This window comes from Vanellus vanellus (assembly GCF_965231255.1).
Source record: "Vanellus vanellus genome assembly, chromosome: 4".
Lineage (NCBI taxonomy): Eukaryota > Metazoa > Chordata > Aves > Charadriiformes > Charadriidae > Vanellus > Vanellus vanellus.
Window position 1 is genome coordinate 51113447 of NC_138909.1, and position 60948 is coordinate 51174394.

Here is a 60948-nt window from a genome sequence, read left to right on the forward strand (position 1 = left end):
CTTTGTGGTGGATAGATGTTCTCAGTGCAATGGGGTCTATGCGCATGTTACCATATATTCTAATAAATACACTTGTTAAATATCACTTGCTCTTTCAAACCACGATAGTTACATACGTTTTATCTTCCTGGAAATATTTGTTTGTTTTTCTACAGTCTTCTGCAGACCAGAAATAACATAACCACAAAGTTTAGAAAAGACAGCAAAAAACCACCATAATTATTAACGGATACAAGTTTGGAGGTCTCTCCGAAAGCTTCACACCACAAAAGCACACTACCTGAAGCATATCTGCTGACAATGGCAAGCATCTGCATTGAGAAACAGAACTTTTGCCAACAACTTCAACAACATGAGAAAGTTTGTATCGCTGCACATACAGCTCCCGATCAGTATGCTTCCACTTTCTTACTGTTATGCTGCAGACCTAATAGTTTCAAGGTCTGACAAAGTGACTTCCATCTCACTCACTAAGGTGCTCAAAGCAACAGTGAGGAACTTCACGCAGGGTACTAAAAAAGGGCACATGTTACGGTTGAATCTCAAGACACCACCCTCTACATATTACCAAGAAAGCAGCTTTATATCAATGGCCAGAGGATTAATACTCCCAAGAGTGTTTTTATTCCCTCAGACACACAAGCAGGGACAGTCTGCAGGATCTGCCTTCCCCCCCCCCCCCCTTTTTTTTTTTTTTTTTGTATATGGAAACATTCGTATGCTCAGCAGAGGAATCATCGCTTATTTAAACCAGTGCTTTCCACCTTACGGCCCACCAGCTCCCGCGGGCGGCTCTCGGGAACGGAGCTGAGGGCAGCAACACGAGCTCGGCCTTTCGAAGCGTAGCGTTGCACGGGCCCGAGAGAGACAACTCTCTCCACAGCAGCCCGCAAACCCAGTCCCCCCACCCCACCCCACCCCCCACTAAAAAAAAAAACCAACCAAACAAACACTCCAAAAGTTGAAATCCCGCTGCTCTACGCTTGTAGCGCGTGCCGGTGCTTCAGGCACCGGGTGGGGAAGGGGAGGTGGGGGTGGTGCAGCTCCCCTCACCGGCAGCGGGGGCCGGCCGTATCCCCGTCCCCACCCGACCCCGTGAGGGAGCCGTAGGGCTGCGCCGCCCGCCCCAGAGGAGGAAGGCGCCGGGTCGGCCGGCGAGAGAAGGTGCTCGCCGGCCGGGCACACTCCTCGACGGCCGAACAGGCGCCAACCCACCCCTCCCCACCCCCCTTTCCCCAGAGGGGAAGGCGAGACCGGCCCCAGCTGCTTAAGGGAGCTGCTCCCGCCCCGCGCCTCCTCTCACCGGGGAAACTTTAAAGCCGGCCCGCCCGGCAGCGGGGCCCCGCCGCGGCCTCCCCTCCGCGGCGAGGAAGCGGCTCGGGGCCGTCCCCCTCTCAGCGGCGAGGGCAGGCAGCTCCGCGGCGGGCTAAGGGAAATAGAAGCCGCGCCGGGTGCCTCCGCCTGCCCCGGCTGAGGGAGAGCGGCGGGGAGGGCGGCCCGGCGCCGGGGAGAGGGAGCTGAGGGGAAGGGGACTCACGCTGTCTCCGCTATTTAAACCTCTTCCCGCCGCCTCCGCCTCACTGACTCTCACTCACTCTCTCCTCCCCACGGAACTTACTAGGGGCGGCCCCCTCCCCTCCCCGGCCAATATACACACAGCCACACGCCGGGCCGCCGCCGACCGCTGCCCCGCCCCAGAAGCGCCCTCCATTCGCTTAGCTCTCTGCCCGTCAGCAGAGCGGCGCAACAGCGTTGGCTGGGGGCCCTGCCCATCAAAGTGCTCTCCGCACCGCCTCCTCCGGGCTCCGCCCTGCGTCCCGCCCCTCCCCTTCCCGGACACCTTAGGGGGTGTTAAAACGGCCGTTTTAAGTCACCATCAAAATTTACTTTTAGGTCCCACCTACTGAGCTATGGCGGAGACTCTGATTGGGCCACGGGAAAGCCCTCTCTATCGCGACTGGGTGGCTGGGTGCCCATCACCCCCAAAAATCCCGCCTATCTCGATGCCGTAGCTCCACTTGATTTGTCCGCGCTTCCAGAGGGCCCCGCCCACTCCCGCATCGCTGCCCCATCAGAGGCGGCTTCTCAAGCCCTAAGGCGGTGCCAACGTGCATAAACGGACGTGCGAAAGGGCGGCCCTCATTGGCTAGCGCCTTTCGCCCCGCTTAGTTGCTCTTCCGCCACCACTGTCCCGCGGAGCGTACCACGCCGCCGCGGCGGCAGGGGGAGGTGGGGGGAGGCGCCGTTGGTTCATCCCGTCTCTATTAGGGATGGGGCGGAGGCAGGGCCTTTATTGCCCGTCATGCCGCGCGCGCGCTGTAGGTAGCTCCCTCCGGTCCGGGCTGGGGGAGGGCAGGAGGGGAGGAGGGAGGAGGTTTGGTGCCTAATCCAAGATGGCGGTGCAGGAATCAGCTGCTCAGCTCTCAATGACTTTGAAGGTGCAGGAGTATCCCACTCTCAAGGTGGGTGCTGAGCCTCCCCTCTTCCTCCCCCGGCTCGCAGAAGAGGGGTAAAGCCTCTGGTCTCCCGATGGAACGCCGCCGCGGGGGGAAAGGGGGGGGGGGACGACGACGAGGGCGAGGAGGGCTTGGCGAGCCGGGTTGCCCCCCCCCCCCCCAGCCCCTTCCCTCTCCGCCTCTGGAGCCACCGGCACTGCGACGTGGGGAGGGGTTCGGCCGCCACCGCACAGCTGCCCGCCCGTCCCCCTTTTTTTCCTCCGCTTGACGTCTCGGCTGGTGCCGCTACGGCTTCTCCTCTCTTCCCCTCCCCCTCTGCGGAGGCTTGAGGGACGTGCCTGGAATATGCCTCTCTCCCCCGGGTGCCTTCGTGCCCCGAGGTGAAGGGGGAGGCCCCGGGCCACGCTGGGGACACAGAACGGGGTGGTTGAGAGCTCGGAGGGGCTGGCCGGGGTGGGGGGTGGGGTAAGGGGGGGAAGAGGAGGAGGAGGAGAAGTCGGTTCCTTGTGGCAAGGCGAAGCTGTGGTGGTAGGGGTGATTGGGGGGGGGGGGGGGGGGGGTTAGGGACGTAGGGATGATGGCTCGGGAAGGCCGAGGGTGTCTGTAAGGGCTCATCCCGGATGATTAGCTGAATCTACGTGGCGTTGTTAGGAGACGTGTTAAAGGGGAGGGAGTGGAGGTGGCAGTAGAATATGGTTCCCTGGCTGCTTGGTCGTCCCCCCCCCCCCCCCCCCCCCAAAAGATGGAGTTGAGCTTAAAATATTAAAAAAGGGACAAACGTACTGGAGGAGGCTGCAGGCCTGTCGAGGCGAATGAGCGAAATGCTTACGGTTTGGTAGAAGCGTGGAGTGTGTTCGTTAAGGGACTGAGCCCGTCTGAAGGGTGGTAGTTTCCCAAGGCTGCATAGCTGGTCTTTGGCTTTAACTAGGTATTGTAAAGCAAATGAAGGACTCGGTACTGAGCGTTAAGGTCATCGCCTCTACGGATTGTTGAACTGGAAGGATGATGCTCACGGGAATCAATGGAAACCTTTGTTTGAGGTCTTGTCTTGTGTGTACAGTAGGTCTGCCACATTAACAGCAATAACTGTGGGAGGGACCTAGGAGAAGGATCTCTGTTGCAAAATGCTTGTTTAAATATATCTCATGTCAGTGTATCAACGTTTTTTCATCTAAAGAAGGTGTTTATGCAAAGTGAACTTTGTTGTGCTGAGATCATGCTGTGCTTTCACACACTGAGTACTGTGTGCTCTTTGCAGTGTTTGTTTTGCGGGCTTTCTAGCCGTGTTCTTCTTGTGCCTGTCCTCCTTCTCCACTGTCCTAGCTTTATTCTACATGGTTCCAAGAAGCAGAAGGACAAAGTGTTGATTCCCGTTTTACATATGAAGGCTTCTTTCCGTCATCGTGAAGTACTTTAAAGCTGACAGCATCAGGCTTAAATTTTAAAATAGCTGTAAAGAGTGCTCTAGCACTTTCCACAGCCAGAACAATGTGAAGGCATTTAAAGTTAAGGTGATAATTTTAAGACTGCATTTTAGATGTATTCCAGTTGTTATCACAGCTTTGGTTGTTACATTCCTGAAAAATTACTGGCAGTGAGGATCAGTGAGTTGTTTGTCTTGCTGCTTGTGACTTAAGATGAATTGTCAAGGTGCCAGCCATTTAAAAGGTAGATAATATTTTGGACTAATTCTTTTATTTCTACAAGCATTCCTTTTCCCTGAAAAATTTTAACAAAAATATACATAAGAGAACGGAATGTTGTTTGTAAAGTTGGGAATATAAATAGTAAGAGGGTGAGAAACTCTCATTTTGCTAGCAAAGGTGATGTTTATTGATTCTTCCCAGAATCCATTCAACTTCTGGGTTGTTCCTGTAATCTTTAATAGCATTTTTCATTGTTTAAAAAACCTGCCAGAACAGTGTCTGCTCAAATCTTTTGAATATATCCTCTTAAATGTTCTTAACTGTGAGTCATATATCAAAATATTTTAGTGAGGTGAAACAGCAGCAGGGAGAAATGAAGACTAAGGCTGAAGTCTACTAAAGTAAGTTGATATCTAATCCCATTTTGTTCATTAGCAGGCAGGTGCCTACAAGTCTCTGTGTGACTGAGCTTCTGAATTTTTATTTCCAGTTATTCAAACACTGTGTGTGAAATGAATGTATATAATTTTTATTTTTTTAATTTTGCCCACCAACACTGTAGCTCAGATATTTCTCTTGGCCCTCTGGACACCGGTGATTTTCCCTGATGTGAGAGAAATAGAAAAGATTGTAGACTTGTATTTATATCCTTCCTGTTTCCTCCCTCTAGCTTCCTCATGCCAACATCACTAGATAATAGTTGTGTAATAGCTCTACATTTACAGCATGTTCCACAGAGTGCCTTTCATGTGAAAGAGAGTTTAAAGCTGCAAAGGGAAATCCCTTTTCCATAGCTGAATTGTGGTTGCTGCAGGAGTGGAAATGCTTCAGCCATTCTTCAACAGTTCAGCTCAGGGGAAGTAAATAGACTTCTTCAGCTGAATCTAGGGAAGCTATTTAAGTGGACAAATTAATACTTGAATATTCTCCTCACTCCAGTCCCTTCTCAGGGACAAGAAAGTTGCTAGCTATTCTTCCTCCAGAGTGCTGTGGAATTTTTTTTTATTTTTATTTTTAAACCAAAGAACAACACCACAACCTACTGATAGAGAATTATGCTGGTCTCATCTGAGAGCATGTAACATGAAAGCTGACAATTTAAAAACGAATGAATGCGAACATTGTTGTTGCAGTGCTTTGCTGAGACACTAATAAGCAAGTGATGACAGGAAGCCAGATAGTTCATCCATATCGTTAGAAGTGTGAATAATTATTAAGCTAAACTAGCAAACTGTATGGAGTAAGATCCTGAAGTGGAAGGTGGAAGACCTGAAAGCAAGGATGATCACTTGTGAAAATTTTCCTATCCGGGCTGTTCACTGGCAAATGGTTTAGAGTTAGCTGTACTGTGACTGCTTTAAAAAACAGCTGATCAAAAGGAGAGCTGCAGAAGCATGGAACACTTGTGCACCTTCTCAGAGCTGATGTTTGGCTTTTTTTGTTGGCAGCTGTGGCAGGGGAAATACTGGCAGAAGGTTTAATGAGATACTAATTTCTCATGGCAATACCATGTTTACCTGATTGTTAAAGAGGAGAACAGATAGCAGAACAGGATTATATGAAGTGTATGCTGTTTCTATGCAAAGTCCACAGAATCGCAGAATAGCTGAGGTTAGAAGGGACCTCTGGAGACAGTTTGGTCTGATAGCCTCCCCTCAAAGCAGGGTTGACTAGAGCAGGTTGCTCAGGGCTGTGTCCAGACTGTTATTGTCTCCAAGATGGAGACTCCAGCCTCTCTAGGCAAACCTGTTCCAGTGTTTGACTGCTGTTAGTGTTAAAAAAAAAAAAAAAAAAAAAAATTGTTTACATGGTATTTTCTGTATTTCAATTTGTGCCTGTTGCCTATTGTCCTTTTACTGGGCATTGGTGGGAGTAGTCTGGCTCTGTCTTCGTTATTCCCCCTGTCAGGTAATTATATGCGTTGAGAAGACTTCCCCCAAGCCTTTTCTTCTCAAGGTTAAATAATTCCAGTGCTCTCATTCTGTTTTCATATGCACCAAGGGCACATTGCTGTCTCTTGGGCAACTTGTCCACCAGGACCCCCAGGTTCTATTCTGCAAAGCTGCTTTCCAAGATGTTGGTCTCCAGCAGGTACTGGTGCATGTGGTTGTTTCTTCCCAAGTGTAGGACTTGGCGTTTCCCTCTGTTGAGTTTTGTGCAGTTCTTGTTTGCCCATTTCTCCAGCCTGTTGAGGTCCCTATGCATGGCAACACAACCATCGGGCATATTAACAACTCCTCCGAGTTTTGTATCATCTGCAAACTTTGGAGGTGCACTCTGACCCATCATCTAGGTCACTAATGAAGACGGGAAACAGTTCAGGTCAACTTCTTTTCCCACTGAAGCAGAAAAGGTGCAAGATTAGTTTTTTTGCATAATTGGTTGCACTACTTTATTTTTTCCCATTTATAAGCTTCACTGTAAGTTGCTGGTTTTGAACATAGCTTTGTACTTTGCTATTATGAACCACAGAGTACTTTTGTCAAAGCTTTGAACATATAGCAGCAAAATTTGTTCAGTGAAAGTGGTTCAGGCTGAACTTGAGAAGGACAGAAGTAACAGAACTTGTAACATCTAATGCACTGTCATTACATCAGTATACAAACCAAAAAAATATAGGGCACTTCTAGATCGTTACGCGATTTCTACAGTGCTTTCCATGTAGAAGGTTGACACAATAACCTAAACATGGATAGTAGTAACAGTTGGCTCTGTACTAACTCATTGTGAACAGAGGTATCTCATGCTAAATCCACCTTCAAACTGGGTGCTGTGACTCACCGAGCGTGCACTGAATGTCCATGCCAAGCATTCGTGTGCTGCTGAATAATGCACTTCCTGTTTTGACACATCCTGTGTGCAAGTTGGCAAACAAGCGTGATGTCTTTTGTACTGCTGCTGGTCTCCTGCACTGGGCTCTGTGTGCCGCTGTGTTTTGAGAAAAATCTGATACTGTCAGACTTCAGAAGAAGTTTGATATTGGAAGACCGCTAAAGTAGGAGTTGGCTCCTGTGGGAATCGGTCTCTTTTCCACCCCTGCCCACTCCCTATAAAACACATTTTAAAGCGATGAATGAAGGAGGAAAACACAATAAAAGTAACAGTGTGGCCGTGAGCTAGAGATGTTGCTTGATTATCAGAACTCCAATGTGCCTGTAGGAAAACACTTCAAGAAAAATACTCTCAAACATTTTATGGTAGACCTCCTGTTAGTTTCTTCAAAGTGAATCTTTATCTGATGTTCCAGTTCACAGTTGCAGCATACTTGATTTGTAGTGTTTTCACAGGACAGTGCCCTGTGATCTTGTGGGTTTAGTTTGTGTACGTTTTCTGGTGTAGAAATAATATGTTTGTATGGTAGCTAACATGTTGGGGTCTTTAAATGTTGACATAAAGCAAGAATATCTGTGAAATCTTAGATTCTTTGCATAGTGAATGTTTTCCAAGAGCTGGGACTAAAGATGAGCTTCAAACATTTGCTAGATATCGTAATAGGAAAATGCTTCACAACTTAGTGTGACAGGAGTGGAGCTCTTACTGGCTGTGGTGGACCACCCAGTGTCAGTCTTTCTTATCTGTCTAAACTTCTTCCCGTGGTCTTTCAGTTCAATAGTTCCTACATTAATCAGCATAATAGTGCACCTTTTGGGCCCACAGATTTAGGAAAGTATTGTTTTGGCAGATGGGCATTTGTTATAAGGGCATGCTGGCAAAATCCATCAGTCCTTGTAAACTTAAACTGCCTTCATTGTACACTTGGCGCCCCCATAGTTTACAGCCTGGAGATACACTATATAGGAAGTATTTGCTAATCCAGAATGTGAAATACTCTGTATTACTTAATTACTTACAATACATTATTGCTTATTTAAATAAAGCAAGTTTTTGTTAAGGTATCTTTATTTTGATAGCCAGTAATTTAACTACTTCACAACCTACTTTTGATTCACCTCAGCCTTTTGTCAGTGCTCTGTGGATTACCTTGAGTTAGAAACTAGTGAGAACTAAAGCAAAATAGGTAATATATTGAGTAGAACTTTGGTGATTCATATATTCTGATACAGCTCTGCTGAATGAATAATCCTCAATTATTTGTCCAAGGAGAAATGCTGTCACAGGTTGTTTTGGGAGCAATCTGATTGGAAATGGGATCTCTAGCCTAAAGGCTCCAGCCAGTATCATGGTGTCTGGATTGTGCAAATATACAGGAGGACAATGACCTCTTCCATTTAAAGATGTGATAGTGTGATTAAAATGAACAAATATTTGAAGAAGAAAGAAGGATCAAAACAAATGAAGGGACTTGCTTAGGACACAAACCTTCTGTGTGACCTTAGCTTAGCAACTTGACTGCTTTTTTGGGTAGGGAGGAATGCTTAGGTTTTTGTTAGTACTCAAATATTTCTACTAAAAGGTGAAAAGTGAAGAAATTTCTTTAGAGGCATGAGTCCAAGATGGCAGCTATAAGCAAGTGTAGTGAAAACAACTGGTCCTTGATGTCCCTAGTGTGGCTTTAGATGGGTCTCTAAAATGGCTGTCAATTTGTTTACATAAGAATGGAAGACAGTTTTATATAACTGTAAAATGTTTTTTTTAAAGCATTTAATTTTGTTGTTGGAAGCCTTTGTTCAAAAGTTTGTAATGTATTCGGTATTAAGTTACTAGCAGTTTGTGTGAAAGGATAATATTTTGAAGGATTATAATTGCTTCTGTTGAGTAAGTATATATGTAGCAGATGGATAGTCCAAGAATTTTCGCTGCTAATTCTCTCCTGTATTGACATAGCAGCTTTGAATATTATAGTGATATTTTCTTTCTAGACACAGCTGCTCTAGAATAAACAGTACTGTCTTCCTGAGTTGTGAAACTGACATGTTTTTAACTATGGAAAACTACTAGGCTTTACACTTCAAAAACATTGAAATTGTTTTTAAAAATAACTATTTTTTAAAAAATCCAGATAATCTGCAACTGCATTTAGGCTTATGAAATTATTTTGTCTGTTTTGATCTGTATCTTTTGAAGAGTTTATATTAATTCTTGTACCTAATTAAACCTAAATCTAACCATTATTCTAAGCCTCTTATTCCTGAAATACATTTCATTTCCTTTCCTTTAACTTTCTTTTCCTTTTCTGATTTTGCCTAGAACAAGGAAAAAAATACTACTATTTCCAGGCTTTGATAAGAGCTACACATCAGAAGAATTCATTCTGTGAATAAGTGGTGATATAATTTACATTTTGGATGAGTTCAGTGACAAATAATGATGCTGACTCAATTCTGAAATAATCCAAGAGTTATAGAGGAAGAAATACAGTGTATAAAAAAAAAAAATACAGAATTTCAGTAATTCTGTATGGAAATGCTTGACTGTTATTGGTTGAAAATTTGCGGTAGTTTATTGTACCCTGCTTCGTGTGTCATGGATGTCCTCTACTTTATGTTTTGTTGAAGCAGAGCATGGTGATCTAATTTAGTCTCAAGGAAGCAGCTTAATGCTTCAAGGTGTTTCTTGCTCAGTTTACCTTCTCTCAACACTGGTTGTTTATTAAAACTATTTAGGAGATGCTTAATTTTTCTTCTGTATTCCCATACTTCCTCTTTCTTCTTGCATAAAGTAGAGCTAAGTTGTTTTTGCTTCTGTGTTTTTTGAAAGACACTTTCATCACTGCACTTCTCTCTCTTTTTTTTTTTTTTTTTTTTTTTTTTTTTTTACCCAATCTGTCTGTGGCTAGACTTAATTTCATATAAGGGTGCAATATATGGCATTTGAAAAAGCTTATTTATACCTCAGAAAGCCTTCAACTGAATTATCTTGGAGACCTGTAGATTCATACAAATCTCTGGTGCTTTTCAGGTGTTATAAGCTAACACAATTGAGGAGAGGAAGCACATCATTTTTCTGACCCTTGAAAGGAGAGCATAGTTCTGTAATGGTTCCCCCCACCTAATCTGGTAGGACTCTTGTTTTATTTTGCTTTAAACTTTTTTTTCTTCTCACTAGTTATCTGACTTCATGTACTTGAAAAGATTTTTAAAAAATCCATTTCAAATTCCTTCCTGCCCATGATTCAGTTCATTTGAAAAGATACACAATGTTTGTGTTTAAAGAAATTCTACAATTTATGTGGCAAGGAGTTGCTTTCAGTATGAGCTTGTAATGTTGAAGAAGGGTGATTAACATAGACATCAGTAAAATCAGGATATATAGTTAAAACTTCCCTGCATATGAGTTGGTACTGCTGTCAAGTTAGACCTGATTAATTTCTTTCTCCAAAATACAGGAGGAAATCGGATATTCTTCTACAGGATTGGAAACCTATGTAAAAGATGTTTGTTGCTGTTGTCTGAACTGTTTTCTGTGAAAGTCAGTTTTTAGAAAATAAACCTTTGAAAATTCATCTTAACAGGAGACTGGGGAATGATTAGTGGTCTTACTTTCACCGCCAAATAATTCTTCCTTCAATTGTGATGGCTTTTTTGAAGTATCACTTGTACTCTATAATTTTTAACAACCAAATGATAGCTATACAAACTGGTTTTTACTTTCTATTTCTTTCTGCTACACCTAAACTAGTTTCCTATATGCAGTCACTGTGGGGTAGAAACTCTTTTTGATTAATGTTGTGGTCTGAAAGAAATTGTTTTGATTTTAGTTTCCACTTTTATTTGGAATTCTTTAGGCTTGAATCGGCATAAGTAAAGAAGGAATCTAGCCTATGTTGTAGGCTGTGACCTGATCAGTTTGAGAACTGGTGTGCTAAGGGTCTAGTGTAAGGCTAAAGACTTGTGGGAGGACGAAGGCTTACATTTTTCACAAAACTTCAATTAGGAAATAAACACATGCAATTCAATCTTTCAGTGTTACTGTGTACCAGTTAGGAAAACTTGTGGACAGTATCAGCATTTAAAGTTTCACGCAGTAGCCATTACATTTTAGCCTAACATCCTATATCTCTAAAGGAGTAGAAATGCAGGATGTAACACTCTATAAATAAGCTTGTTTTGGCTTAGGGAAAATCTTTCTTCTGCGCCCAGTCTTCCCTGTAATTCTCTGGAAATTGATAAATACTGGTAAACACATTTTTCCTGAAGTAGTCTGAGGATCTTTTTGGATAGCTGTGGAAGAAAGACAAAGTAGAAGACTTTGTTTCAGTGCTTCTACTTTCTTAAGTAAAATTTTAGTGACATTCTTAATACATCCAGTTTACTTTTCCCTTCTAACCAATGGCTTATTGATGCAGAAATACTATCCAGACTAATCAGATATGGAATAATGTACATCAGTTAATGTGACTTTTAAAAAGGAAAGTTATGCCATGCAAAGATATTGGATGTCTATGTTTAAAAAAAGCAGAAAGAGGTGGTGGTAGATTTGGTTGAGAGTTTATTTGTATTAGTGAATGTTTTCTGGAAGTTTCCCTTACCAGGAACTCTTGAAAGAAAGAAGACAGAAGTCTATGTGGAGAGGTAACCGGGCAAGATAAGAAACAAACATCAAGATTTAGTAGCCAACCTCTTTAGTGGAAGAAGGTTAGTGTTAGTGTTCTGCTAGCATCTCTGCCAGTACTGCTGATGTTCAGCTGTTTGAACAGCCTGGAAGAGGGAGAGTGAATGCTGAGATGATCCAGTTTCCTTGATGGCACTAAGGTAATCGAGGTATTACAGGTACAACCCAGGTGTGAAACATCAGAGGAATAATGAGAGACTGAATGGGTATTAAAATAAATTAAATTCAATATAGACAAGTGTAGTGTGATACAGTTTTTAGGGTATGGTGGAAAGAAAAACAATATATGCAATAACTGAATCGGAAATGATCATTGTCGCTCAGTGGGATCTTGGGGATTGTAGTGAGTATTTTCTGCGAACGATAGGTTAATGTTGACAAACTTAGGATGAAACTATTGCAAAAGGGAAGTATGAAGAACCTCATTAGGTAGCAATGAAAATCCATGGTTTCTTCTTCTCTCAAGTAGTACGAGTTACTCTTATTTTCTGCCTTTCCTCATCCTAAAAAAGGATATAGTAGAACTGGAAAATGTCTACAGAAGGGCAAGAATTATTAGAGATAAGGAATGGCTGTCTTCAAAGAATGGTTTAGAAAGAGCCTCTTCAATCTCAAGAGACATGAGAGGCATAGGAGAGAGTGAATGTTCCCTTTTCTTTCCTCAAAGAGAAAACCAAAAGCATTTCAAATTAGGCTAGCAGTTGACAAGTCCAAAACAAGGAGTGTTTCTTCACACGTTTGGTGAGGATGTGAAATGTCTCGCCACAGGATGTTGCAGTGCTAAAATTCTACAGGTCAACACCAACCAGCAGAGTTCATGGGTGAGAAACACCCTGTGGTGCCTGTGCTATAAAACTGCCACCTCTGTCTCAAGAACCCCAAAGAGACTATTTGGGATTAGTAATTTTGTTCTGTTCTTGGCTTTTTTTTTTTTTTTTTTTTCTCCAAGTGCCATCCCCTTTCTGGATGTTGTCAGAGAAAGGGTAGTGAGAGAGGAGGGACTTTTGGTCTTACCTGGTATGGCCATTCATATTTTCACGTGGAGATGAGTTTGGTGTCTAAATTAGCAATGGGGTTCTGTAATCCAGGCTCTTTCTGCGTGAATTCATAAAATTAAAGTAGGGAAGGACCTCTGTAGACAGTGTAGTTCAGGCTTCTGCTCAAATCTGGGCTAACTTCAAAGCTAATTTGATTTGCTCAGGGTCCTGCCTAGTTCTGAAGGCTTCCAAGGGTGGAGACTCCAACCCCTTCTGGGCTGCTGTTTCAGTGTTTACCAACTCCTCTGATTAAAATATTTTTTTCCTTATGTCCAGCTGGAATTTTCTTTGCTGCCAGTTGTCAACTCTGCCTCCTTCCTTTTTTCTCTGTAACTTGGTGTAAAGTCGGGTGAGCTCTTATCTATGCCCTTCACCTTTAGGTAGTGGAAGACTTTTATCAGATTGTACTGCTCCCAACTCCCTGTAGACATCTCTTCTACAAATGAAACAAGCCTGCTCCTCTCAACCTCTCTTTGGATTTTGTATCTTCCAAACAGCTAACTATCATGGTGGTAGTCTTCTGGATTCTTTCCAGTTTGTCAACATCTCTTTTGTGGGGGGAAAGGAAGCTTGTGGGGTGTCCTGAAGGCCACGCTCAGTATTCCAGATGAGTGCTGAGCATAGAGAAGAATTGCTCCTCTCAACCCACTGCCTTTAGTCTTGCCAATGCAGCCTGATATGTGGTTAACTTTCATTGCCACAAGACTCTGTTGCTGTTTCATGTCCAACCTGCTGTCCATCAGAACGTCAACATCTTTTTCTGCAGAAGTGGTCCTAGCCAGTTATGCCACAGCCTGTGCTAATGGATGGGGTAGTTTTGTGCCACATGCAGGGCTCCCTTTTTTGCCTTAATTGCATTTCATAAAGTTGTTTGTGTGTTTCTCCAGCTTGTTATTTCTTCTGAAGAGCAGCTCTGCCACCCAGCATTATCAAGCACTCTACCAGTTTGTCATTCTCTGTGAGTTTTCTGCTTGTGTATTCTGTTCCATAGTGTAGGCAGTTGAAGAAAGCATGTATGTTGGAGCTGATAACATTCCTTGGGAGTGAAGCAGTACTTGCAATTGGCCATCAGGTAGATTTTGAACAACTGACCATTATTCTTTGAGCCTCGATGTCCATTCAGTCCCTAACACGTGTTGTATTCCAGCCATTCAGTCCCTGTCTCCCCAGTATGTCCACAAATGTAATGTGGGAGACCATGTCAAAAACCTCACTAAACTTAGCATGAAAGACTGCCAGTGCATTCCTCTGAGGTAGTCATTTCATGACTGGCTTGACAGTGCTGTCAAGCAAATCTAACCTGGCGATTACCAGTCAATTTTATGAGATTGGAAATGGCTTCCATCTCTGGATTATTTTTCCATAGCTTTCCCAAGAACTAAGATAAGGCCTGTAGTTTCCATGACATTCCAACTTCTCTTTTTGGAAGAGAGGCCAGAAACTTGCCCTTTTCAGTCATTGCAGACTTTCCATATTCACCATGACGTTTCAGAGATGATAGCAGCTTTACAGTGTCATTGGTGAGCTCCCTCCCTTCTGGTCCTATGTACCTGTATATCTTCAGCTTGCTTTAGACTTCTTGTGTGAATTCTACCTCTGCCCCCAGACTCAGTTGCTCATACGTGATCAGGAAAGGCTTAGGAGAAGACCTTACCGGTAAAGACAAAGGCGGCAGTTAGTACTGAGACTTTCTGTTGTCCTTTGTTGCTAGGTCACAAACTCAATTCTGTAGATGCTTTTCTTTATCTTCCTTATGCTGCTCATCTCCCTATAAAGTCCTTGTAATTAAAATTGCTTATGACTTTGAACGCTAGCTGAATAAAGTGGATGTATATGTTGGCCATGATGGTAGCAAGGGTTGGATTTCTAGCTGTGACTCAGAATGCTTTTCCTCCATCATGGCTCGAGGACTACAACACCTCTGCAAAGAAGATCATGCCATAATTCATATTTCTTTTGTTATCTTGTACTTTATCTCAGGCAGAGTGCCCTTCAACAGTGTATGTCTCTACTTTGTTTGGAAACCCCAGGCGCTGAGTGAGTCTGTGTGTCTGCCATAGAAGCTGCGAGTGTGCATTGAGGCTAAAACATTGCCACATTCTCGAGATGCCATTAAGCTGCTTAGTGGAATTCAAGGTGCTAAAATCAGCATAAGAAGTCCAGTCTGGTTGTCTGATTCCCACCAACTTAAATACCATTGAAGTAGTGGAGATTTTTAAGCTTTGATCACTGTAATTAATGAACTTCTTTGAGGGGAAAACATTTTGCATTCTGCTCTCCCTTACTATATTGTTAAAGGCGATAGAAGGTATGTTCTTGTGGCACGTTTTTTAAAACAAATTTTCTCTGAGCCTGTAGACAAAAGCGTGGGCTGAGGTGAGAGTACTTATGGGCAGTCTGTTTCCATATATTCAATTTATGGATGGAGTACTAAGTGTGCATGTAGATACATTTAGAAAACCTTAAGAAGAAAAGAAAAATTAAGTATCATTAAAATGTTGATAATGAATGTAAAAGCAAAGGTAGATGTGTGTTGTGGGATGCTGTGTATAGGATTGACTGGTCTAACTTGATATTATTTGTTTCTTTAAATATTTTTTTACAGACTGAGAATAAACACTTGAAGTATATACAGTTTGCTAACCATCAGGATACAATACATGCAGGCAGTTAATACTTGCTTTTTTTTCTAGCTTTAATATGTATTCAGAAAAATCAAGCAAATGGTATCATTTAGTAATAAAGGTTTGACTGAAAAATTAATTTTGATGGAAATACATTTAGTAGATAACATCACTATATTTAAGGGTATTTCAAGTTAAATTTGTGGCTTATTAGAAGAAAAATTACATACAGTTGCACAATTTGAATAGTTTTAGCCACTTCATAATTTTAGAACTTCATAATTTTTAGAACTAGTCAGTCTTGCCTTGGTACCTTATTTGCTGGAAGAGGACTGTGTTTGGGCTGAAGGTCAGAGAGTTAACATCACAGTTGAGTTCCTAATTGTAAGCTTAAAAACTGCCTCTGACGTTCTTAGCTTTGGTGTTTTCTACTCCTGCCATTCAACTGAGCAACCTAGGTATAGCTCTCATGGCAGTCCTTCCTCCTCTTCCACCAGTTCAAGCTTTTAGACCCCAAAGTATTCTCTCCTAAGTCTTGTCTCCACAGCTGGAGGTTGTTGGAGCATTTTCTGGGACAGCACACCAGAGTTTTCTGGCTTTCTAAAACCAGAGTGAAGTAACTCGTGAAATGAAGAAAATACTTAGGTCAGGTTATTCAGTTGTCTCTGCCCCTCTGTTAGCACTTAGCACCTGGAAACAGTCACGCTAGACTTGCAGAAGCCTCCAGTCAAGCAGACTTTCCTTCACATCACAGTGGCAAAATTTTGATCTTTGAAAAACTTATTAATGTAATTTTACCTCTTGTGTAGAGTGTTTTAACTTAAGCCAAATTCCTTTTCATTATGTTTAAGTTTGACCAGGTTTAGTACATGCTTAAATTGAATAATGTGTCTGCAGCTGGGGAAGCTGATGGACAAAAGAAGCAGAATCTATTTAGTAACACTGGATTTAAATGCTCACTGATATTTTACATCTCTCCTTTGAGTACTCTTGTATGCTCATGTTATGCACCAAATAAGGTGTGGTTTTTCAAGCTCTAATGAGTAGGACAAGTTGGTATTGTGCTTTTACACAATACCTTCTGGTCAGTTCTTGCCACTCTATTTCAATTTTTTTTTTTCAATGTTTAGTAGCTGGTTATCATTTTTTCCTTAACGTAATGCTTCTCTAGGCCGAGTTCTATAGGCCACACTTGTCCTTAAAGAATAACTGTGTAATCCAGGCTGGTCACAGAATGGTACTGGCAGTAAAAATTGGAAGTCTCTAATAGGCTTGTGGCTGCTAATGATATGTAAATTTTGCAGCTGTCTCTTGGCCCAAAGCGTGTGGTGTCCACTGTTTTATCACTGTGGTACCTGAAAATTAAAGCAAACCAAAATTAAGAATTTTTAGAATGACATTTTCCAGAGCATTGTTTTTTACGTTTTCATTCCATTTACTGTCCTTATCAAAGGTAAAAAAAAAAAACCAAACCCAAAACTATTGGTACAGTGCCTGTCCCTTTTGAATAGTTCTTTGGGAAAGCAAACCAGTACTGGGGAATGAAGTCTGTTTTGGAGCATAGAAGCTGTATGAGTAACAAAAGAACCATTGGATCAAGATGCAGCCTATATAAGATGCCATCTCAGTAAGGAAGGTAGCAGTTGAGATTTCTTAATTTTGGCATTCATAGAATCTAGTCCTGTAAAGTAAGTGTAAAAGCTATACCTGGATACAATTTAGAAATTCTCTAAAAACTGGTGCCTATATAATAAGAAACAAATGCCCATGCAAATTATGAAAAACTCTGAAGAGTTTTTCAGTTGTGTAAATGATTTTATTGTACTTTTATAGTAATTTCTCATGTTATTGCACACTAAAATTATGTTTAGCAATATATTTATTTGTATTTACTTTCAAAGTATAGTAAAACAGTTCAACTCCTAGCCTCTTCCACACAGGACATTCAGATCTTTTAGGGGGGAGGGAAAAAAAAAATGGATAAAACGAGATTCAAAAACCTGTTGCACCTAGACACAGCATAAGTGATATATAACGATGCCAGCTGAAAATGAAAGTCCAATTGTTCTAAATGTCATATGAACACAGACTGTGCCAGAAATTTGCACGCTAAAGAGACAGAGCATGGGAAACGGGAAGTGCTATTGCTTTTGTGTGCAGATAAGAAACTAGGGAAAAGGGAGATTAAAACTAAGATATTTTTTTTTCAGACTGACTATATCTGTGTCCAGTTCAACTGACTGATCAAAATGTAACAAAACCACTTTTTTGTGGTCAAACAGATACCCCAAATCAACAGTAACTTCTGAAAGTCTTGACTGACGTAGCTTTTCAGTGTGGTGTGGAAAGCTGATAGGCAAGTACTTGCAGAAATTAAATTCAGTAGATGCAAGTAACTGAAGGAAACGTGTTTTTCAGTGAACAGCAGGAAAAATGCAGGGGGGTGGGAAAGGGAAGAAGTTGACTTAATGCTGTCTGGCATCAAGTCTTTGAACATGGAAGCTCAGTTCCAAGTCCAAAGCATGAGATGTCAAAATAATGCATCCCCCCCCCCATTCTATCTATGGGGCTTTAAAACCTTTTATCTTTTTTTGTGGAAATGGAGAAAGGAAATAAGCGCTAAAGAAGGAATGAAAGATAGTTATATAGACAATTAAGTAGGTATTGAAGCCTATTAATTGTGATGTTCTGTGTGGTTTGAGGTTTTTGTCGGGGTGGTGCTGGGATTTTAGGGGAGGATGCATAAGGAAAATAGTTTTAACTTGATACTTCCTGTGGTAAAGGCTCGTTCTGTCACTTGTTTAGGTCTTAGTTTGAGATGCCAAAAAACATTAAATAGATCATTTCAGTCTTTCTGAGAGGAAGAGGAGCCCTTTCATATCTTATTAGGAGTATCTTTGTGCTATACTTCTACTACAAATAAGAACAACCTATTGTAGGTCATACAAAGTCTTGGAAAGCAAGTACTTTGGCTCACCTTCCTTACTCTGAACCTAAGCTGTTTATCAGTGCATCTCTCATGGTGAATTGCAATGGTTATGTAGTAACCTGTCTCCTAATAGAGCCCAAAAGGAGAGTGGACCCTGGGGATACTTTCTTGCATGCAAATGATTAGAAGGAAGAAAATGGAGGCAATCTTGATATAATTGATTGGAAGTGATATACTTGAAAGATATGTAATCAAACATATACGTGATATGTACCAAACAGAACACTGATTTGCATTTCCTGTTTTACCTTTAATATGTATAATCTGATTGCTAGCTAAATTATGCTTTTGATTAATGGAAAAGCAATCAAGATTATCATAACTACCTGAAGGAACTTATCATGGACTTTTTCAAGATAAAAGAAGAGGATGAATTAAGTGTGTAACACTGGAATGTTTTTAGTTCTAAAATTCCTGTTTCCATGGAGTAATAGAACTTCCTGTCTAAATTGCTTATGCTCTCCCTGTGGTGGAACAACATGATGGAAGCAGCTTAACTTTACTGTAAGCTTTCCCCAAATCATTCAGTACCCTAAAATTTGACCAGGCTGTAGTCTACTATAAGTGTGTCCTTAGTGGCTGTCAGTAGCGGTTTTGATATGGCTGTCCCATACAAGGCATGGGACAAGTAGGACAGGAGGCCTCTGAGACTGGTTGGTCTCTAAGTTAAGGAATGGAGCCTTAGAGGAATTTAACAAACTTAGCCATACGGTGTAGGCTTTTTCTGCTAAAAGAAAACTTGCTTGGAGTTTCTCTTAGCATTCATTATAGTCCTACTGGAATTAATATTAAAAAGTAGTCCTTCATGGGCAGAAGTAGGTAGGAGACCTATTAGATTTCCTGAATAACCATTGGTGTACTATGTATAAAATTTTCAGTAGCCAATATGCATTATACATGCGTTTTCAAAGGTAACTTTCTCTTTTATTAACTCCTGGAGGAGAGAAACATAAGCTTAAAAAGTCATGTTCTGAAGGGTGGTCTCTTATTTGCAGTTAACTTGTAGCTTTCCTTTTTTAGATACACATTTGTCTTCGCTTTCTGTTCTCCCTGAATTGTTTCCATCAGTGCTTGCTGCAGTCAAAGCAGGATAGGTGAAACTGGTATCAGAAAAGAATCAACCAGCTTTTATTTCCTGTCACTGTTTTTTCATAATCTGAAGTGTTAGCCCCTTGCTGAGCCAGCTTAAATAAGCGCTTAGATATGAGAATGCAAGTTCAGTGTCCTCTAGTGTCCTGGAACCTAGGTGTTCTTCTGACTGCATCAGATAAAATTGTCAGTCTCTTTAAACTCTGGAAGACCTGACTTTTTTAAAACAGAAATTCTAATGACTTGATATTTCTCATTTAGGTGCCATACGAAACACTGAACAAACGGTTTCGAGCCGCACAGAAAAACATTGATCGAGAAACTAGCCACGTTACCATGGTTGTGGCAGAGCTGGAGAAGACGCTGAGCAGTTGTCCTGCTGTGGATTCAGTTGTTAGTCTCCTGGATGGAGTAGTTGAAAAACTCAGTGTTCTGAAGCGAAAGGTAAGTGGTGTTCCACCTTGTTACTGCTTTGTCTTTAAAAAGTTAACAGAAGTAGTTTTCTGCCATGCTGTTTGTTTGGATTTCCTTTTCAAAATATAGATATTACTGGCACTGTAAACAGAGGCCATAGAATGCATAGCAGAACATCAAAATTACTGTATCTTGCTTCATTGTGCTTATGAAACATGACTTGGGTGTTCCATGACTAAGTTTAACAAACCTCTGTTAAGAGGTAAAATTAATACATATTTGTGGTGCTGAAAAGGAATTTCTCTACCCACAGAAAAGAAATAGTAGCAAAATATTGTTTTGTATCAATTCCTTCTTGTCTAACGGAAAGGTTTGTGTGGTGTCATTAATTGATCACTTGACGAGCAACAACAGGTAGAAGATGATTCTGAAAAATGTTTAAACTCTGGGGAGCGGGGCATGGGTGAGCAGGTGTAGTTGTATGCAGTATTGAGGCTTCTTTGCAGAAGAAAGTGCAAGTTGCCCTGGATTGTTACTTGAATGTTTTTTATAAACACTAAACTTGCAATTTGGAGGTTCCTAGGGAATATTACTAAAAGCATTTTAAAAATAGTTTAGCAGGATATTCTGCTTCTAGCTGTTAAGCTTGAACACTGGTATGAAATACAGCCAAACTTTCATGCTTTTACTACCTCTTTCTAAGAAGAATGAGTTAAAAACATAAACTATATAGTAGAAGCCATCCTTATTTTGGATGGGAATATTACTCATCCTGAGACTCATCAGAACATTTACTTGAAACAAATCTTGCAGAAAAATGAAAATAGCTCTGTTGCCTGGCTTTAGAGCAGTGCCTCTCCAAAAATAAATAGATGAAACAAATGGTAGCAGAGTCATTTCATTAAAACTTAAATGAAATAACCAACAGATATAAATCTTGAGACTATATTAAGTGAAGCGTCAAAATACCTTGGAGGTTCGTAACATGAAAATAACAGTGTCATGTATGATGATTTGGGGTTTTCTGCTTGAACAGGTTAGCTAGGTGTTGAAAAGCTGTTCTGCAAAAGACTTCATAAATCTAATTGCTATTTTCATCTTTGGTTTGTGAGACAGAGGTCTTGAAGGATGTTTTCTTCACTTCTCTCTTACAGAAAGAAATTACTGCTATTTCTGAAAGAGGTGTTAGATTTTGCTTGTAGGTGTGTAGTAAAGATGTGGAGGAGTAAGTTATTTGTTAAATCTTTGCTGAGTGTGGGGGTGTCTCTGAAGGCATTGCTGAATGTTTTGGATGCAAGGCTCCATTTTAGTGTAATTGCTCATTTGTTTTTGACTGCCTGAAAGACTGTGGGGATTCTTATAGCTGCTCAGAAGGAACAAAAGGCAAAAAAAAAAAATCTGTTTAACAGTAAAAGTTTTCTGAAATACAAAAGTCTTGTTTCTGCTCTAAACCCTCAACTCCAACTGTCTTCTCTGTAATCTCTGCCCCGAGCAAAATGATTGTTTTCTTTAGGGCCTTTGGACCCATGAGGGATCTTCTGTTTCTTCCTGTGTTTAGACAAGGATCTGATGAACTGCTGAGTGGCCATAATAGAATTAGATGGTTCCTTTATTTAACACCTTAATCGCACTCTTAAAAAAGAGCTTTTGAACACAGCAGGTTTCTTGGGTTCTGAAAATGATCCTGGGGAAACGTAGGCCTTTGTGTTTTGCCTTTCGTATCCTGTTTAATATGCTTTTTCCCTCAAGTTCTATTAATGTCCAGCAGGGCAAGTCCAGATAGACTTGCTTCAGAGGGTTTTGAAAAGGATCTGTAGCCTTTCTGAATGCACTAGAAGGATCAAAAAACCAGCAAGAGCTGTGTAAGTCCAGATATGAAACCATATAAGGAGAGCCTTTTGGAACAAGAAGGGACTCAACCTTTGTGCCTGCCTGCTTTGAATTCTTCTAGTTGTATTCAGAATAATTCTCAAGGTTGCCTTTGCAGCTGATAATACTGCAGACATCTAACAAGTGAAAGTGAGTTTTGACTTGAGTTAGTGTTTGCTTGCTGAATGGGAAAAGACTCAGTTTTTAACTTAAACAAAATACTTATCTCCAAACTGTATGTTACAAAATAAAGCTAAATTCAGTAATAGAAGTAACTCGGACTTGAGTAATAAAAATAACTCAAGCTATAGATGTTTACATAAATTTTAGTAAAAAACTGTCTTGTATGGTGTTTTAGATGCCTGAATTTAGTATCAAGGGCCAGATCAGAGTCAGGCTTAATTGGGGCAAATGCTTGATAGGCTTTTCTTGCACAAGTTTTCATTTATTTCACTTTGTTTATCAAATATTGATCCTTCCAGAAGTCTGTAAACAAGCATGCATGGTAAAAGCAATTAGAACCAACCCGTGCTTCCAGAGCTGGAGCTGTTATCCAGGAATGATACTGTAGCCTGAATAGCTTGAGTACTGGGAAGGCAGCTGTGCCAGCATGGAGTGGAAAGTGTGCTACCAAAAGCCAGCCAGGTTATTTGCTTTGTGCTTGGTTGGTGAACCTGCATGGACTTTCCTGTTGCCATAGCTGTGCAGTTATTCAAACACAAGCTAGCGAGTTTAAAGTCACCACAAGTAAGGCAACACAACCTGAAATTGCATCACTAGTGACATATCGCAGACGGGAGAGGCACTAAGCCTCCATCGTCTTCTGGTTTGCTTTTACCTTAGCAAGCATATAAAATTACTGCAAGCTTTCTTGTGTTCTGTATCCTGGTGTGACCCACAATTGTCACGTGCTGTATACTGAGTCAGCTAGCTTTGGATTACGTTATGTCTGCAATAAAATTACCTGTTAAAGTTTGCAGCACAACTAATCAGCCATATAACTTTAAGGTTGAAGGAAACTAAGTGTGACCTGAGTGTTTTTAATTAAAAAAAAAAAATGTTGTGGAGATATTTTGGGGTGTGTGTTTTGCACTGGACATGCCAATATGTTGGTTTAGAAAAAAAAAGTCATTCTGCTTCCTCTGGACAAATTCTTTTCTTAAGTAAGGCTCCTGACAGCCCTGTTTCCAGAGTAGCAGAGGTAAGTAAAATAATACCAGTTTAACAAAGCTGATAATTTTTGAAAAACTACTCTAAGATCCTTGAATTAAAGGTGCCAAGAGGCCAAATGTTTATCTAATTTTCATTATTGCATGACTGATTAAAATGGCTCCAGTGTATTAGAAGTAATGTGGGTTTACTCTGCATCACTCCTCAGTAGAACTAATTGAGTAGGACAGCTGCTTGAGGAAGAAGCCATGCATAGGTTAGAGCTGGAAATTCATGGTTTTCAACTGTTTGGACCAGATGACTGCAAAACTTCACAAAGCTCTTTGCACACTATTACAGCTGTAATTGATGTGCAGTTAGTCTGACAACAACAACATATTAAGCAGAAAAATGCATATACTCATAATGTCAAATAAGTCAAAACTTGAATATCTCGGAACTAGACCAGCCACACTGAAACTTGTACACTGTCACAGGAAATATCTTTCTAAATTAAAAAAAAATGCTCTCGTGAGTAACTGTAAAATAGGTAAAGAATGCTTAAAAACAATTCTTACTGTATTTTGCTTTAAAAGCAAATTGAAAATACATAGCTCTTACTTGTTCTCGTTAATTTTTACTTTTTAGGCAGTTGAATCGATCCAGGCTGAAGATGAAAGTGCAAAACTCTGCAAACGTAGAATTGAACATCTGAAAGAACATAGTAGTGACCAGCCTGCTGCTGCAAACATGTGGAAGAAGAAACGTATGGATCGTATGATGGTGGAACATCTTTTACGCTGTGGCTACTACAATACGGCTGTAAAACTAGCAAGACAAAGTGGTATCGAGGTTGGTAGCAGTGTGTACTAACTAACAAAATGGTAGTAAAGAGGAAGTTGGCAAATAAGAACAAGCTGCTTTAGCCCTGTATCAGCTATTTTTATGTATTAGCATGTCTTTATTACTAATTTTTATCTGTTAATCTTTTTAGGCCTGAGTTTGTTCTCATTGCTTGACACAAATTGTATTTTAATGTATTAAAGAAGTCAAAATTGAAGGCTTAGCTTTTAGTCACAAATTAAATGCTTTTAGATAAACACCTTGGCCTATTAAAACTTAGAATAATTCTCAGATGTCATACAGAATTTCTTGTTTGAGGCCTTTAGGCTGCTGATTAAGCAGTTGTTGGAGCTTCCCATCTGTCTAGCCACACTTAGATGGTATCGGTAGGTGACCAGACTGAGCAGAAAATCATATGCTGACTGCAGGAACAACTGTTTTATTGTATCATCCTGTTATTTAACGCATCAAGAAGAAAGCTGGCTAATACTTTAGAATGTAAGTCTTGATACAACTTGGATTTTTTAGTAGCCAGTATATCTTGCGTAGTCCATAGCAACTTTTTGCTGGTTTCCTTATTTTACCATTTATGATTCTGTGGTTGTCACTTTCCTTTTCACTGGTTACCTAGTTGGTTTTGCTTCCAGCTCATAATTGCTTATGAAGTGTTTGGAGTTTGTGCACCTTGGTGTAGATTCTTCATGCAGTCATGCAGAGCAATGAATCCACACTGTGGTCCTCTGACAGCCACGAGGACGTTAAAACTTATTAGAACTTGCTGTTCAGTTAGAGAAATCATGTTTTGCTAATTTTGGGTAGCATTTGGTATTTGATCCTCAGTGATTTTTGAATCTTTAGTTCTTTTGGTATTCCTGATTCCACAAGACTTCTGGTTTAAATCTTTCTCCTCTGAAGATAATACAACTAAACTCTCAGCATCTTTTATGTGACTTATGTACTCAGCCTTCCTTAGGTGACATAGTTGAACACATCTCTCTGAGCTAGTTGAGGGGAAGAGATTTTTGTTACTGGTGTCAAACTACAGCATATGTACCTGTTCTTTGTCTTGTGCAATGAGTATATCTGTCAGGTCTCTCTTACTCCTTGGTTGCTTTACCAGTCTGATTCTGTTCAAGCAGCAATGATTTCAGTAAGTACCAAAAAAGGAAATGGCAAGTAGATGTTGAATGGAAGGGAGAGGGGAAGTGGGTTACAAACTATTAATAGGAAATAGTCCTGAAGAAATTCACTGAAGAGGCTGCTATACCTCACTAAAGATAGCCCATGAATGTGAATCAAAAAACCCCAAGACAATTATTCTGGAATAATTGCGCTGAATGGTCAGCAGCTCTTCCACTTCTGGTAGATGTTTCCCTCTGTTTTGAGCAGGAGCTTATCTCCTGCTGAATCATCTTGTTACCATACCTACTTGGTCTGCTCAAAAAGCACTATGGAAATATTTTCACTTTAATAGCAAGTTCTATTATGCCTGATTAAGTAATGCTCAGCTTTGGTTTAGGTATGAGCATGGAAGCCTGTCATGGTATACTGCAAGACTGTGATACAGTGTTCAACTTGTGAAGCCTTAAAGCTTTTAATTCTGTTTGTCGAACGGGACCTTCTGTGTTTAAAAAAGAAAAAAGTCTTAAATAAGCTTATTTAACTTCTGCCCCCCAGTCTTAAGTATTTTTATTTGCATAACATCAAAGTAACTCAAACAGCACAGAACTTAGTTGCACATGTTGAATGCACTGAGGCTGTATTTCTTATACTTTACTAAAATTATGCATTTTACTCAACATTAAAGTTTGCATTTTGGCTAAATGATGATAGACTTCCCTCAGTCTCTCAACGTGTGCGCTCAGTCTTTCTTACTGTATGGTGATACTCATTGTGAACAGCTTTTACAATGGTAAGATACTGAGTCTTGATCATTATACAGAATTTGTGGTTTTACTGGTTTAATAAGACAGCTTCTCTGGGATGTTTTTGTTGCTTTCTTGCTGAAGGATATGAGCATTGAAATGTTCTCTAATGCTTAGTAATGTAACTTTGCTGTAGAGATTACAAAATATCATGGTTTTCTTCTCTCATCCAAAGTAATCTTTGTTTACTGTAGTCTCAACAGTAATTTTAGTATCTCCACTGCAGGATTCAGAAGCACATTGCTGGATAGTGAACCTGGTCGTGTCTGTTGCCTGATTATTTATTTCGGTTTTATATATCAAGACAATATTGTTACCACTGGGTAGGCACTATACCCTAGGTAGGAACCTGAAAAAAAGGTGAGGCTGGTGGACAAGTTGAGCATGACCCAGCAATGTGCTCTTGTGGCTAAGATGACTGAATAGCACTCTGGGTTGCATTGGGATGAGCATCACCAGGAGAGGAAGGGTACTGATCCAGCCCCTCTACTCAACTCTGGTTACACCCACCTGGAGTGCTGTATTTAGTTCTGGGCTCCTCAGCAGACAGACCAGGTTGTACTTGGACATACTCAAACCCAGATTGGACTGGGAAAGGTCTTAAGTAACCTATTGTAGATGACCCCACTTTGAGCAAGGGGACTACGCAACCTCCAGAGGTCACAATCTCAACTGTTCTGTGGTTCTGTTTCTCTGATTGCAGGCCAAATGGCTAAAAGTGCCCTTTGCTGCTATTTGAAAAGACTGAAGGAAACAGTACTTTCCCTTTCAGTTGTAGCTCATGGATCCTAGGTTAAGCATCTTTCAGTAGCTGTTAGACCAGTCTTGGGAGCATGTCTCAGCCTGCATGTTTTAAGTTCCTTGCATGGCTTCTGAATGCTGAGACCTGCAGAGCTACTAAGGTACTTCATGGGTGGAAACAGTTTAGAAAGCATTCTGTTTCAGTGACCAAAAGCAAACCATTAAATCATTCATATGTTTGCCAATTATACACAGCAGACAGTTTGCTCAAAGATCGACTATGCACCGTAGTGTCCAATTCTAATAGTTATTGATGGGCTGCGACAAATTCTTGTCTGCTTTTCTAAATTAACTACCTTCATAGGAACAATATTCTTGAATTCTTGTCATGGAAGATAAGCGGTTAAAAACTGTGGTTGTAAACTAGGAAGCAAACAGCTATGAAAAGAAATGCTGGATGTGAAAAATTATATGAAAGTTTAAATATTAGAGTTATGAACTAGCCCAAGTTTAGGAATGACTTCTGGCATGCAGCATATATAAAGCATAATGTTATACAGCAATATAAGAAATAAAATACAAGCATGCAACGTGTGTGATATGACTTTAAAAAAAAGTAATGCTGTTTGGGAAAGAAAACCAAAATGTGAGTAATATTAAAATAAGAGCTGACAGTCAAGGACAGAATTGTCATGTTTGTGCCAAAAAAAATATGAGATGGAGGGGATTCTGTTGTGGACTTTTTTTCTTGATGACTTCTGGCTCCCTAATGATGTGAAAAACAGTTTTGGTTGAAGATATAAACTAGATGTTAAGTTTTTGTTATTGCATACAAATGAAGCTCATCAGTATCAGCTTGTTACACTTAATGATCTTATTTTGACTCTATTATGACCTTGGAGTGCAACACCGATATAAAAATGCATATTTTCATCTGCAGATTCCTGTATTCAGCTAGCTGGCAGGGCTGTCTGTTAACTTAAACTTTGCTATTCCATGTTCTGCTACATTAAATGCTATCTCATTTCTGTGCCATTAATTAATAGGCAAATCTAATTTTGGAAATGTGGTGTTCCAATAGGAAGTTGGTTGCTGTTTGTAGATAAGTTTTATAATTAAGTTAGGTCTGTAGTGCTTTGTTTCTGTTCTGAGAGGTGGTTGTTTTCTAAATTTCATGCATTTTCTAGCCCCCTTTTTAATAGGCTAGGAAGAAAAAAAAACGTGTGAAGTATCCTTATGTTCTTTACTTGATTATGTAATAACCATAGTGATTTTTACCTATATGATTGAAAACAAACACAGATTCTGAAGCTGCCAGTCTCTTGTCATATGCTATAAATCTTCTCTCTCTTTGCTTAGTTTTAATAAAAGAATATATATCCTTGCCTTAATGTCCATAGTATATGAAAGTTGTACAAGTGGCAATGTTTTTTCTGTGAAGAATAGCACAGATTTAAACCAAGTATTTGTGTGTTAGGGCAAGGAGCAAATGATTTAGAAATCTATAAACTGCAGAGGGACAGAAGAACTACTAGACCCCCAGGAGGGTGGGCAGTGGCTCTGTAAGTTGCAGGTATAAGAGAACACTTGAGTTAAAATCACTCATTTAAATAGCTTAAAACTGGTTAACTTGACCTTGCATCGTGGATTATGCATGCCAATCAAAGTTTTGCAAATTAATGTTCTTAGATCAGTAATTAAATAGATGCATCATCCTTCAAAGATACTTAAATAGCCCTTTGCATTAATCCCACAGTGTGCTTTTTGCTTTTAAGAATTGTTGAGGAAAAAAATTGAGTGTTCCATTGACTTTGAAAGTTTTGTCTAGACATATGACCGTTCTAAACATTGACCTGTATTAGAGGAAACTATATATTTTTTAAAAAAATTCTGATTGGTATAAATGAAAGGAATAGTAGTCACTGACAAAGCTGATTATCCTCTGTACCTGAATTTGGTCCAGTTCTTCCTCTTTTCTACCGCGTAAATGCAGCTTCAGTTTTAATAATTTGGAAACCATTTTGAATGGATTAGCTTAAATGAGTATTTGGAAAGATACCTGCAACAAATTCAAGTGTGTTCCATCGTCTTAATTTTGTTATAGAAAGTTGTGAAATCTTATTTGGTGTCCTTTGGAATAAGAGAAACTGGAATTCTTCAAGTCAAGTTTACGTGGCTTTTAACCAAGTACCTGATCTCTTCATACTATTCTACATCATTGCTTCTTTTTTCAGCCCCAAAGTTAAAGGTTCTTTCCTTCCTTCATAAAAGTGTTCCTCAATGCAGTGAAATGGATCCGTCAGCCAAGACCTCAGTAGAAGACTGCTGAATGATTTCTCTGTCTGTTACAAGGTGAAATCTTACTGAAGCTACCATTTTTGAAGTCATCCTTTCACAGAATGACAGAATGGTAGGGGTTGGAAGGGACCTTTGGAGATCATCTAGTCCAACCCCTGTGCCAAAGCAGGTTCACCTACAGCAGGTTGGACAGGAACACATACAGGCAAGTTTTGAGTATCTCCAGAGGAGACTCCACAACCTCTCTGGGCAGCCTATTCCAGTGTTCTGTCACCCTCAAAGTAAAGAAGTTTTTCCTCATGTTGAGATGGAATGCCCTGTGTTCCAGCTTGTGCCTTTTGCCCTTTGTCCTTTTCCTGGGCACTACTGGAAAGAGTCTGGCCCCATCCTCTTGACACCTGCCCTTTAGACCTGCTGGCCACACTCTTTTTAAAAGAAGGATACCGTTGGCCGCCTTGACCACAAGGGCACATTGCTGGCTCATTGTCAGCTTGTCCACCAGGACTCCCAGGTCCCTCTCTGCAGAGCTGCTTTCCAGCAGGTCAGCGCTTAACCTGTACCAGTGCATGGGGGTATTCCTCCCTAGGTACAGGACCCTACACTTACCCTTGCTGAACTTCATTGGGTTCCTCTCTATGCAACACTCTAGCCTGTCCAGGTCTCACTGTATGGCAGCACAGCCTTCTGGTGTGTCAACCCTGAATAACTGTTCTTACTTGATAACTTGGTTACCTGCACATCTGAGCATCACATACAGGAACAGTATTAAGTCTTAACTCAAAAAGTGAATGAAAAATGTTCACTAAGAGTACTAATCTAATAAAAATGTGGTAGGCTTAGGTTTGTTTAGGTCTCTCTGAAGCTCACCACCTAGCTGTTGACAGAGGAGAGCAGATGGTACTGAACCCATAGCTGCTTGGATTTTTAAGGAAAGTTCCGGATTCCATATTTAAGAAACTGATTGTCTTTGCCTGTCCCACTGGACTGAAAGTTTCTTGTGCCTGTGTAGCTGGTGTTCTTGCTCTGAGGGATGTGCAGGACAAAGGCATTCTGTGGTTGGTGAATGTCCACAACTGCAGGCAGATCTGCACATCAGGAGGCACGTGCAGGTAAAGTATCAGTTCTGTGTTTCTGGAGACTGAACTGACTCCACTGAGTCTTTTAACACTGCTAGAGCTGCACTCCACTTTGTGAATGAATAGAATTGCCATAGCAGATTCATACTCGTATATATGCATGGAAGAAATAAACATGTGCTTTGTTTGATACAGCTGTGCTGTACCAGTTTTCTCCCCAAAAGCCTGAAATGGCTATTCAAGTTTTAACTTATGTGGTTAGGTGAAGTAGGAGCGGAAACTTAAGTCTAGAGTGAAACTTATAAAACAAGAAAACTTAAAAAAAAAAAATCTGAGTGAAACTTAAGTCTAAAATAATTACAACAAATAAGCCACATAATACAGTTCAAGACCATTTGATCAGTAAACTTTTTGCACTTGAGCAGGATGGATGTCAGTAATGTATGATTGCTTCAATAAGGAGTTCATATGAATATTTAGAAAAATTTAAGTTTGAGTGAAGGAAGCCATATGATCTTAAAAGCTGAATAAGTACTTCTCTTAACAATCATACCAGTGTACCCTTAGAAATCTTCCTTGTTAAGACATGTAGTCCAAGAATGGCTTGTAGGCAAACACACAAATATGTATTTAATCAAAACAAGTTTATATTCATGACTTCAATTTTAAATAGGTAAATAATATTCAGCATAATGCTTGAATGTATTCTTTGCTTCATTGTCATGCAGAACATAGGCAAGCTGACTTTCTAAATGTGGGCTGAATGGCAAAAGGAGCTATTTGTGTCCCTCTGCTATGACTTGCTGTTTCCACAGTAGAGATGTTTCAGAAAGCTACATGTGAAGGAGCTTCTAAACTGGCATGACTTATTTAAAGGTGCCAGGATGTTAACTTGTGCTGCTTTCGGTTACCTTACAGTACTAGGCTATAGACGAGCAACTCAGAAGCTCCTTTAAATGTGTTTTGGCTGTACATAGCGTAGGCATGGCAACTTTCACTAGATTGGTATAATTAATGTCTGGGTGTGTTCATCTGAATTTCAAAGTGCTGTAATTCCTGAACAGCCTTATATCTGCAGGTTGTCTCTAGCATCTTTGGGAATTAGAATTATGTAAATGTGAAATAGTCAAGATCCATGCAGAATAACAAACTTTCTCATTACCAATCATTTGACACTTCAAAAGCCAACAACATGAAGTGTGCTGTGATGTTGAATGTCTTTTTTCAGTCCTTGAGACAAAATGGGTTACCTACAGCATATCATAACAGAGCTAATTTATTACAAAATACTTAGTCTGGAAGGATAGTGATTCAAGCTTCTTGAATTGAAACAAGTTATCACCTGTAGATTGCCCAGATATAGAAGAGGTTTGGTTCCAGTTATGCCTCTGAGATTCTTCTTATTGTACATTCTTCCTGCCAGGCATTCCTTCGAAGTATAAATGTTACTTTACATTTAACACTTTTGCTTATTACAATACTAGATGACAGGAGTTCACTTTTTGTGAATGTGTGTAGCTGCTACTACAGGCCAGTCTTGCTTGGACAAAAGCCTCAGGGCTCATGCTCAACTGGCAAAGGACTAGTTGTCTTTCCTCTACTAGGAGAGGCCACAACAGAAAATGGCCAAGGTAGAGCCAAGACTAGAGGCTTTTTTTTTTTTTCCCCCCGCCCACTGATGCGTCTTATGCAACAAAGCCTCTAGAGCTTTACTGTGGTGTAGTCATTTATTACTGTGCTTAAGCATGGTATAACATACTGCTGGATAAGGTGCAGCCATTTGCTGAGCTACAAGATTTCCTGGGGCAGGAGTAGAGGAATGCATTGGGACAACAGCTTGCTAATAACTAACCTAAGTGCTAGCTGCACCTGTGAGGCTCTACTAAAGTCGCTTACGTGCATGAGGCGGATGAAACATTTCTCTTTATTTGGCTCTGGAGCAGTCTGTGCCAGAATATGCACAGTTTTGGTGACCACACCTTAGGAAAGCTGTTAGAAAAATTGGAGGGAGATGACTGGAAAATGTAAGGGGGTGGGTGCTTTTGCTAGGTATGACAGCAAAAATCATATACTCCATAATCTGGTGCAGAATAGCTTGGGGAGGAAACAGTGCACAGAATCAGAAGCCAGAAAAAAATCAAGTTTAAAATAAGACACAAGGTTGCAACCTGATTTAATCACTAGAACCAGCTACCAAAAGAAGCACCAACATCTCCTAACGTTATATAAAGACAGCAATATTCTGACAGATAATCAGTCAATGTAAGTTACTGGGGTCTTCCAAAAATAACCAGGTATAATTAAAAGGTCTGTGCCCTACAGAGGTCATGGAAGATGCTCTCATGTGAAAGCTTGACTGCGCACCATGGGATACTGTGTTTACTTTGTAGACAAAAACTTTTCTGGCTCTTCTGTTGATGAATCTGTGGTTTGGCTGTCTCTTTGCTTTTTTCTAATAACTAGCTCAGCAGCTGGCTTCTGAGTAGGACATTCCATCAATTACTCTGTTTATTTTCTCTGTAATCCTGTTAATGTGTGTAGCATTATAACACTTAATAGTAGCTTAATGAACTTCAGACAATGTTATTTTATGAGCAGAGAGTAAGGAGGCCTCTTAATGTTAGTTTGTGCCTCATTTTAACTGATCTTCAGTAACCGTGATGTTGCTGTATTGTCACTACCTATGCCGTTATTTTCTTAATAATTTGTGTTTCCCTTTGATCTCAATGCAGTTTATAAATAATTTGCATTCACTCTGAAGGACCCTTCTTGTAACCAGCAGCCTTTTACTCCTTCCTTTGTACAGAGGAAGGGCAGAGGAATTGAGTGCAGAGGGAAAGGTCTCTCTTCATGTTACTGCCATCAAAACCTATTGTCCTGTCCTGCTTTTCACCTGCACCTCATGTTTTTCTTGTACATGTTTCCAAGTAGGCAGTGTTACTGTGGTGTGTTCCAGACCTCCTGTTCCTGCTGACTGATGTGTTTTTTACTGTTTCCCACTGCAGAAATACGTCATCCTCTTTCTTCTTCCCCAGATGGTCCTGTTGTCTACCTTGTAGGTCCTTGCATCTGCCTTTCTCCCGAACTGTAGTGAAAATCATGGCATCTAGATGATACCTGGACTTGCTGTGTATTCATCACAGAGGAAACTTTAACAAACTAATATATTAATATAGAAGACTAGTTTGACATTTACGTTCTTAACTGTTCATTATTGCATTTCTGTTTCAGTTCCATGGTTGTGTCCTAAATTATATTGAAGGTTAGGTGGCAAGTTGAGGGTTATGTGAGTAGTCATTGAAAACTTAACATACCTTTTTAAAAGTTGTTGTTTTAGAGTGGTCTAAGTAATTGTTTATTGTATCTCATATACAAGTAGTTTAAATCAATGCTTACTGTACTACTGAGTGCTAAAGTGCATCAGCAAAATGTTTTTTAATATGAAGGCAGTGCTCTTCTGCATGTAATGTGCATAGATAGTCAATCTTATAAAAAACTGTCATTGGTACATACTCTTGGCAACAAGCCACTGATAGCTTGAGGCATACTGGCCTATTTTCAATTTGGTATTGATGCTAGTAAGTAATTAAAAATAAACAATTTGCTTGTTTAAAAAATACATAAACAGCATCTTATGATATTATGAATCACCTATTTTATACAAGTAATAGCCTATTTTATGACTTGGTATTTCCACCAAGGAAGCTTTCTTCTCTACAAAATGCCACCTTTTTCATCTGAATCAAATCTTTTCTCTTTTTTTTTTTTTTTTAAATCTTGTCATAAGCCTAACTTTTCTTTTTGGATGAATTGTCTTGTTTTGAGGATAGCTCATGAAGGATTTTAAAATATCAAGAGTTGTTTGTTTTAGTACTTTCTGTTTGGTTTTGAGCCTTGTTAAAGATTCACATTTCATGTGTGAAATATTCTGGATTTTATTTTAATACATAAATGTTCATGTGACTTATGAGGGATTTTATCACGCATTCCTTCTGACAGCTTTCCAGACTTGTGGCTGGAGATGTCATAAAATGAAAGCACTTTGGCTTATGTGCAGAGTAGAGGCTGATGGAGAGGAATGACTGTTGACCTGACTGCTCCAAATCTTAAAATGTTACATAAATTAAAACCCTCAAATGAATGCTACAGAAATTTTGAGCAAAATCTGTATTACTACTAGAAAAATAATGCTTTTGTTCTTTTTAAGCCATTTTTGACATAAGATCAAAACCAAAGTAGCTATTTTATCTGCTGCTCAATGTATGAGCAGTTTTCTTGATGAATTTAGAGCCACCCATCTAGATCTGAAACTGTGTATTGGGTTTTGTTTATTTTGGGTTAGTTATTTGTTAGTTTGGGTTTTCTATTTGGGAATAGACTCATCAAACTCTATGAGCGGTTTTCTTGGTGAATTTAGAGCCACTGATCTATATCTGAAACTATATTGAAGAGTTTGGGTTTCATATTTAGGAATGGACTAATCAAAACATTGTCTTATATTTTAAAGAAACAAAATCATTACTGACTCTTTAAAAACAATCTTTAGTGAAGTTCAAATTGTTACCTGCTGTGAAATAGAAACTCTACCTGTCATCTACATATTGCTGTTTTTTAGTTATGACTGAAACTAATGAATAATTGTAATTTAAGCAAAAAAAAATTAATTTGCTTGAGGTGTAGTTACAATGTAAAGATGTTTCACTTTTTTTAAAAAAATGTTGGGTGGAGGCTTCTGGGTATGTGCTGATGTCTGTGCTGGTTTCGGCTGGGAAAAAGTTAATTTTCTAGTGATTGCTGTGAAAGGAATGTCAATAATACCTATTATTTTTAGTTGTTGCTAAGTGAGATTTACACTATTCAAGGACTTTTTTCAGCTTCCTATAGAAGAATAGACAGAAGGATGGAATGGCCAATGAAATATTCCATACCGTAGACCTCATGCTCAGTATATAAGTGGGGGCTAGCCTGGGGTGCGGCAGTGCATGATCACTGCTTAGGATGGTGCCAGTTCACTGGGCAGTGAGAGTGACCCCTGTCACTATTACTATTGCTATTATTGTTATTTTTCGTTTTCTGTTATTGTTTCTGTTACACTGTCTTTATCTCAACCCTTATGGGGTGTTTATCTCAACCCTTATGGGTTGAGATAAACACCTCAGAGGGCCGTGCTGCCATCCAGCGTGACCTGGACAGGCTGGAGAGCTGGGCAGAGAAGAACCTAATGAGGTTCAACAAAAGCAAGTGCAAGGTCCTGCACCTGGGGAGGAAGAATGCTAGGCACCAGTACAGGTTAGGGGCGGACCTGCTGGGAAGTAGCCCAGAGGAGAAGGATCTGGGGGTTGTGGTAGACAGTAAATTATCCATGGCCCAGCAATGTGCCCTTGTTGCCAAAAAGGCCAATGGAATCCTGGGCTGCATAGGGAAGAGTGTGGCCAGTAGGTCGAGGGAGGTCATTCTCCCCCTCTACTCTGCACTGGTGAGGCCACAACTGGAATACTGTGTCCAGTTTTGGGCTCCCCAGTTCAAGAGGGACAGGGAACTGCTGGAGCGAGACCAGCGAAGGGCAACTAAGATGATTAAGGGCTTGGAGCACCTCCCTTATGAGGAAAGGCTGAGAGAGCTGGGACTCTTTAGCCTGGAGAAGAGAAGGCTGAGGGGAGACCTTATTATGGCGTACAAGTATCTAAAGGGTAGGTTGAAGGAGGATGGAGCCAGGCTCTTTTCAATGGTTCCAAGTAACAGGACGAGGGGTAACGGGCACAAGTTAGAACACAGGAAGTTCCGTTCAAATACGCGGAAAAACTTCTTTACGGTGAGGGTGACAGAGCACTGGAACAGGCTGCCCAGGGAGGTTGTGGAGTCCCCTTCTCTGGAGATTGTCAAGACCCGCCTGGATGCAGTCCTGAGTAATGTGCTCTGGGCAATCCTGCTTTAGCAGGGGAGTTGGGCTAGATGATCTCTAGAGGTCCCTTCCAACACTGATGATTCTGTGATTCTGTGATAAGGTTGTGTGTTTTCTCCTTCCCCTCCTTTATTTTTTCCTTTCCTCCCCTACTTCCTTCTTGTGGGGGTAAAAAGGGAGTGGGTGAGCGAGCAAGTGGAATTTCAAATTCATGTGAAGCTAAAATATCTACCTGTTAGAAACAAATTACCCTACTACCTTTGTATGCGCCCTTCTCATTATTTCACAAGTAGTATTCTTCATATAACCTTCACTGTATTTTTGTGAATCACTCTTTCTTCCTTTCTGTAGCACAGCCATGTGAATTCATTAAATTCTGGGCCCATTTTCATTTTCCTCTGAGTTTTGATGCCTGAAACTAGTGTTTAAAGCAGTGATTATTTTTCATTACAAAGAAGTTATTCCATGACTTCTAGGAGCCTGGCTTGCTGCAGGCTTGTCCTATAGCTGAGGTAAGCTTTGTTCTGAATTGCCCCCTCTGTGGAGAAAACCTGCAGGAGATCTTTCCAGTGTTGACTCTCTGGTATCTAAATAACTAGTGTTTGCTGCTGCCTTTCCCTCTAGTAAGGGCTGGTGCTGGAGTCTCATGAAAACAGGACACTGCCAAGGAGAGAAACCTGGCAAGGAGTGAGATCCCCTGAGAATTCTGTCCCTGTCAACTCCTGCTCACACTGACCAGAGGGTCCGAAAGCTGTTCAAAGGAGGGGACATGCATATACGTGCTTGGGATGTTCTTACTAAGAAGCCATCTCAGAAAATGAAAGTGCCATATAGGGACATAGCTTTTCTGTTGGCCAGAAGTATATATTTAGTGATCATCATCATAAAGGAATCCTCATTCTTCAAAGTATTTTATACCTTAATAATTGGAGTTCTGTGCAGAATTGTAGGATCGGCAACCTCCCTCCCTGGAGGCACTTGCAGCTCAAAAAGAAGCAGTGATATTTTAAAAGCTATATATATGGAAATCAGGCAGAGCACAGGGTGATGGATAAAGGTATTATTTGTTTAAATAAGTCTCTTAAGTGTCTTCAGCTTTCATGTGCAGTTTTCTCTCATAATAAATGTTTTTCTCTAAAGTTTGAACTGTTGTAATGGAATTAAGTAGTCCTTTCAGGATAAAGTTCATCCAGTGCTTAAATAGTTACCCTCTGATACCTGGTTAGTGGCTGTTGAATAGAAGGGAAGGTTAGTTCACTTTAGTCCAATAGCATGGGTTTTTTAAGCAGAAATTATAAAATCTAGGTGGTACTTCCTTGCTTGTACTAGAAGCAAGAAGAATGCTTATGCTGTGTTCCCCCTTTCAAGTGTTGGGATAATTGTCAGTAATACGTATGGATAGAGTTCTCCTTGAGCAATTTGAAACTATTTTTCAGTACAGGTGTAGAAGCCTAACTAAATGAAAGTTTGATGTTAATCAGTCTTCCTACTCAAAGTCAGGTATTCTGCATTTGTAAGCAAGTCAAGGCAAGGTAACTTAGGCAAAATTATCATGACAACGCACAGGAGGCTGGAAAGTCTGTGCTAAGAGTTACGGTTTGATAACAATGCTGAAATAAGCTGTGTGCAGTGCAGGGTTCTCCTATGCTTCTGCAGTACTGCAAGCACTTAATACAATGTGAAAAGTGAAATTGAGGAAGACGCTACAGTGTTGCAAAAGATGGTAATTTAAAGACTTGAGAATTGCTTTTTAATTTATATACAAGTCAGAAAACGTTTGCCGTGATACTGAATGCTGTGTCAGTTGGAGGGGGTTGTGTGGCGACAGATTTCTTGCTTCAGCTGTTTCTCCACCTGCAAAACTGATGGCAATGTTTCTCTAAAATTGCATACTTATATTCTCTCAATTTTATACGTAAACAAACTATTTGAGAGGCTCTTCGTAACAGCATATTAAATCTTAATGCTGTTTTGGAAACTGAGAATGTTTCTGTATTGTCTACAGCCTATGGAACTCTGAATTGCAGAATACCTTCAGAAAACTATTTAGGATTGGAGTCTTAATGGGGGTTTTTCTGACTGGAACATGAGTCACAACATGGGTTGCAACTGCTAACACTGTTAACTGGTTCCCACCCATACAAAATGTGGCAGGCAAGTAGTACTCCAGTACTGGCCTGCATAGAAAAACTGTGCTTGTTTCAGTAAAGCCAAGTAATCCTCTGATATTCCGTTCTTCTATTTTCTTAGTCCTGGCTAAAGAAATACATCATGGAGAAGCATCAAGAGTAGGCACCACCAAAAAAGGAAGACAGGAAAGCAGGATCAGATTAAAAAAGCTTGGCTGACATGAGCACATGTGGGTTTTTTAAAGGTTTATTGCCTAATTGTATCTTAGTATTTTTCTTCTATCAGTCTGCATGATTAAGACTTCTAACTACTTTTTATCGAATGCAAAGCTATTTCTTTCCCTACAAATGGATTTCTTAATGTTTTTTTTATATTGTTCCCTAACTTTCTATCTAGTCAGCAGAGAAGAAAATCCTATTTATTGGTGCAATTTAAATGTGATTGTTAGTTCTGAAAGGAACTCTTTTAATTAAAAATGTTCCCCTCTTTTCTGGATACATACTCTCTATTTAATAGAGATGGCTGCCAAGCTTTGACTTCTTTTGGCAACTGCAAATCTAATTAGCATTTCTGTTCCAAATAGAACCTTTTTATTTTAAATTTGCAAAAGGAACGTAGCAATTCTCCTTTTATTTGAGAGGTTTGTCTGCCTCAGCAGCAACAATTTTTTTGCTCACAGTTGAGCATTGCTTTACTAACACCTGGTTGATAATACATATAGTTGAGATTCTCTCACCAGCTCATTGTAATAAAACAGATGCTGCCCTTGTACTTCTTTTAAAAGTGGAATTTGTTTCGTAATGAAGATTAAACTATAAAAAGCTAGCAAATTAGATTAAACCAGTGATTTGTCATCTGCCTAGCATATCTAGTCCTTTTTAAATGTAGAAGGAAACGTTTTTGTCTTAAGTTGGTGTAAAAGTAAATGTGGTTCATTGAAAGAACACATAGCTCAAATAAGCTTAAGGAGTTGTATGGAGATGCTATTATTTTTAATACAAGTTGAATCATCTTTCCATTCAGCAGCTGTGTGGAAAAATATGCTAGCAAGATAATGAATACATCTGCATTATGTCAAATTACTTATACAGATGAATTACATGGGCAAGAGATTTTTATGTGGTCACCTTATCATGCACAGAGGAATAATGCACTTCAATTTTCCTCTTGAGCATATCATCAGAAAAACTTTGGACTACCAAGGAGATTACTCTCCTGTTCTTGTAGGAAAATTTCCAAAAAAAGAAAAGCACCTTTTGTGAAATACATTGGCATTCTTTCAGTCCATTTGCCAACACATTGATAAAAACTATTATTTTTTTTTGTTATACTTAAGGGGATGGGAGGTGTCATTGGAAGTTCCATCTTAATTTTGTTCTATAAACTTGCAGCTGCTTTAGCTGTTACCCAAGTCTGACTTACCTGGTTTTGCTCAAGCACTAGAGCTGCTTGAGACCCTTTATATTTTGATGGTATAATGGTTTTGTTGCTGTGGTCATACAATCTATAAAATGTAGTTGCATGTCAATTGCCCTTAATATTTTGTTTTTAAAATTGCCATAGTCATAACAGAAGTAAGTCATAAGTCATAAGAGAGAAAGCTTTAGAGTTGCAACTTGTGCTGCAATTTAGAAATACATGAGGCTTGTTTACACTTTTGTAAATAACCATTCTGACAAACCAAGCATGATCTGGTCCACTTTTCCAATAGTATTAGATTTATTGTATTTATAAGGAAAAACTGTCTAATGAAATGCAAGATGTGAATGTGATATGCCTGATGCTACTTCTATTTTTTATCGTTGTCTCAGGGAGGTATGAATTCTAAGACTAAGTATATTCAGCTGTTCTAACAGCTGAAAATGCCACCTGAGAGTGGTTTTGTTCACTAGAGATACTGTAATATTTGTCATATTCAGCATTTCAGTTGTATAATTTTCAGCATTTTGCTGTGAAATCTACATAAAAATGAACTTGTTCAAAATTAGAGTGCATATTAATCAAATACTTCAGTACTGGATTTCTGTTTGTCCATTGAATTATGATTTCTCACAGTGTATCCTCTTCAGCAAGGTAGGAACTGTCACAGCATAGCATATTTATGCAGCTCCAAAATAACTTCTGGTAGTGCCAATTCAGAATGGATCGTGTTCATATCATTTGGGAAAATCTACCTAAGTCTTCTTTTCAGCAGAAATGGGGGGGAGGGGAGGACACGACGGACAGACGGACTTTATTTGATACCCTACTAGATCTTAAATTTTATTCAGTCATGTTTGCCTTGATTGGTATGGATGTGTAAAGCTGCTGGTAATTAAAAAGTAGCATAGGCATATTAAAGGTTTGCTCTGGGCAAATTTGATACTAGATTGCTGCTTTTTCTTTAGAAACATCTGCTTGTGATAGGCACTTGAGGAATCTTGTGGCCCACCCATTGCCTGTTTTTTTTAATACAGTAACTTTGTTTTATCACTTCAGTGTTGGATGTTGTAGACAGAACTACTGTAAGCAATTGAAGGTCTGGAGCTTACAACATTAAGCAAGTGAGAGAAAATATACTGGAGACCTCAGACCACTGTGGGACTGTGCTTAAAACTCAATAGTTATAGATGGCTAAGTAAAGTAGATTTAGGTTCTCCTCTTTTATGTAGTTGTTGCTTGCTTTAGCAATATGGCATTGTCATGGTCCAATTGATGTAGTAGGCTAAGCTTTGAGGAAACCAAGTACTCCTGTAAGTGTGAACTGCACTGAAGTGATCGTGGGATCTGGTCACTTTCTGTGCAAAGCTCCTAAGTTTAATCTTTACTCTTTTTCTTTTTTCTAGTTCTGTTGTATAAGTAGACTCAGAAAAATACTGTCACTGTCTCACTATTAGAATTTCTCAGTGCATGGAAATGCAGTCTTTAAAATATACGGTAATGTCTTTTTATAAAGTACTGTCCTAAAAACCAGAAATCTCTAAGTCTTTAGTATCTCTGTATTCTAATTCTGTTAAAGAGTGGATTGCTGTGTAAAGTATCAGTACAACTTGATGAGATGTGCTTTTCTTCTTATTTTGGAAGGACTTGGTAAATATTGAGATGTTTTTGACTGCTAAAGAAGTGGAAGAGTCATTGGAAAGACAAGAGACTATGACTTGCTTGGCTTGGTGTCATGATAACAAATCCAGGCTCAGAAAAATGAAGGTATGAAAATGTAGCGTGTTCATGTTTTGCGTAAATTGTTTTCTAAATGTTTTCTGAACTACTTGGATATTTGATGTGGTCGATTTGGTTTAAATTATAGGTCTTGAATGAGGCCTTGTATAATACTAAGGACAGTAAGTACAACATTCTCCTTTAAGAAGGTGTAGGTAGTTAGAGCTAAACTAGCTCACGCAAATACCCAACCTGAAACTGAGTAATAGGTCATCTTATGGATGCAAGTGTTGTCTGGACAAATTATGCTCAAATAAACCAATAATATTCAGTTGGTTTTAGTGTGATTTACAAACGTCTAAATGCAGAAGTATGTAGTGTCTTGATGTATGTGAACTTACGTCTTACAACTCTTTGCATCCTGCTGAGAATATAACTCAGTTTATATATGACGGTATCCCAAGAGTGAGATTAATTGGTAAACTGATGTCCTCAGACTTAACACCGAGAGAAATTTCATTCAGATTTTTGTATTAATATTTTTAGTGTTGTATATAAGAAAACAAAACTTGAGTAAAGAACGAATTTTCTGTGACAAACTACTGTTGAAATGTTTTTTTCAAAAACAAAAGCCAAGTCTAATCGAGTAATAAACACAGTAAGTCTTTTTCCACCATTGAATACCATGACCTGAACATGCTGTATGCTTGTTCCTATGCAGTTGGTTTAAATTTCTGTGTCTCTGAAATTCTGCATTTCAAAATATGCTGTAATCGTTTATAGGGCTTGCAGAAATCTGTTTTTAACTTATATTAACCAAAATCCCTGCCTCCCTCAAAGATGTTTGTGTCTTATTTTTTAAACTAAGCGCTTTCTTTAACCAAAAATGTTTGAGTGCACTTAATGATAAGCGAAGAGTGACGTTCTCTGTCACTCAGGGGCGCCAAAATGAGAATGAACCGAAGATGGGACGCAAAAGTAAATCGGACAGTGATTACTCTAAAGAAAATGATGATCTTGTTATGGAAACCATTAAAGGAAAACCAGAATTGGTATGTAAACACTTGCATAATTATATTGCTAAAAAAATCCCCCTTGTGTAATCTTAATATGTTAAGTGATATAAGAAATAAAATCTGAACGTCGTAGTACTTCATCACCAATCTTCAACAAACAATAAACAGGGAAAAATGTTCCCCATCCCTCTTTTTGGAAAACAAAGGCAACAAAAAAATCTATTTCTGCAAGCCCTACTCTTTTTTTTTTTTTTTTTTTTTTTTAACAAACAAAAAACAAAGCTAAGGCTGTGAGAGATCAGAGTTGGAAGAAAAGAAATCACTATGCTTCTTATTGAAACACAAAGAAACATTTCTTCTGTTTCTGGTTGCTTAGCTACTCATCAATGTTAATGTTCTAAAATCCCAGCCACCACCTTAATGCAAGCCTAATCTAAAAATTAAACTGTGTTGGCCTGGGAAAGCACATGGTCCTACAGCCTTAACAGATGTGAGCTATCTAAACTCTTGGGAATAGCTGCTATGGAATTGTTTGAAGGTATACAAAATTGAAACGTGTGTATCATCTGATTGTCTAGGGCTCTCTTCTAGTTACACTTGTTTGCAGAATCCATACAGCCATTGGCTTGCAGCTTACTTGAAGATTCATAAAAGCAAAACACAAACTCCAAAGATTGTTTTTGGGATGTGGGTTTTTTGCTATTGAAACATTTTAAGGAAATACTAAGCCCTAGGATTTAGTATCATTAACAATTAAAAAGCTTGATCAGTTTTTTAGTAGAAATTAACTTAGCTAAAATTCTAAATGAGGGGTTTGTGTTGATTGGAATAACAGGGTATTTTAAAATAGTCCTATTTGAAAATTTCAAATAAAGTAGAGAAGAAATTTTTATTCTCTGCTAAACATGGGCTTGAGTACAGAAAAATGCATAGTTGGAAAACAGTTCATTTTCTGTTCCTTAAACAAGTATATTTAAATTATGACAGAATACATCATTTTTATGTTCAAATGGCTTACATTTTAAATCTTAAAATAAGTGATTACTGCAATGTGTGCATTAGTCACCCCAGGCAGTTAACTGATACAAATTTGGAGTTGCTCAAATTCCTACTGAAGTCACTGAGGAATTTTGATATTACTGTGCTAATGGACAATAAACAAAAGGCAACTATTCATTAGAAGCATGGGGGAAGAAAAAAAACATTTGCCAAATGGAGCAGGGTGACTCAAGGAATACAGTTTTTTTTCGAGATTCGAAGGACTTTGGGTTTTCATTGTTTTCTTGAGGTAATAAAACAGTTGACTGTGTCCCTATAAAGAAGCATAGTGACTTGGTTCTTTTATGGGGGGGGGAAGAATCTTTTTCTTTTTAATTCCACATATTCAAAGTTTTTTTATAGATTTTGTGAACTGGTGATGGAATTTGATTTAAAGGGACACTGTCAACTTCATTAGGCTTCAAATTTTACCTTTTTCCAAAAACAGGTAAATGCCACTTGGTTTTCTTGTTTGAGACTTGTTTCCAGCATGGCTTTTAGATGTTTGACAAGAAGAGTGGGATAGAAGTTTGAAGAAAGGGAGGGAGGGAGGGGATTGCAGCAACTTAGTCTGTGCTGGGTTTTGTTAATATTGGGGACTTTCAAAATAGTGTTCAAAGATTTGTTTCTTCCTTGCGATCTTCTGGGTAGACCTCTCTTGCCTAAATTATTGCATAGCCCCAAACTTGTGTTGAATCTGCTGCTTTAAATTGTAAGGAAGTACAAAGAAACCACCTGTTATTCTCACTTGCATCTCAGGTAACAATGCTTTCCGTCAATAGGATAAAGTTCATCCCTGCTAAATACTGCAGTTTTGAAGGAGGCGTGAGGAGGAGGGGTTTGTTTGCTTTTATGGAATTCTGTGCTGATGTCCATAAAGTCAGCACTTCAGGTTTTTTTGCATGAATGCCTAAAAGCAAGCAAACAAGGTTGCATGTTATTAACACTTTCTTTTTTTGTTGTGCACACGTAGTATTTAACATACTGTGCAGTGCAGTTTTGGCACCGCCTAAAACCCTGTCTTGTCTTTAATCTCAGAGCTGTCTGGAGTTCAGCCTAAGGATTCAGGAGTTCATTGAACTCATTCGACAGAACAAGAGACTGGATGCTGTGAGGTATGAAATTAGGATGCTTACCAAACAATTTTTCTTAACAAGATGGTATTATACTACATTAGAAATGTGACTGTTGCAACACCCAGAAGCCCCACTGCTGTAAGAGATCTTGCTTTTGTTGTGATCAGTCTTTGGATTTTAGCAGGGGTTGAATGTTGTTGTTGTTTGGGTCTTTTTTTAAAGGCGAGGTGTTGTTCCACAGATGCACCTTTTCAGAAATTAAATACTGTTGCTGAAACTCTGCATCTTCTTACTCTTCAAAATCAAGGCTTAGAAAGTTAAGCTGTTTTATAAACCAATTGTATTTTCTGGTGGCATACAAAGTAATGAAGATATTTACCCTTAACTAATTTTCAAGAGGTACAGCTAGTTTCTCATAGAAACTCACTGCAGTTCTAGTTGGAAAATATACTAAAAGTTTAATGAAACACCCATATAAAGCTTAACACTGCAATTTGTACTGAATTCTCTTCTGTTTTACTATCTTCATTAAACTTTTTGTTCTACAAGTTATGCTTTAGGCCAGGTTCACCTTTTGTATTGAATGGGGTTATTCGGAGTTCTGTATTGTCATGTTTGTGAGAATAACAAGCTACATTGTTACCCCCACTCCCTTCCCCTGGCCCCAGATGAAGAAACCAACTCAATATCCATTTTCACCTCTCTTGAACTAGTTCAGTGGGGACTACTTTGAGAAGAATGTAACACTCTGCCCAAGGTGGTATGAATCAGTAAGAGAACTAGAGTCAGACCTATTAATCCCTGCCTACTTCAACCACAAAAGTCTTTCTCACGGTGCTTCAGCAACATGAAGCAAATTTATGCTTTTAAGTTAGTGTGGTGGAATACCGTTCCAGGATAACACAGGAAATCAGTTCTGATGAAATGAGTGGAGTTTTGATACCGGGACTATAAAATGTGTTGATAATTCTGATAAGCAGTGGTCTTGCCAGCACCACAAAGTATGATGCAGGCAGCAGAGTTGCTGGAGCTTACACATGGACAAGGGGGAGAGAGAGAAACTTGCAGCAGGTTCTGTTTTGTAAGAATATTTAAACCTAGGGAGAGATGACAAGTTTTATGGCCAGACTTGAAGCTTTGCTGATACATTCTGTTGATAACACTGTTGCCGTTTAACATTTCTGACAAGTTTTATGTTAAGGAAGTTGCAAGTCTTACTGCTTTTAAAGCCATACTAGGTACACCAGAAATTGAAGCCAGCAGGAGGCTTGTATTTGCAGCAAAGCAGCTTTTTGGCAGAGAAGCACAGTTACAGAAAAGGTAAAAAGTATCGTAACATAAGCACAGACTGAATGCATTCCAGTGCATTCCCAAGTTTTAGATGTAGAAATTCTTCTGCAGGGCAAACCACATCAGATAACTTGAATAGAATGAGTGAGAAAGACTTAGTTGTGTAAAAACAAGAATAAAGGAAAAGGTAGTGCAAGTATGTGGAGAAGCCAGTCTAATACTAACACCACCCCAAAATTACCTGAAATTTTAGGGTTATTTCTAGTTGTTATTTCTAATTTCATTCAAATGTTTTGCTTGCTTTGAGCTAACTCATATCATTCCTACTTGCACCTAAATCATTATTGTTTTGGTCCCAGCAATGCAAGTACCTCCAGCAGTGATAAACTCCAGATAATTTTAATGTTAATAATGGAGGAAAAAAAAAAAACCAACACCAAACCACAAAAACAAATCACAAAACTACCTATGTGCTGTCCCTGGAGGTATTTAAGGGTCGTGTAGATACAGTGCTTAGGGACATGGTGTAGTGGTGGGCTTGTCAGTGTTAGGTTGATGATTGGACTAGATGATCTTACAGGTCTTTTCCAGTCTAGGAGATTCTGTGATTTAGATGTGTGCACTTACACTTTGGTAGAGTTCTGAAATCGTAAGGAATTTTCAGGTACTTATGAAAAGGATGAAAGACACTCAGCTACGTTATCTGTCTTCTGAAGCCCTTGGTGTTCTTTATGTCCAATGAATACTGTGCCTTTGTGCCTTTAGCTTTATTCTCTGCTAGGTTTGCTTCTTTGCCAAATGTGCAGTCATGCATCTTAACAATGAGTAGTCCATGCTCTAAAAACTATTTTCTTTGAGCTGCGGCTTCCTTATGTAGCTTGGAAACCAGAAAGTGGGCATGGAGCTGAAATAAGGAGACAGGCTGAGAACTGGGACAAAGTAGATAAGGTCATTCTGTCTTTTATTGTTGTCACTGGATATTTGTTTCCCTCTGATTCCTTCTCCACATCAAAGCTGGTAAAATTTGCAAGTTGTCAGTGCTCAAGAGGACTCTGCACTCTTCATGTGGAATAACTTGTACTATCATAGCCTCTGAGGTGTAAAGCTTACACTCCTATTTACATTGTAATAAACATCCATATTGAATGTTGTTAGGGTTGAAGTGTGTATATTCTGTATACCTATTGAAATTCAGGGTTGACGAGTATTTTATGCTCAGCAATTATAACTTAACAGTCATAAAAATGCTGCTTTAACTTCATAACTTCTTGTAAAAGCAAAAGGAGCTACAGAAGTCCTTCTATATCTTAATTCACTCCTTTTTAACAGGATGTTTCCATAATTTTGTACGCTCAGTTCAACATCTCAACACTTTCCTTTAATGTGGCTTAAATAATGTTAGTTTTCACCTTTTTATTCTACTTTGCTTCAAAATAAATATGCAATGAATAAGGGAATATATCTTGGGAAGGTGTAGCATAAATCTCATGGCTTCTAGCAAACTGTTGCAACTTGGGTTTTTATTAGCTTGCTTCTGTTAAGTGCCTGCAGCACGATTCTTTCAGTATTGTGTCCATGGTGCAATAAATAGGTCAGGAATCCATTAGAAAGCAGAGAAAGAGGCTGTTTACCAAGTAGTTTCCTGTATGAGTGGAACTCGGAGAACTGACATTTTGTTGAAACGCAGCTGGTGTTTAAATAAGTTTGAAAGCTTTGCTTACTGCCTGCTGAGAACTTCTAAAGTGACATATTGCTTTTAGGTTAAAATTGATGTGAGCTCTAAAATTATACATCTTATTAAATAAAAGTTTGAATTTCTGTGGCTTTGTAGAATATGAGTACAAACGGACCTTCCTCTAAGGTACTTTATCAGAGTAATCTTGGAAGTGCAAGTTTCAAGAATGTACTAATTCTTGAATACAAAGAGTAAATCTCTTAAGTGTAAGTACATCACAAAGGCTTTTTTTTTTGCCTAGTGTCATTAGCCTTTAACTCCCACAGCCTCTTCAGCTTTTTTTTGTAAAGCTCATACCTATTACAGTAACAATGAATGACTGATGACACTAATTTCACACTTTGGGGGCTCTCACTAATTTCATTCTAGGAAATCTGACAAAATTCTGCTACTTTGCTCTTATGGGGATGCTAGAGTGCTTAGCTAAAAGCTTAACAAAATACCCTGTGTGCTTCTTGTTCTTGGGATATAAAGGACCAAAGGAGTAAATAAAAACAGCTGATGCACAGTTAGGAGAAGGTAGCCAGGGTATTCATTTTAGCAACTCTCTGTCCTACAAGTGTCAATAAATACAGTTTCCCTTTATTTTTATTATGGGGTGGGGTTGAACAGGTGTATAAAAATAATAATAAAACTTTTGAGTGCGCTAAGTATAAATTTTGCTAGTAGTCATAATGGTCTCTGAGATAAAGGCATTCAGGCGTTGGTAAGAAAGACCGAGCAGAAAGAACAAGTCCTTTCTTGATAACACCTTATATTTTTGTTCAGTTATTGCTACTTCCTGATAAATATGTTCGTTCTTGTAGTCAGGCATATGTAGATATGCACATACACACTGTATAGCTTATATACTTAATGTGTGCTTAGTAGACAGCAAACTAAATCTTCAAGTCTTCATAAATATCCTTTCAATCTTGGATTTGTCAAGTACAGTATGTCTGTGGTACCTGCATGGGCTACAGGAACAGCTATTTCAAATAAAAGACAATGAACTTTCTCCCCACAGAGTTTATAGAATTATTCTGGGATTTGAAAAACAAAATTTTCTACCTTTTACTTTGATTTGTCACAAGAAATTAGTTTGTGGTTCCAGTAATGGTCCACTGGTCATGATTTAAAAATATAATTTAAAAAAAAAAAAATTAGCCCCCTGCTCTAGCTATTCTGACTAGTGTGTGCTAATGGTGGTGAAAACATTGTAAATAAGCATTGTAAGGTTCATATATACCTCCAAGAGGATGTTTGCACAAAAAGGTGGAAATAGCTGAATGGAAAGGGTAAATAAGGCGCTATTTAAATGTGCGTTCACAAATACTCACATAGTACTGTTTCTTGCTTCCCAATCAAAAAAAGAGTTCAGAGTGCTATGAGTTAACAAACTTGCTTTTCTCTTTTTAAAGGATATCTTGCTTTATCTTAATTTCTCTGTTGGTAGTCAGAATATGAGGTTCAGATATCAGCATGGCAGGCTTGGTGGGAAAACTTCCTTAAGGGGCACAGGCAGAAGGGAAGGTCAGGGGTTGAAGACTAATAGGACGTCACTTTAGAAAACCTAACTCCTTCTGGCTGAACCCCAAATGGGCACCACATCCCAGCATGTTCAGTACTTCGCAAATGATGGAAGTGTTGGATTGCTGACCACTTCTCCTTAGACTGGCTAGCGCACAAAGTGATTATATATCATACGTACACAAACCAAAATGTTAATTCTAGCTCTTCTTCAACACATACAGTAAGTGCAGCCAGTATTTGCCCGTTGCAGCTCAGGGTCTTCGTATAAGCAAGGGGGATGTATTGTTGAAATGCTGTCTGTGTGAGCATTTGTCAACGCCTGATGGGGCGTAGGACCACAATACTGACAAGGCTGGCACAAAACTGAAGTACCACTTCTGTTTTAACATCACAGAACACAAGTGCACAGTGATCAGTTCTTTTCAGAGGATTTCTTTTCTGTTATCCCTCATGCATGCGCACATAGTAATTTAGCTTAACCAGTACATCTGAATTTTTTGCTTTGCCTGAACTTCCTTTTTAATAGCTATCGCTTCCATCTGCAGCTCTGCACTAGTACTTATTTTAGCTTTCTTCCAGTATGTCCAGGCTGCCTCATCCCTTCTCTCAGGCCATGGGTTTTGCACTTTAGTTCTCATAACAGTAATCACCTGGAGAACAATATTTACATTCCTGAATTGCTTACCCAAAATAGGAAGTTGGGTGGAAACAGTCTGTCCTACATAACTTCCATTGCTTCCTGGCTTGGGTGGGAGAGGAAGTAGGAGTACTGAAATGCTGCTGAAGAGACTGTTCTCATGGTATTGATGACCTAAGTGTAGTTAGTGGAACACAGAATTGGAAAAAACCCAAACTTATCTAGATTTTATTTTTTAATTCATCCCATGAAATGGGTAATTGGAAAAACACTGTATATTCCTAAAAGTAATTTGTAACTTTAAATAGATTTTAATAAGATTCTTTAAAAGTTAAAAAGAGCAAACACTTACCAGAGTAAATATAAAATTGCTAGTTCTTTAAGTCATTCTTGCATTCACATTTGCAGGATGTATTTTTTTCAAGCCCTTTAAACGCATCACCTTTTGGAGTTCGTTAAGAGCAGAATTTAGAGGTTTTCTCTGAAACCTAACATGATTATGTAAATTTACTTGATTTAGAAACAAGGCTATCTAATAAAGGTATAAATTCTGTATTTCAGGCATGCAAGAAAGCATTTCAGCCAGGCGGAGGGAAGCCAGTTGGATGAGGTTCGACAAGTGATGGGAATGTTGGCCTTTCCTTCAGACACTCATATCTCCCCCTATAAGGTAACGTTATGTTTGAAATTCAGTGGTACAGCAGAATGATAAAATACATGTTGCGGTTCTTTTTCCTTACAGGAAAAGGCATTGATAATCTGAAGATCAAACATTGTTCTAATTTTACTTCCTAAACCCTGCCTTTATAATAGTCCTTAATTTTAATAACCAATCCTTGCCTGTACATTAATCGAGGTAGTATTTCTGTTGTTGCAGTTAGATCTTAACCGTAACAGACAAGTTCACACTGAGCTAGGCTTACCACAAACCCACCACTAAATATGTGTGGGACTGCAAGCATGATATGGAAATATATAGCAAGAGGCAGAAGATGAGGAAGCATGAAGAAAAAAGAGATAGTTTTGTTCAACATAGGCTGTGGCCTTAGCAGACTAGCAGCAGTTCTTAATTCTACTCCTCAAATTACTGTTCTTGTGGTGGTCGGGATGAAGAAAGGAAATATGACTTGAATTACCTGAAAGCAGTATTTTTGATGCTTCAAAGTAAGTGTTCGTTTATTTGGACTATACAAATTAATGTAGATATTAATATCTACATCTAAATTTGAATCAAGCAAAATTCATAGGTAGTTACTGTTTCTACAGATTTTGAGTTTGTTCTGTGGTCATGTGCTAATTCACGTTTTTTTAATTTGGCATTGGAGGCAGAAGGTAGACAAGGGTTGAGCTGGCAAAGCAAGACCAGAATCCTGTGAAATGCCAAGCCGATATGTGGCAATGCCAGTCTAAACAATATGGTTTTTAAACAATTGATGATGAAACCAGTGGTTTAACAAAACAAACACACACAAAAAAAAAAAAACCAACCCACAGCATTACTGTGAATTTCTTTGCTAATCCTGGAGTCCTAGAAGGATCCTGGTATTTTGGATTCTACATTTGTTCTGAGTTAGAGCATAAATGATAGATGTGTTAGAAGACTGGGTGTATTACAGAGCTTATTATTGTTTTTGAAGTTAGAAAGAAATAGGCAAGAAATAAAAATCCTGTATTTTGTTCTAAGGCCTAGTTTGGACGGAATGTTTCAATGATGGAGAGTGAGGAGAAAAGGTTGTATTGTTTCACATACAACCATACTATTGGAACAAATTCCCCACTACTTTTTATGGATCTGACTTAAAACATTCTAGTTTATGGAAGTTCTGTTTTGGATCCTCTAATAATTCCCTAGATAAACAGAATCATAGAGTGCATGCTTGTCTGGAGATACCTTTAATGTGTTGACCCAGAGGTCTGTGCATAAATGGATTCTTAAAATGGTTTTAAGTAAGATTACTTTTAAATCTGTGAGAAAGTTTGTCAGATCATAGTATCTCTAATCAAATTATTTTTATTAATCCAAGGGAAGAAGCATCTTATATAACAACTGAATAGAACTTTCTCCAGCTTTTCCTGTCTTTAAGGAAAATGTATTTAATGTTGTGGCAAAACAAGCTACTTTTTTTTGATGTCCTTTGAACAAGCTTGTGTAACTGTGGCTGGAATTATTCCAACTGGACATTGAGTAAGCTGCTACTTTTGTGTCCCATCACCTAGGCCATTAATCATAGGCTTTTCTTAATCATCAGTAGTACTTTATCTTTATTATGGAACTGTTGTAGGCTCTGTAACATCTTCTCAAGAATTGCCTTAAGGTCAGAACAAAAGCTTCATCCTGGAACTCGGGGAACATTCTGGCCTTAGATGGGGCAGGTGATAGAGCAAACAGACATGCAGTCTGGTGGCAGAAACAGTGCTTTTTGCTTTAGTTAAGGAAAGATATGTGTATGTATTTACTTTTGCTCTCATCTCTATAGGTTCCCTGCCTCAGTTCTGCTTGTTGGTTTGGAGCACTTAAAGTCAGACAAATACTGCTTATGTCCAGGATTCTCTCCTGTGTATTTGCCTCTGAATCTTTTTGCCTCTTTTTTCTGTGAATTCTTCTGTCTTTTTTGCTGTTTTTTCTTCAATCATAGGCCCACAGTTGATCCAACTGTTTCTGCTGTAAGACTTTTTCCTTTTCTCTCTTGTCTTAGTATTCCTGGTGGCTTTTTTGAATCTCTTGAAATCCTTCACTTACACTTGCACCCTTTTTTAGCTTCTGCTTAATTCCACTTTCTAAAAGCTTGTCAGAAAAACATACCAGGACTGGTTTATGAGAGCTGCATCTCTTCCCTCCCTCCTCCAAAGATGTTCCCAGTTTGATGGGAGCTATTAAAACTCCGTTGATCCTGTCTTCAATCCAACAGTCATTTTGTCTGTGTTCATGGAGATGTGAAACTTCATAGTCTTAGCTAAGATTTACTAGTTGTACATAAACCTCTTCTCCCCGCTGTTCAAGTAATCAGTTTTTAGTTAGAAGGGATGGAGAAATAATTTTGCACTTAGACAACTGCTGTCAAAATCCAGTTTAGCACTTCTTTAAATGTTGGCCTCCTATAATTCTACAAGGTATTTCCCAAATTTATCAGAAATATAGTTCTGCTAACATGTAATTTTAGGATAATAATGAAAAATTCTTCATAAAACACTAAAAACATTACTGTGGTACCATTAAATTGTTTGGATAAAAGTTCTCAGGCCAGTCTGATCTTCTTGTAGCCTATATCCTGGACTTCCCCCACTCCAAAAAAAGGTAATGCTGGAGTCCCTCCTTCTCCGGTATCTTGACTTGAATGAACAGGGAACTGAGGAGAGGCAGAGTGGGCCAGAGTGGCAACATAGTAAAGCGTAAAGACTAGTGTCCACTTCATGGTAAAGTCACCGCCTAGTAATTTTTGTATAACATGTTTTGAATTTGATGCTGCTATTCTGTGTATGCTCTGTTACGAAGTCTTTTGTTTTCTTTAAAAGCCTATTTTATAAACTAAACAATATAATAAAATATGTTATCGTTTCTTCTAGTTGCTGCGAAGTGTAGCATGCACAGTTGATAATATGGACTTATTTCTAAAATAAACATTGTCACTTCTCAAGACCAAAATACAAAGGAGAAGGGGTGGTAACAGAAGAAAGGATTAGGACTTTGCCTGTATATGTAACATAACAAGTATACTTTCAAAGGGTCTTCACTTTTTATATGACTCTCTCACAGCATTACTTGTAGGGTTCAATATATCCTTGACCTGTGAATTTAGTTCTTGCATCCATGGAAAAAAAAATCCCTACTTTAACTACTGTTCCCTGTTTCTTAGGTAATGCATAGCATTACAATATATATTAAAGCATTTTATCTTTAAATGCATAGCTTACCTAAGCTTTCTCTAGCCTGGGGTTGTGCCAACTCTTCAAATTAAAATCTTTTTGAGAAAATTCTGTAAACATTATATATTACAAAGAGGTATCAGCAGAATTAGCCTGACTCGAGGTAAAAAAAAAAAAACCACTTCTGTCTTTTTGATGTTAATGGTTCAGAGGCTGTAGAACAAACATTCCACAATACTAATGTTCTTCATAAGTAGGCCAGCATTCTAGAAAACTAAATGCAAGAAATAGCCTTACCAGGATTTACATACCTTAATTAGAACATTTGGTAGATGACGGAGGGAGATTGAATATTGTTATGCCAGCTATTTTAAGTAATGCTTGATTTAAATCATATTTCTAGTAGTGTTCAAAGGTGCTTTCTAAACAAGTACATTTGTACTATGCGTTAGCATGTACACTTTTATTTTGTGATGGATTCAGTCTAGTGAGTTTTGCACAATTTACCACTCCCAGGCTTTTCCCCCCTGGGACAATTAGATTGAAAACAACTTATAGTTGTGTTGTTTTTTAACAGGATCTCTTGGACCCTGCTCGATGGAGAATGCTGATCCAACAGTTTAGATATGATAACTACAGACTACATCAGCTGGGAAACAATTCTGTTTTTACTATAACACTCCAGGCAGGCCTTTCAGCTATAAAAACACCGTATCCTTTAATGCAGATACTTCTGTCAAGTGCAAAAAAGCACTGTGGTTTGTTTCAGTCTATGGATGCTTTCCAGAGAGCTCAAAGAGAGTAATATGACACTTGAATATTTTTGCTCATTAGTTGCTTAAATGGAGTATGAATTGGTCTCCTTAAGGGGAGACTATAATAAATGGTGTTATGGTTAAAAAAAAAAAATAAATCCAACAAACAAGCCCAAACCAAAACTTTAAGGTGAAATCTACATTGTGTTTGTGTATTAGGCTATCTTTCTGTGTGTCTTAAATTAGTGAATGTATTTGCAAAAGTTAGTGATCTGGGTCATAATTATTATTTTTCAAGCACTTACACACAAAGTTACCCTGTCTGGATTTATGTGAGTATTCCAATATGTCCTGCATCTTTTGAAACTTGGTTGGATTTCCTATACGCACTATGATGTATTAGAGAAGGACTGGTGCTACTAAAGTGTTCTACATCAGAAACTTTACCTATAGAGGGTGCCACACACTTCTTGCTCACTCTTGTTACTCAAAACAAAGCAAGCACTTGATTCTTGTATGTACACATTAAACTTCAATTAAATGGCCCCGTACATTCTATAACCTAGGCTGTATTTGCACAGTTTACTATCTTTTTTTGCAATATATGTCATTAACGAATTGTTGTTGCATTCTGCAGTGGTTTTTCCTTAACTTGCTGTTAAACAGACAGTGTTACAAAGAGGATGGGAGCTCAAAAAACCCAGACTGCCCTGTGTGTAGCAAATCCCTGAACAAGCTGGCTCAGCCTCTGCCTATGGCACATTGTGCCAACTCCCGACTAGTCTGCAAGATTTCGGGGGATGTAATGAACGAAAATAATCCTCCTATGATGTTACCAAATGGATATGTCTATGGATACAATGTAAGTGTTGAAATCAATGATTTACTGAAGTCTACAACAGCAGTGGTTGTAAATCTTTCTATATCAAAATCAGAGCTTATAAACTCAGTCTGAAAGCTAGAAGTATCTTCTATATTAACAGAAGCAAAGTAACTTCTTGCAGTAATTTTTAAAGGACTGTATATTTATGCGATTAAATTGGTCTTTTAAGAAGCTAGTGTCTGATTGAATATATGAATTTATAACATGAAATCAAATGGCATTGCAAATCTTTCCCTCTGGAGAGCGACAATGTGGAATAAGTAACTTCTGTGGGCAAAGATATTTTGACCTCAGGCAATAACATGGGGTTTTTTTATTACAAAAAAAGTTTATTTACTAAACAGTTAAATAATGCTTTTAGTTACTGTTATGAATGTTATCTTTTGATTTCACTCTTTTTCAGTCTCTGCTTTCTATTCGTCAAGATGACAAAGTAATTTGCCCAAGAACCAAAGAAGTCTTCAACTTCTCACAAGCTGAGAAAGTCTACATCATGTAGGTCCATAAAACACATGATGAAGTGCCGCTGGAATTTTGACACAGTGTATATTGGCATACCCTGTAAAGGGGGGGGCCTTAATGTGTGGCAAAGAAGCAAAACCTGCCACCTTGGGGAACAGACCTGTCGGTGGCATTATTGTTTCTTGCGACCAAAGATCAATGAGCAACAATAAACACTCTTTAAAAAAAAAAAAAAAGAGAAAGAGAGGAATTATGACTTAAGTTTGTACTTGAATAAAAACAAAAACAAATTTTGATTGTTAAGATTTTGTAACATAAGGTCAAAAATTGGACTCTTATCAAAAGTACTCTCATCTTCTAAAGGATAACTTTCTTTAAAGATGGACACTTGCACTGGGGGAAAAGTTACAACAGATTCAAAATTAAATCCATTTTTTTTCCCCTCTTTTTCACAATTGTCCAAGACCCTTTTGTTATCAAAGATTTCAGTACTACAAACGTGTTCTCCTTTAAGCTCCTCTTTGCCTTCTTTATGATCCTCTCGTGAAGTAATCCTGAACATGAATTATGTAACTTATTTCCGTGGGAAGATATAGATGTCTTTGACACAAGACTGGCTTCTCTGGAGGATCAACTAGGGACTGGTTTGAAGGAGTATGAAGTCTTTTTCCAAACCCAAATATTTTAAGGAGGTTGCATAAGTATCAAGAGGAACTGAGAACATTTCAGGCAAAATCCAATGCTTGTTTAAATGTTCTTTTTCCAGTCTACCATAGTGTTAAAGTCCTTCTAAAGTTATTAGTTATGTGCATAGGGTTCAATATGAAATCATTAGTGCTACTGCCTTATTTCTTGCTTTGAGAATGTACTCACATGAAAATGAGCTGGTATTCTTAAGTGTTGGGCGAAGTTTCTGAAGATGCCTTGCAGGATGATTACATAATTTTAGGGTCTAAATAGTATTCATTACTGAAACTAATAGTTCAATTTTAACAACTACAGAACACATCCTTATGACTTTTCAAAAGAATTAAACCATTGTAGTTTAAACAAAACCATATTGTAGAGGTTTGTATTTAGCGCTTATTTTTGCATGTTGATGTTGATTAGCTAATAAAAGATTGTAAATGTAAAACATGTTAATAAAAATTGTTTTCCATTTCTTGATTATATAAGATTAGAAAGCTGCTTTGTATTTAAATGTAAAAAAATTAACTCTTTTATAAGGGTCTGTCTTAAAAGGAGTGCAACTAACAAGTGGTGTTTTTTTAGTGTTCTGCAAGATTTAAAAAACAACCAACCAAACAAAACCCCAACAAAAACCATAAAACAAACAAACCCAAAACAAAAAACCAGCCAAAATACCACACCACAACTATAAATGTTCTTTAGGCTCCAAAATCAGTATCTCGGGCAAATAACTATTTTTGATTGAGACTTTTCATATATGAACAGTACACTTCAATCTACATTCCTGTCTCTTTTTTTTTCTTTTTGTCGCTTTCTAGAAGACTGCCTAATGTCCTAGAGCCTTTCTCTTAATAAAATTTTGTGGGAGGTGCTAGGTGTGAGGTTCTGATGTGTGACTGAGTACTTTAAAGAATGCTAACAAAGCATAGTGGAGGGACCACAACTTCTTCTGTTCAACATTTGCGTAAACTGAATGTATCAGCCACTCTGAAACTGTAAATACAGTGGGATTTCCAGTGAGGTATAGCTAAAAAGGTTCCATTTTCAGTCAGCATGCATCATTTATTGATGCTTGGGAATAGGTATATCTGAACACTGCAGAGCTGGTGCCTTGGCAGAGACCAGCGTTCCTGCACTTAATGCTGCAGAAGGGTCTGTTTCCCTCAGCATTTTCTGAAGTGGCAGATTTAGCGATTCCTTAGAACAAAAGCAATGTGCCAAGAGTAGATGGAGGCAGATAATGAGAGAACTTGCATCAGTAGCTGGAGTAATTAGCTATCAGTTAAGCAGTAACTGATCTCTTCCTTCCTCATGGGGCAAGAGTTGAAGCATCATCAATGCAAAAGGGGAGAGGACATCACCCTGGGGAGCAGCGTTGCTGAACAGCATCTGTTTTTCTTTGGCAGGCTATTCACAGCACCATAGCAGAAAGGCAAGGATAACTTTGAGAATGGCGACCTCACTTTTCCCTACTATACAGAAATGCATAACAGCCCAAAGCAGAGAGGAAAGGGTAGATTTCCTACCAGTGGTAACTGCTTAGCAATTGTAGAGCATGGAAATTGTTACTTTTGCTTCTCTAAGTACTAGTTAGAGCTGTGGTTTCCAGAGATTTCAGCCCTTTTTGCTTTCTGTGGCCTAAGCGGAATGGTAGAGAAATCCACGTTCCCCAAAAAACTGGTTTGGGAGGGGAGGAGAGCAGCTGTCCTACAAGAGGAAAGCCTCTGTTTATGGGAAGTGTCATTTCAGAGGGCGAGGTGCCAATGTGAGGTCTGAGTCCCTGATGAAGTGTTATAAAGAAGGTCCTCCCGAAGGAGCCTAGGGGAGCTTCAGTTGTTTGTTAGCCATGATTGCTCACTTCAGAAATCTGCACTCAAACAATCTACAGTGAGCCCTGTTTGATGCAGGCAGCCCCGATGCAGGGCTGACCCATGTGGACTGTCCAGTACATGCACCTGTAGGCTGGTTTTCATTCTTGAGCTTCCTCTGGCGTGGCTTTAGAAGCCTTCCAGCTTTATAAGGGTCAGAAATGGTGGCAGGGATTGATTGCTTTGGTGCTGCTTGGAGTTCTGGTTTGTATTCCCTGACTGCTCTCTCTGCAGCCTTGAGCTCAGAATGTGTCAGTTCATAGCTCATATCATGGGTGGCTTCAGACATCAAGAGCAGTATGTGACTCATAGTAAGTATAAACTTGTTGCCTGTAAACACTAGTTTAATAACAGTTCCCTCACTGCATTGATTCCTGCTGAGAGAGGATTTTAGAAGTATGGTTTGTATCACATTGGTGGAGGTGGGGTAGGGTTAGAGGCTTTCCTCAACAGATGAAAGTTTGGGTAAAGATCTGGTTAAACCTGTCTCATTCTAGCAATATCTTGCATAGCAGCAAGATCATAAAATATAGGATGGGGGATCAGTTACACAACCTGACTGTAACCAGATGTGGAAACTTCAACAAATACGGCCATAACCTGCGGTATAGAAACCAGTTCTTTTCTGCCAATTGTGCATCTTGTTGTGTTACCAGCACTGCCTGTGTTTCATATCAATCCACAAGTGGCCATCGGCTACTTTAGATGAGATTCCTAGTCTTTTTTATGGATAACCTGCATCATCTAAATGCCTGGCAGTATGCTGAAGTGGAAGTCAAAAGATTTATTTATTTCCTTAAGAGTACAAGTTACTGCCTCTACAACGAAGGCATCCGTTTGAAATGGAAGAGGTTGAGAAGCAAAGAATAATTCCTCTCAAGATCTTGGCTGAGCTGTAAATAAACAATGTCCTTTACTGTGATGTTTTTTTCAGCCTTGCCAAGCAATTTAACAGAATGAGACTCGAAGCCCTGGATTTTGGTTATGGTGTTCCTGTTTGAAGGCAACAGTTTGTCCCAGTTGTGGTTAAGACAGGTTTGTCGAATTCCCACAGTTACACAGAGGTTGAGAATCACCTTGACCTTTCCTTCTATTTGTTGGGGTCTGAACCCTGAGTCTAAATGCTGAAGATTCTTCAATATTGCAAAAGGAGAGAAAGGTATTGGTAACTGTTCGCAATGCCATGGGTTTCTTCGATACCTGTTTCAGCTTGAAGTATTCCATTATCTACCAGGCTGAGAAGGGTTCAAGATGCTGAGATTACAACACTTTGTAGGTAGGAAGTAGTGAAGCTGATACCATGTTCAGGCAAAATATTTTGGAAGAAGTTCTAAAGACTGATGGGGCTGGTACAGTTTGGTGGTATTTTTTTAATATCATAAGCATGTCCTTTCCTACGCATTACTAAGATTACTTCTTGGAAAAAAAGATGACATGGGAGAGGAAGAATGAGAAAATTATGTACAGCTGGTAATCTGCCAAAAGGAAGCCTTTGAACATTCTTAGTAGACCACTGTTCAGGGAAAAGAAAGCGATACTTTGGCTTTCTTTTTTCATGCTTCAGATAGCCTGAGCAGAGCGTGTTGGGAGACACAGCGAGCACTTTATCAGGGCATGCTCTGAGACTCGTGACTGTGCTGTGATCTTGTGCACTGAGTGTCCTGTGGCACGATATAGAGCTCACTTGGTATAATAAACTGAGTATTTCAGTCTCTTCCGTCCTGTTTTTCCATGTTCTATAATGAGGTCTCAGATTCTGCTCAGCATGGTGTTTCTTCCTCCTGTGTCCTGAAGCCTGCAGCACGATTAACGCTCTGTCCCCGCGGCAGCCTAATGGGCCTTTCTGGCTTCCACTTCAATCTTGTGCTCCATAGGTCAGTTTTTGGTTGTATTCTCCAACGTTGTCCACCTTGAGGGCTAATTTGGGGGGTTTACCTGGCTCTGTGATACGACTTTCTGGTGTTTGGTACAAATAATCTGCGTCTTTAAAGACAAAACCAAGCTTTAGTGACAACGTGCTGTCCTAGCCATTTAGCTCCAGGCTTTCAGAATTAGTGCACCAAATAAACCCCACCCCAGATCAACAGGATAGTTGATCAAATCTGATCTTTGTCTGATCCTTGTACGGTTAAACTGCAAGTTGTTTCTTCTGGTCATTGAATGCTGTAGTAACATTTGTTTCTATTTGATGATGAGGGGCATCTGCAGGTTAGATAATGACCAGGATCTCCTGGCCATGGTGCTTTTCTGAAGATTCGGTGCCTGGTTGGTTCTGCAATATCTGTAATTCCCAGTCACCCTGAAAGGCAGCATTTTTATTTATTTATTTTAAAGAATTGGCCCTGTTAATTAACTTTTCTTGAAGATTTCAGCAGCTCAACTTTCTCTTGGTTTTAGGAAGACATCTAGGACGGACAAACGTGGACAGTAGAATCTTCTTACCTCTTTACTAACATATATAGCCGGGTAGGTTCTGTAAGTAGAATAAAGTCTCTCTGGCGCACAGTCTGGGGAAGAAAATTTTGCACTCATGGCCAGCAAGAGGGAGAGGGAAGCTACAGAGTGCAGATATTGTTGGATGTGAGGGCTGAAGGGGTTTTTTGGTATGATAGCTAGAGAGTTAACACAAAGTAGTTCTACGTTATTGCTGGCTTTTCTAAGACGTTAAACGTGTATCTGAGCTAGTCATCGAAAAACCTCCTCTTAAGAGATCTACTCCCGATTTCAGTTTGAACTGAAGTTCTAAGACTCTGTAACCGGAAACTCTTTGTTTCAAAAATGAAATTATTCCGTATCGTTGCTAGCTAGCAACAAGCTGATTTCACTGAGGAGCTCACAGGTTTGAGTAAGTTGTTTCAGACTCCACCATAAAATCCTGCTATTTGACTATGTTAAAATTATCCAAGATCTGTATCCTAAGCCAGAGGAAGTCATCTGTAGGATAATTAGCACCACAAGAAGAACAGTAGGAAATAGTAAACAAACAAGAAATAGAAAAGGCTGCTGAACAAGACAAGCTGTTTATGTAGACTTATTAAAAATGAGAACAAGTGGCAGGGTAGAGTTGAGAAATGCTATCAGCCAGCTACTTTTCAAAGAGATTAATATAACTGCACAAGTTTTTTAAAATGCAAGTAAGAGGACAAAATTAGCATGAAACTATTGTGCGGTAGAGATCCAGACTTGATTACAAAACTACACCCAGCATCTTGCTTCTTGCTCCTAATAAAGATGGCAATGTTCAACTCGGGTGGGTGGGGTGAAGAGGGAGATACACTGAGAAA

General features: G+C 39.1%; 1 protein-coding gene across 2 annotated transcripts; it reads left to right on the forward strand.

The window, feature by feature from the left end:
- Positions 1 to 2371: 2371 nt before the first annotated feature.
- MAEA (macrophage erythroblast attacher, E3 ubiquitin ligase) lies at positions 2372 to 56617 on the forward strand. Of its 2 annotated transcripts, XM_082482912.1 has the most exons (10): positions 2372 to 2462; positions 19615 to 19797; positions 23434 to 23637; positions 40764 to 40886; positions 41777 to 41890; positions 43931 to 44007; positions 49704 to 49812; positions 53584 to 53717; positions 54428 to 54623; positions 55048 to 56617. In XM_082482912.1, the coding sequence occupies exons 1-10, from the start codon at positions 2394 to 2396 to the stop codon at positions 55141 to 55143; spliced, it is 1305 nt and encodes a 434-aa protein (XP_082339038.1). In that variant the 5' UTR covers positions 2372 to 2393; the 3' UTR covers positions 55144 to 56617. The 2 variants fall into 2 exon arrangements, with proteins under 2 accessions (XP_082339038.1, XP_082339039.1); XM_082482913.1 differs by lacking the exon at positions 41777 to 41890.
- Positions 56618 to 60948: the final 4331 nt, after the last annotated feature.

What these genes read in the sequence shown, in the direction of transcription:
- MAEA (XM_082482912.1), top strand. Translation starts at nt 2,394, where the DNA reads ATGGCGGTGCAGGAATCAGCTGCTCAGCTCTCAATGACTTTGAAGGTG. An exon ending in CAAGACAAAGTGGTATCGAG is followed by an intron (nt 23,638 to 40,763) that starts GTTGGTAGCAGT and finishes TTATTTTGGAAG; the next exon opens with GACTTGGTAAATATTGAGAT. An exon ending in CTTTCAGCTATAAAAACACC is followed by an intron (nt 53,718 to 54,427) that starts GTATCCTTTAAT and finishes GCTGTTAAACAG; the next exon opens with ACAGTGTTACAAAGAGGATG.